Source organism: Rhinolophus sinicus, linkage group LG03 (assembly GCF_036562045.2).
Source record: "Rhinolophus sinicus isolate RSC01 linkage group LG03, ASM3656204v1, whole genome shotgun sequence".
In the NCBI taxonomy this organism is placed as follows: domain Eukaryota; kingdom Metazoa; phylum Chordata; class Mammalia; order Chiroptera; family Rhinolophidae; genus Rhinolophus; species Rhinolophus sinicus.
The window spans coordinates 133983329-134055417 of record NC_133753.1 but is presented as its reverse complement, the minus strand read 5'-3'; the positions used below and the strand labels follow the sequence as shown (position 1 = coordinate 134055417).

The 72089-nt window shown below is 40.0% G+C and overlaps 1 protein-coding gene across 1 annotated transcript; it reads left to right on the top strand.

Moving 5' to 3' along the window:
• The first annotated feature begins 40612 nt into the window (after positions 1-40612).
• Positions 40613-66275, top strand: RGMB (repulsive guidance molecule BMP co-receptor b). The gene is made up of 5 exons (XM_019727923.2): positions 40613-40850; positions 41801-41876; positions 45024-45289; positions 50425-50933; positions 62878-66275. Exons 2-5 carry the CDS (start codon positions 41872-41874, stop codon positions 63544-63546), a joined length of 1449 nt encoding a protein of 482 aa, XP_019583482.2. The 5' UTR covers positions 40613-40850; positions 41801-41871; the 3' UTR covers positions 63547-66275.
• Positions 66276-72089: the final 5814 nt, after the last annotated feature.

The following is a 72089-nucleotide window of genomic DNA, read 5'->3' as shown; positions in this document are numbered from 1 at the left end:
GAACTTCCTCTGAGAATCATGGTAATGCAATCTTAACCGTACATCACTGCCTAAATTTTAATTCTAATTTAGTAAATTTTCATTCTGTTTGGTGACATCTAATATGAACACTGATATTTTTACTTTCATTCTTAGTATACAGTTCCTGAATTATACTATTAGGACTCCACCTATCTTCTGTTACTTTACACCCTTTCACTGTTCATGTTCCCTCTCCCCCTATCCCACCATGAAAATCCATTGGTCCCACTCCATCACACAATGGCTTTTAGAACTTTCAGGGCCCTTGTCCATCTCTTGGAACCTTCTGTTGCAGCCCCCCACCAACATTTTAAAGTATACTAAAAATGGTTAAATTCTTCCTCAGGGTAGGTGCACTCAGAACTACAATCCTTGGAGCCAAGATTTCTTTGCCTCTCAGGAGTCCCCCTTTATGGGAGAAGAGTTTGTGTTATATTGAAAGAAGGTTCAACACAAAAGACAACACTACATCATGTTGCTTAAAACTCTGCATCTGGTATCCCTTTATCTTGCACTCCACTCGTTTTACCTGACTACATGTGTACCTGACTTAACTGATGCCCGGAAACGAGGTCTAAGCAACTTCCACTGCAAGAACAATGTGGCCAATGATCAAGGAGGGAGAATGGTGTGTTCTTTGGAAACCACTCTGCTCCATTCACAGCAGCATGACAATTAATAATTAATGAGCTGTCCTTTCATTCGAGAGCATAATAGCACTGGCCCAAGACTGGACATTCCTTTTGATTTGCTTTTTGGAGGTGGGGGATGACTGTACAGAATCTTCCACAGCCCATTGCCCATTCCCTTTTTATCAGCAAGTTGCCAGTTGGCTACCTGGGATAAGTAAAGGCGGTGACTATATAGCACATCAATATTATTATTATTTTTAATGTAAAGGTAGTGTTAAGGGTGAGCAAATAAGCAGAGAAAGTTGACAGGAAGTGGTTGAATGAAGCAGTATAACAAGATTAAGGTAGATTTGCTGCCAGAAGGAGGCAAAATAGGAAATTATTGAAAAGAAGATTAACAACAGTGTTTCCCTGAAAATAAGACCTAGCCGGACAATCAGCTCTAATGTGTCTTTTGGAGTTAAAATTAATATAAGACTGGATCTTATATTATATAAGTAAAATAAGACCAGTTCTTATATTAATTTTTGCTCCAAAAGATGCATTGGAGCTGATTGTCTGACTAGGTGTTATTTTGGGGGGAAAACAGAATTATTAAGGCATAAGAATCATATGCAAGACTTGAAAATAAATGATCACAAGCTAGATATTATGACTGCATAGTTCTGATGGGCCCCCGATCTCTGAATTTTATAAATGCAAATGAAGGTTGGTTCTCAGATATTCTCTTAAAAACCAGTTTAAAGGATGGGGAAAGAAATAAGGAAGACGTCAAGATTCAGTTTGGGCTGTTTTATTTTATCTATATGCACTTCTTGGTCACTGATAGTCACTACTGATTATCAAATTGGCAAATAAAATAATTTGGAATATATATTTACGTGTAAATATTAAGTTGCTTTGGTTTGTAAATTTAAGCAAAAAATATACAAAAACTGTTTAATTTTTCTGTCTTTTCTTTGAAATACCAGTTTTTGGTTATAATTATGATTTTAAATATTCAAAATATGGTATCTTTGAGCATATCAGTATTTGGGAGGAAATTGAATTATTTAATGATATGATCATTTCAATACATCACCTCTTAGCTATATTGCTCTCTGATCTATAATCTTCACAGAGCTTCCAGAGTGACTGTTTGGCAAAGAGTTTCATTATGCTGCCAAACAAAATGTCTTGTTCTTTGTGTGAGAATAAATCATAAGCTTTTTGATGATATTTTACTGGGTATGTACAGAGAAGTAAATACTGGTGAATTTTGTAAGGAAGGAAAAAATATATTTTTCCTTTTCCCATATTAGGTTCTACAGCTGAAGCCCTATAAATTAGACCGGCAAAAGACAAATTAGCAAGAGAATGACAAGCAGAAGTTGATTCATTTGTGCATCACACATGCACATGAGCGCACCCAGTAATGAGTAATTCAACAGGCTGGTTAGAACTTGGGTTTATATATCATCTTGGGCTAAACAAAAGAAAAGGTTTTTTGAGCTTCTGGATAGGGAAGGCAAGTTATGGAAAGGTGACCCGGAAAAGTGTGGTGGTATGGGTTATTCAATAAGTTTTGTTACACATATTTGAGTCAGTGTCTTTTCCCCTGATAAAAGTCATTAAGAGTCCTCCTGGTATGGGAAAGGGAGACACCTTTCCATGGAAATTTCCTTTATGAAAGGGAAACTTGAGCTTGTTTTTGGATCTTTTCCTGCATATGCTGGTTCTCAATAGCCTTTACCTCAAAATAATCCATATTCAAAGGGGTAGCTTTGGGGGATGGCATATTCTACTACCCTTCAACAGAGCAGACTAAGTAACGGGGCTTCCATGTTTTCTCAAACTTTGTGAGATTGTTGATTTATGGAGCAGTGGAATAAATACCATGTGGGCAAATCCTTCTGGCATAGCAGATATCTAAGAATCCCTCTCCTCCAAAATTCTGTGATTGTATAACTCTTTGAACAGGGGTTGTACACAAAGAAACTCCCATTTTTAGTGTAACTTCTGAAAGTAATTCACTGTTACAGTGAGTCCATATCCATGGGACAGAATGATATGATGTATTCAAGTGAGGGTAATGTTAGCTCTTATTATTGGTTTGCCAAGATGTAAACAAGTGTACATTTTATTTTCAGTATTTAGCAAAAACTTTTTTGGGCCAATAAAAGAGTCAGTTGACACCCAAACCAGCCATCCTATTTGTCTCCAAAACTCCAACTTGCCTGATGCTTGAAGAGCTGACAAGCTTTAGCTGGTAGGCAAAGCCTTGAGCGAGGAGATCACTGTCTTCACAGAAGATGTAGAAGATACATGTGAGACAAATGGGTAACCCTTGGTAACTTTGCTTTTCCATACCCCAAAGCATTGATCAAAATGTAAAAAAGTAATTCCAAGACCCTATTTCCAAAACTATCTCTTGAAAAGTCAGTTCTTTGTAAACAAGAAAATGCAAATTATTACACTACTGCTTTATTTGGAGCAGTGGCCTTCATATTTCTTGCTTGATTCCTTCTTTTTTGTTTCATCCTTGGAGGCTCTCAGCCACTGTATTTTCCTTCTTGTTTGCTTTGATTTTTCTTTCTCTCATCTTTTGTACTTATTTTTCCATTTCCCATATCTTGACTCCACCTCATCATATGTTTTTCCTCACTTCATCCAAGATGGATTAAAGATTTCACAGTGTCTTTATGATCAAGTGTTGTTGCATCAAATATTTCTTATTTGTATACATAAACTTTTCTCTCTGTGGATTTGATCAGACAAGATGGTCTTTAAACTTTATATTATATTTCACAATCAAGTCTTGAATTTTTCAGTTAATCTTGACAGACAGAAATCCCATTCCTATCTTAATACTCAATGTGAAAGTATTATATTACTAATAATTTTGCACCTGAGCATATTGTATTAGCATTGAATCACACAACTCAGGTATGAAATCCTATTAAATCTTGTTTTCCCTTCATTGCACAAAAGGCAGCATTGACAGCATATTTTGTCAACATTAAATACTGTGAACAAAGAGTGCTAAATTACATTTTAAATCCATGACACCATCTTGAATAACGTGGCGTTCAGAATATATCTCGATATTATGGGGAAATAGTAGAATGCTATGAACAAAGTATATTGGTGAGTAACTTGTGGCTGAAGTTTCAGGTGACAGCTGTAGCTAAAAAAGGTTTTCTCCTGCTGTCCGTAATATCGTGATTGAACCCTGTCTTTCAACTGCAGACCTCCCACCCTCCTTTTTAGCAGTCTGTGAAACTTCCCTTGCATCATTGAAATAGACTCTAAATGGGGTTTTCTTTAAAGACCACCCAGAAGTTACAGCTGGTGTAAAATGCAGCTGATTGGTCCAATTTGCATTCATATGTAGTCCAGAGAGGAACTAGGCCTATGTGGCTCTGAATGGTTTACTTGAAATTGCCTTATTTCCTGTAGGTCAAAGTGACAAGAAGAGCTGGGATCCCTCAGCTTTCTACCTCCAAATTCTACCTCAGGTTAAGATGACCATAAAATGTATAATCCATGCTGGAACACTTTCCAGAATTAAAGTGTGCTACTAATAATTATACTCCAAGTAAACTGAGTCTGTCGGAGCAAGGAAAAGGCAAATGGGGATACCAATGAAAGATCTGTAATTTTTTTAATTATTATTATTTTTTAGGTTACAGTTCACATTCTGTATTATTTTATGTTAGTTTCTGGTGTACAGTATAGTGGTTAGACATTTATATAATTTATTCAGTGATCTCCCCGATAAGTCTAGTACCCATCTGGCACTATACATAGTTATTACATTATTGACTGTATTCTCTATTCATCTCTGTGACTATTTTGTAACTAAAAATCTGCAGTTTTAAAATCCCTTGCCCACAATAAATTGGCATGAATATCCTGGCTATCACCAAATCATTGACATTTCACTGATAACACATTGATCAATGTTATTCTTGTTTACAGATGTTGGTTGTTATTAGTATGTGATTGCAACCTATGTTAGTTAGGCTTTCTCTCTCAAGTTAAATATGTAACATAAAATTTTTTATACATCTTAATTTTCTACTATTTTTTTCTATAAGCAGAGCATTTTTGCCAATACTTAAACTCTACAAGATTATTTAAGAATAATTTGTTTCTCACTTTTTTTTTTCTTCCTACTTGTATATGAAGCTGTGGCTAGGAAATAGCATGAATTAACCAAAGGATTTTTTTAAATCTCTTTATTCTCCCCTCTGTATCCTTTGCATTCTTTTACATGTAACTTCAAACACCTCATCTGTTTTTCTTTTACAAGCCAGGGAGAATTAAATTATTAAAGAGTCAGTTTAAAATGTCAACAGAAAATCCTTTTCCTTCCTCTTTATTGATCCCAGGGATTTTCAAGCCTCATCATCCAAAATATATTTGCATACTTCATTTCCATTGTCTGGAATGAAATAACTGGACTTGAGTTTGACACTAACATAATGTAATTTTAACACAGAAATAAAACTTAAATTGTTAACATTACAGGAAACTGCTGTTCTTGTGACAATATGCTGCTCTGTGAAAACCCCAAACATTGTGCTATTGAGTACATTAATCAATCAAATATTTATTGTGTAACCCACATGTCAGCTGACCTAATGATGCAGGGTGTTGTGGCCTGACCTGGGTGAGCAGGGCATCACATGGTAAGGTGGCTGGTCACAAAAAGTCAGAGTATGGCTGGAATCAGGAAAGCTTCTGCATGTAGGAGGGACCAAGAGCTGCAAAGGAAGATTGGTTACACACAGGGGACACAGGCCTAATAATAGTAATGATAGTGAGAGCCAAGTTTCTCAGTGTTAGGGAAGGAAGTTATAATGAGAAAAGGGAGAAATTTAAATGAAGCCTAATTTTAATTGGAATTGGAGATATCGGTATAAACTTATGGTTTTAAATTTATGTAGATATAAATTTAAAAATAGAGATGAAATGTGTTAATGTAATATATGTGTGTGTGTATATATATATATACATTCATACATTCATACATACATTTTCTAACTCTGTCCACTGCAAGGTACTGGAAACAAGCGGCAGCATCCCCTGTCAGATTTTGGTTTCTAAATACCATGGTCCACTAAAAGGAAAAAAGGACTCCTTGGAGAAATGACTGATTCCTGCTCACTACAGCTGGGAAGGATCCCTCTAACTTCTGAATCCTCATAGGTTTTTATGCTAATTCAGTGACAAAGATGACCTGCTTGTGGCACAGGTATTTGCATGCCCATCTTCTACCCAAGACCTGAACCATGTCTTTTAGATCTTTCTGAATGCTTTAGAGTTCCGTGTTTCTTGGAAATAATAGGTTCTCAATAAATTACAGAAGGAAGGGAGGGAGGGAGGGAGGGAGGGAGGGAGAAAGGGAAGAGGAAGGAAGGATTTTCCAGATTTGTGTTTTTAAAAAAATATGTATTTAATAAAATATGTTGAACAAAGTTCTTTTCTACATAGTTTATCACATTAGAAATAAAATATTATTGCCAAAAATGTGACATAATCATGGCATGGGACAAGTTTCCAACAAGAAAATCGGACTCTGCTGATAGAGCTTGAAGATTTCCCTGCTTGATCTCCAGCCAAGGACCATGCTCAGTGTCATTTGCCAGTAGACAGAGAGCCCACAGGGCAAATTTTACACTATTCTATTCTATAATTTCACTACTCGCTTTTCTATTTAGTACCTCCTTTCTTATCCCCCTGAAAAGAGATTTCAAATCTTCATGGAAATAAAAACTAGCACTTCTCAAAATCTTTGAGAACTCTTGATATAGACTAGGTCTGGATACATCCCATGGATGACACTTTTGATTAAAAAAAAAAAAACAATGGGTAGCACCAGGGCTAATCATATGCTCCCTTCTACTTATGCTCCCTTTTCCTTACAGTGTTACTTTATGCTGTTACTGCTTAATCACTTTTATTCAATTCATGGTCCATCAAGCATTCAAACAAAATTATGGAATATCAGGTATAGTTTTTATTTATTGACTACTAAGACAGAGTACAGATGCTATACTCGTATGCACATCCAGTCACTTTTAGGAAATGTTTGTATTTTCTAGTGAAGTCTAAGATGATCTGTGTTGCCCAGGTTGCTATAAAAATGTATGTAGAAAATATTGGATAAGAAGTTTAATATCTACTTATTATGGGTTAAGACCAAATACAGGAAAATTTGGTAGGTCTGACTATGATAACACAGTTACATTTCTGGCTTCATCTGTATTTATAAAATAATTTTTATCAAAGAGATATTGGATATTAACAAACTCCTTATTTTGCAAATGGAGAAACCAAGATAGTGTTTCATCATCACAAAAATATTATAATTTAGTACAAAGTTTAAATGAGCCCATTATTCTTTCCACTACATAATACATTTGATTTCCTATTTGTTTATTTTCATATTTAGCAGATTGTGAATGTACTATTTTCATATTTAGCAGACGTGAATCTTCTCATTTTGATGGTAGCTACATCTAATAAACAGATAGCAAAGAGAAACCATCATAACACAACAAAAATATATTCATCCTGAGATCCATGGCCGCTTGAAAACCCTTTGTCAACATAAAAAATTCAGGACTGACTTGTGCTCAGTATTTACAGATTCTATTACACATAGAAGGTCTTCAATGAATATCTATAGATTTGATTTGCTTATTTAATTTGAAGCTATTGTATATCTTCATGGTTGATAGCATGTTTATTCATGCTAGCAAAATAAAAATTATTTGACACTTTCAACTTTTAGATATTTTATGAAATGATCAGTGTACTTTTTGTGGTGAAATACAAGAGACAATGACAACCTGACTTACCAGTAAATAACTTTATATTTTACTTTAATTATGGCTCACAAATATTTAATTATAAGTATAAGGAAGACCTACAAAAATAATTTTCAGCACTTTCTTTTTGATATGAATGTATCATATTGTATTGTGTAATTAAAAATCGACATTATATTTCAGAAATGTAAAACATCTTTGAAAAGACAGTCACCAACTCTTATCCTGCAAAAATGCTGCTTTGTTAGGCATTTTTAAATGTAACTGATACTGTCCTCTCTACCTATATACCGTCATCTCTGTTTCCCCCTCGCAAGATTAATAAAATTATAAGACAACTAATTTATAAAGAATTTCTTATGTATCTTCTCAACAACAGAATTACTTGGCTTAATTAAGGCCACAAATACAATACTTTTTTTCCTTCATAGAATTTTAATAGGACCTAACGTATAACAAAATAATATTCAAAATATCCAATATATGGTGATGAAAGGAGAACTAACTCTGGGTGGTGAACACATGATATATACATGATGTATTACAGAATTGTACACTTGAAACCTATGTAACTTTACAAATACAACACTTAAATCATGATGTTGTTCTAAGGACTTCTCTTCAACTGCCTAAAGTAGAATTTTTATTTTCTTTTACTTAATTAATAGAAAACATTCATACAGATATTTAGATTACTTACTCATATCATGGACGTATTCAGCTAATCTCTTACACTAGATCCCTGTTTGTACATTCTCAAAAATGAATTTGAAGTTCTTTGCCTTGTAATTGTCCGTTTCTGCATGCTTCTTCTTATATACCTAATTCTAAGCCCAATGCTTAGCACAGAGTAAGTGTAAAATAGAATCAGTAAAAGAATGTTAAATGTTTATTTCACTATTCATAATCATCTTGATATTAGAATATATCTATCAATATTAGAGTATATACAATGCAAACTCTCAGTACACGACAGATGAATGAAATAGTGAACTATTGGATAGATTATATGAATCATTCATTTTGAAAATATATAAACCATTTAACTTCTACTCATGAGTAATTAGATGCCATAGTTACAATATGACTTCAACAATAATTTCTGCACTATCAGCAAATACTTTTAAGCTCCAGCCTTCTCATTTTAAGCAATAGTAAAATTTCAATGCAGTAACTAATGTGTATAACCCCATGGGGCTCATTGCGCTAGCATTTGATTTTGACTCCTAAATATTGGCTTATGACTTTTAACATGTATTTATATTTAAAATTGTAGCATTCCCAATGGCTCTTAGAAAAAGTTCTAATAAGGAAGATAGATTCTGAATGTTAATTTTCACACTGCTAGTAATACCAGATGCCCCTGAATGAATAGATTAATTTTCTTTCTTGCTATTAACTGAGACCACTTGTGTGACACTGTGAGAAGTAGACAAGCCTGTTTTATTGATCTGTCATAACTACATTTTTATTAAGTTGGAAAGCTAAAAAATAATAAAAGAATTCTGGCAAACACTGAACCCAGTTTTATCTACTTTTTAGGTCATGGGTGATCATGACTGCTGAGATTTGATTTTCTCATTATCATAGTCTTAACTTAAGCTCTTTTTTTTTTTCACTTCATTTTTATTTAAAGTCTTTTAAAAATATATTAATATTCGTCTTGCTTTCGTCAATAGAATGTAAGTGATTATCATATAATCGTTCTTTTGATTTTGTATATTGCAGGCATCAGGGCAATCTCTGTCCACATCAACGATTTTAGAGAGAGTGATAGATACAGAAGACCTGGAAGACAAGTACTGGGTATGTACTGATCAAGGCAAACATTCTAAGCTGATTTTTTAAGAATTTTACTCCCTAATTAGCAGCTTTGTTGATTTAATTCCTTCTCAGAAAAGACAGTTACATTTTAAAACTCCACTCATTTAAGAATTTTAGCTAGGTAAAGCAAGATATAACAATATCTTATTATAGAAATCTCTAAGCATGATGAAGACTGCACTATTTTAGTATCACTTTACTGAAATGATTTTATAATACATTAAAACAAGTCTAATTAATTAGGCAGTGTCTCTAAAGACTCCTAAACTTAAATAGAACTTAACCATAGATATTTCTCAGGCTGTAAAGTAAAAACTATTCTATGGAAAAAAATGTTAGTAATGAGCCACCAGCCAATTTCTTCAAAGAGAGTCTATCTACTAGAAAATATCATGCAAGAAAATAGGTGGCATCTAGAACCTTTCTAGCTAGAATTCTTAGTATTCAGGACATTTGCATAATTTTTACCCATGTAAAGACATAATCAGTAAATTTTCTTATGTTGTATGAAGAGAAAGGGAAAGCCTGGGTTGAAATATCTGAAGTTCAGCTATGTCTTCCAACATCACTTGGTCCCATTCTGGGTCTTGCTTTCTTCTGCCTTTATAAGTGCATGGCTCAGCTTCATCTCAGATTGCCTTGAAGTCAACAACTTCTGCACACTAAGGAAGCAAAATTGAGCCTCTGATTATTGATATTCACTCCCACAACAGGGAAAGACTAAAAGGAAAAAGGGTCTCACAGTTCTCAAAGGGAAAATATTTTTTAAGTTCCAAAAATGTGTTTAAAAATTTGAAAGAAAACAGTTTGATTCCTTTTTTAGTCTCATAGTTATCATTGGAAGATCATGACTGAAAAAGTAATTGAACCAAAAGCATTTTTAATGCATTTTTATTGTTAATTCATATCAAACCACCCAGGAGAAAATCATCAGAAAGTTCTCCTTTCCTGCTTGCCCAGGAAATACCTGGGTTGATGAAAAAATCAACTTCATCAATAAACATATGTATGTATGTGCCAACATAAAGGTGGCAAACTCTTAGATTCTCTCAAATCTGTACAAAAACAACAAAGTTAGCAGCGTACTGAGCCTCCCAGCAGTCTGAATTTTCCCCACTGGGGTTCTTTTACTGACAAGAAGCTGTGATTTGTGTTACCAAAAAATGTCAGCTCCTAATTTGGATGAAGCTGAGGTGAATTATACAGAGGTCATTAGAAGCGGTGTGGTCCACAGTGAATGAGAGATCGCAACAAAATTCAACCACTGATGTGCTGAGTGCTTTGAATACGGCAGTCATCATCCATCTGCCTCAATTTAAGCATTCAAAAATGCGGGTGTGCAGAGAACTAATTATTAATGTATGCCTGTAAATTATTTTGAACTTCTCTTAGTAGAAACATCGAACGAAGAGAAAATATTCTTATCTGTCCATAATGACCTTTTTTTTTTTTCTTTTGGTCCAAAATATGCTCTCCTACATTTTCCCTGGCTCCCTGATTCAGTTGCCTAGTTGTTCCCACCTGATTTTTTTTCTAAATGATCATTTCCAATGATTTTCTGGTCATCTCTTATAGGATATTTTATATCATTCCATATCTAGAGAATTAACAAAAAGAGCTGGGAGTGGTTATGGGGGTGTCTACATCATTATATCATTGATGTCAAGCAGTGAGAAAGTTCCACTTGCGGGGGCACAGTTACATTTCTTTTCTGCAATATAGATGGGAAAGAATTGGGTTAGTTTCCTGATCCTAACTGGGAGTGATATGGCTACCACTGAAATTAAATTCTGATATGTTTCTCAATATGTGAAATCTTGTACTCTTACAGAGAAATTTAGGCATAGGCTAGGACTGGGACTGGGAATAGAAAAAAATGACTAACTTTAGTTTTAGTTTTTAAAAACTAAAGCATAAATGTAAAAGAAAGAAAAATGTAAAACCATGAGACAGACAGTGATAGATAATTTAGCTAAGAATAACTAAGTATTACAGAGTTCTTAAGTTCTAAATGGAGGAACCACTGAGCTAGAATGGCAGTTAGATGAAATCCAAAATCCTGAAAGTAGTAAAGCCAAAGGCAATAAACATCACCTGTCAAAAGGAATAGTACAGAGAATAATGATAGGAATTCTAGACTCGCATGGACCCAGCTATCTCACAAATGATGTTTTGGTGATAACAGAGAAGTGCAACAAGAGAATAAAGGTGATCTGTTCCAAAACAATGCATCATCTCCCCTGGAAAAGCAACTCAAAAGACATGGTTCATTTGTATACTGTTTAAATCTGTGCTAACCAAAAGCCCTATCTTGCATGTATTTTCAAGCAAAGTAAACAGGTTCTGTATGATACAACTTTCATATGACAAAATATAGCTAAGACTGTTTATAGTAATATGAGTCCGTTATACCAATAGGTAAACTTATACCTGCATTCCAACTCATCTTCCTCAGGAGGCTTTGCAGGAACGTTATGGGGAGGAGAGAAACCATTAGAACTGATATTACCGAAAAAATACCAGTAACAACGATTTTTAAAAACTAAAGCATAGCAGGGAAACTTAGTCTGAGCCACAGAAGGAAAATAAGACAAATAAAAATTTCATAAACCAAAGTCTGCTTGTTTTGGATATTTTGCAAATGGAAAACATATTGTATGAAATCTTAAGTTGTTTATTTAAGGTTGATATTTTACATTTTGAATTTACACCACCATCATTTCATAAACATGAAAGCAAGTCTGTTTAAATGTTTTTCCCTCATCTTTACACTAACATGAAAGCTGAATAAGAAAAACCAATCTGGCCAACTACAGGTAACTTAATTTATTCTTGTCCATGTTTCAATATGAAATATCAGGATTGTGGAGAGAGAGGGGTATGGGAGAAGAGTAGATCTAAAAATAATAGTGAGCAATGTATATTTGTTAAGGATCTGGTCAAGACTGACCAACAAATGACCAATGAAGCTGCCACCCATAATTGAAAATATTGAAGTTGCCCAACTTTGAGTACTTTCATCCATAGCAAAAACCCACGGAATGCCAGCTGTCATTGTTTTGGCACAGGCGGTATTGTTTCTTCTCTTGCCAGGCCCACACATATCCTTTGCCTCCCTCCCCCAGTTATTTTTACAAGCCAACCAGCTCCTCCTGCAGCTCTTCCTGCTGTCTCTGAGGTGCAGAGATTTCCTACCTAACTTGTTTATATTTCAGTAAGAATAAGCTAAAATTGACTGGACATGAGAAGAATCACCCTTTTGTTATTAGGAGGAGGAGGAGGAGAAGTTGGAGAAGTCGTCTGAAAGTAATATAAAAGAGATTCTACGGCAGGACCTCCACAAACAACTACGTTGCTTAGACTGCACACCACACAACACCATACAACTCCATGAAGCAACATTCATAGGGACTATACGACGTGAATGGTAACTCCAGAAGTTGTAAAATGCAGTGGCTTTGTTCTGTGTCCGTAGAAGTATAGAGAGTTTAACAATCAGATCAAACTGGTTCTCTTCTCAAACATCTTCCTAGTATTCTTTAAATCATTCTTTCATTTTCAAGTTGTACAGAGAACTTCTGTAGAATACAGTTTCTATATTCTTTCATGATGCATTATTGAAAGAACTAAAGAGGCAGAAAATCTCAAATACCTAATTTTCCTTACCAAAAAGAACATTTCTGAAAGAAGGAAAGGTGTTTGGTTTGTTTGGTTTTTCCGCTGGTGTAGTCACCAGAGCTCAGAAAAAGTTTTCTTTATTTTTAATGTACAAACGTATAAATGGCCTTTTCTGCAAAAAGAAATAATAATAATAATTATATGAGTAGTCTTCACTATGTTATTATGTCAAGTGGCAATTTTAATTCATTAGGTTAAATAATTTCAGAGTTAAATGGTTCTATTCACATCTACTAATCTTAAAAGGACAAGAAAATGATTGAATTTTTTATTGGATTTAGTTCGCCTTTTTCCCAATCAAATTGAATGTGGGTCAATTGTTTGTAGGTTGTGTTGTGAATCTAAAAATGTCTGCATTAATTATGATCCCCTATTATATTTAAGAAAATAAAGAACCCTGGGAATGATGCATCTCCCTTTCCCATTTCCTCAAGCAGTACTGAGAAAAAGGAAGTCACAAATGTATTAAACATTTCACTGTCTCACTTAAAAAGAAGCAAGACAGACCCAGTAGTTAATTTGCAAAAATAACTGTACCCACTGCAAATGCTGAACAAAATAGAATTAAGGAAAAGGGAAAAATGAAAACACACTAAAAGGTTAACCAACCTGGCGACAGAATATTAGAAAACGCTATGTGAATATCATCAACTTTGTTACAATTAAATAGTACCAGAATTACCTGGAAGAATTCCTAATTTTTTTCTTCTTTCACCTCCATTGACAAAGGCAGGAAAGCAGAGAGACCACTAGAAAAAGAAAGGTGGATGAAGGCTGCAGAAGTGAAGGCCTGACTGAACAGAGTCTGGAACCCAAGGACATCTGATGTCAACAATCTCCATGGGGTACAGTGCAGGGCTCTTCCTATGTATTGCACGGCCCAGTACACTTCCCTGACCCAGGACCTTCTGCAGGGTTTCTCTTGCCCCAACACTCAGCCCCATTGCACTGGGTCCTGAGAAAACTCTAGCCTAGCTATCTTCTGCATTTGCCCATTTGGCCTACAAGGAGACTCTCGAATGTTGGACTCCCAACATATTACAGAGTACAGTTTAACCAACTGTTGGCTCAATCCCTGAGGAAACACACCATCCTGATTCCTGCCTTCAGAGTTTTCCAGGCGAGGAGAAAGCACAGGCCTCCTCGTTTTCCAAAGAGCTTTACTAATTTTCTGGATGGTTGTTTTGAGTCCCCTCTCACTTGACTTGAAGAAAAGATAATGGACTACCCTCCCCATCCTCCCATTTCTTTCTCATGAGTGAAAGCAACAGAAATGCCATGGTATTCTCTATTCTTCAAAATTCTCTTCAGAGGATTTACTTGACAAATCTCTAGCCCCCTCTAATGCAGACTAGATCTGTATGATTTCCTTTAAGTGTGTGCTGCAAAGATATATCTAGCATATCTGTTTAGATCATGAAGTACTTATCCATTGACCTCAGCTGTGAGGTTTAACCAATGTTCTAAACTATCAGAAAAAGTCTTATTTACTTTATGTTATATAATGTTTGAAATAACTTTCTTTATAACATATGTTTGTGGCCACGTATTTTCGGTTGGTCTAACTCATATTTGCTAAACTAAAATGCCTTGATTTTCTTCAAAGACTTGCAAAAAGTAAAGCATCTACCTATATTGTAATGTCACAGAGGAGCCATGATTTGAGTCTTATGGTTTAATGGTTCACTGAAAAGTCAAACAAGAGATTCTCTTTTTTTTGTTGTTAGTTAAAACAACTAATTATTTCTAACTGCAATTTAAATGTCAGGTAAATTGAATCTTCTCCCATTATTCCAGATTTTCTATTAAAATACCAAAAGAAGTAAGATATGGTTGGGTCTATTAAATGTATCTTCTAAATGTCATGCTTTCCTTGTAATTCCAAACAGAAGGGTCAGTCCTTACGTCTGGAACAGAATATGGATGCTCATATCCACAGACTTGTAGATAGCTTTGGAGGCAAAAAGTAAGAAGCACATCATTATAGGGAAAAGTTGGACTCTAAGTTATGTGACCTTGAGCAAGTCTCTCAATTTCTCTAGACCTCACTTTCTTAAATATATAGCAGATATACCTGATGCCCCGCAAAACCTATGTTTCACTCTTCTTTCTAGGTACACAGCTAGACTACATTTCCCAGCCTCCCACCAATTAAATGTGGCTAAGTTCTAGGCAATGGAATGTGAGCAGAAGTGATATTTGCCTTGAAGGCCTATCTCATAAAAACCTCCCAGATATGCTCCTCTCTGTTCTCTCTTATACTGGCTGGCTAGAAACAAGATGAACCAGAAAATCTTTGCCTATTGGACACAAACCTATGTGCCTTCTCAGGATATCTCATTCTTTCCAGTGATCCAGTCACTGCCTGGACTACTCCACAGCTGCCTTTACTGGTCCTTTTGATGAGTTCTCCAAGCTTGCTGAAGGCCCAGGTGAATCCCCATGCCTGCATGGCCCATTCATGACCCTTACTGCTCTGTGATCCTCTCCACTTCCACATTTGCATGAAATGATGCACTGAATCTTTAGTGGCTGGCTGTCTGAGTGGTCACTGCAGGTAAAACCATACAACCTAAAAGTGCTAAGGAGTTAGACCCCTGTAGTGTGAAACTTGACCACCGAGAAACATGAACTAGGAATATCAACCTTGGTTGGAGAACTAAGATCAACCTTGGTTGGCTCCATATTTAGAGAAGCCCTCTCTACTGGGCTCCTTTTCTTCTAGCATGTTCTGAGGGAAAGGTCCATAGGGGCATTTTCTACTTCTTTTTTCTACCCCTTTCTCTTTCCTAAATCCAACTACCTTGTGTCTTTTCTACTTACCCATTTATTTAATAGTCTTCTTTACTCCATTTTTTTATGGTTTTAGACTCTTGCCTTTTCATATGGGCTACTTCTATTCGGAGTGGACATACTACACCCCATGCATATTTTAGGGAGAAAGTTTCCATCCTGGAGGCAAAGGGAATGACAAATTTATCACGATGTATTATGTATTATTCCCTTTGTTTGAAGAGTCCACCTGGCTAGCAGTAAAATGATAGAGAATATATTTATCTTACTACTCAGACTATTTGAAGGAGGAAGAATGTGATGACAATTCTAGGTCAGTAGCTTTAAAAACATGGCCTTTAAATGAGCAAAACCTTCCCTATTGTGAGAGGGAAATGAATTTAGCAAAAAGAACAAGGACACAGATAACTGTACACATCTGATTCTGCAAAAGAAGCAACCAAACTTTCCAAAAGGACTCCAAGCTGGTTTGATTACTCATAAGTATTGTATCCTCAGCTTCCTTCCTTGGCCTTCTATATGCTATGCTCTTGTTTTCATTTTAAGCCCAGATTTAGCAATCATCTCCACTTACTAACCATTTTATTTTGGGCAAATAATTTAAATTTTCTGAGTCTCAACCATTTACCATAAAAGGTGAATAGTATTTACTTCCATAAGTTGGTGGGAGGATCAAATATGATAATATGCTTAGAATAGTCTAACATATGATCTGTCACATGGTAGGTGCTCAGTAATATACTACGTCGAGTCCCTCCCTTTCCTTGATCATCGTCTCTCTGTAGATAAATGAAACTATGAGTCAATGCTGAGCATGATCAGGAAAGGTAGATCATGTCTGATTGCAAGTAAGAAAGTTAAGTTATTCTTGCCATTTGTGTGTGAGGGTCCTGAGGCAAGAGCAATGCCTACCATGAGTAAATGGACTACTTACAAATGTCTGCTTCAATAAGTCCAGTGCTTCTATTAGAAAATCAAATCTTGCATTAATGGGTTCGTCCTCTTTCTAAGTCACATAGGGAAGTATAGAATCTGGCTTAGAAGTTTCTCTATTCCTTTAAATCACTGCAAATTTCTGTACTTATCTTTCAAAGACAAAGCAGAACACATTAAGAGAAGTCAGGCAAGTAGAAAATAAACTGTACTGCAGAATGCTTTCTCTTTATTAACAACTGAATGGAGATTGAAATAAAACAGGGAAGTAGACAGTTTAGTCAAGTGATATGAGCATGATTAATGTTTTAAGCATTTCCTAACCAAGTCAAAGCATGTATTTTCCTATTTGTTAACAGCCCCTATGGCCTTTGGTCTGGTTAGTTTTGACAGGCTTCAACCAGAATCCTTAAGAATAAACAAAAACCCACTCCCTGGGCTAGATACAAAGGAGTTAGGTAAATAATAAGGTAAAGGAGTTAATAATTTGTGTCCTTGTATATTTTATATCATTTTTTATCTCTGATTAAACTGTCTTCTCATTGATATGGCCATGGTCTCTGTCTATATAGCTATAGATATAGGTAGAGATCTATAGATATAGATAGATAGATAATAAATAGATAAATCTCCACCTATATAATGAGATCTTATATTACTGAAAGCAGCTTCCAAAGACTCTGCCTGTGTGATCCTGCCTCCCAAGAGGCCAAAAGTCCTAAACATGTTAGTATCTAACCTGCTCATATAGCTAATGGCCTTCATTGGTCACCCAGTGTAGTATCTAATAATCCAAATAGCAGTAAATAAACAACAACAACAACAAAACCCCAAATAGGTAGGGATTTTTTAATCTATATATGTTGTGTCCACTTCAATTCAATTCATGTCAACAAATATTTACTGCTTACGCTTTTTACCACGTGCAGACAAGAGTATTAGGTGCTACGTTTAGTGCATTCAGGTCAAGCATGGTGCTAATGAGGCCACATTTGTAAAATCAAGCTCTCTAATGGTCCAGTTAATATAGATCTATTATCTATATTATATCACAGAGTGCTTTCCTAATCCTAGAACTACAAAATTAAAGACATCCATTACTTGGAGAAAAGGAAGGCCGAGACAGAGATTATGGCTCCATTAGACAAAACAATCAAGGCACAAATCCTGCAGAGTGAGCTAGTACCTACCCCCTAAGGGAAAGACACTAGTCATCTACCCACTGTGATGCCATCAAGTTCTCTCCTTCCACATCCCTGGTAGAGCTTCATCCACATCCCTCAGAGCTTCATTTCTAACGTTTAAAAGGCAGTCACTACTCAATTGTCTTGTGCTCAACAGTCTTATTCTGATGCAGACACTGGATGAAAAAGACATACTATGTCCTTCCTTGCAGCTTACCCTAATGCTACCACATATAAAAACTTTTTAGAAAATAAGAGTGAGTGTTCCCTGTTGCTGTAAATAATTTTTATATTGGATGAATCCTGGCTGCCCAAAAATAATAAAAGGGAAAGAGAGAGACAGAGATGTGAGAACAATCGATAGACTCTGGCTGCCAAAGTTGTTTGTAAAAAATTATTCTTTCTCTGAAGTTAGATACCTAATACTATATTTTTATCACTAATGTCTTTAAATTTTTCTTAATGTGATTGTTAACGTTTTTGATCCAGGCAATGCAGTTTGAATTGTTGAATTAGATAACTGTGTGACTTACTTTAAATTTGAGGGTGCAAAGGGGGAATCTTTAGTACCTGCAAATTTTTATATATTCTGTTAGTAATTGCTGTAGTTTCATAAATGTTTTTAGACATTCAGATTTAAAAAGCAGTTGGGACTTTTGGGAATACAGGGTGAAATTGATTTTAATGGATCAAATTACTCCAAAATTTTCTGCAGTTTTTAGTCAGTTAGAAAGAACTCATAAGGCTGTAAACTTCTAAGCTTTAAATTTTTAGGAACTTGTTCCTTCAGTTTTCTGGAGTAGATGCACATTTTGCACAAAAGCAGAACCTCTAAAAGAAGCAGAGTTGCTAAACAAGTCTTATTTTTTCTAACCATGTTTTAATAGAAGGATATAATTAAAGATCACATTCTATTTTTTTCTTTTCATTTAGAATATTAAAAATAGACTAGAAGATTTTACTGTGGCTGCCAGTCCTAGGCACATATTGATACCTGTCAAAAGAAAAATGCAATCGGTCCACATTATTTATTGATTCTATACTTGCAAATTCACCAACTTGCTAAAATTTATTTGTAATCCAGTCAATACTTGCTGTGCTGTCACAGTCACAGACGTGCACAGAGCAGCAAAAAAATTTGAGTCGTCTAATGGCCACATTCCCAGCTGAGGTTGAACAAGGAGACCCTCTGCCTTCTTATTTCAGCTCTTATATTATAAACAAGTGTCCTTTTCATGGTCCATTTAGTGCCATGTTTTTCACATATTTACTTTTTGTTGGTCGTTTTGCTATTTAAAATAGCCCCCAAGCAAAGTAATAAAGCTCTCTGCAATGTTCCTAAGCACACTAATGCTTGATGTGACTCAGACAGAAACTACATGTGTTGGCTAAGCTTCCACCAGGCATGAGTTATGTACTGGTGGCCATGAGTTCAATGTTAATGAATCAACAGTTATATTAAATAAGATGTCTTTAAACAGAAACACACATAAAATAAGGTGATGTATTGATCCATCGCACACTGATCAATGTTGTGACCAGTGGCTCCCAGGGACCTAACCCGGTTTTCCCCTAGTTTAGTATTCATTAATTCTGTTTGAGGCAACTTTATAGAACAGCACTACTGTGAATAACGAGAATCTACTGTCAATACTTGTGGTGACAACTAGTCTACAAATGATCAAACTGTGGATATACTCTCAAGCAGCCCTTCAATATGATCTCACAGGTGCCTTCAGTCCATCTTTTGTGTCCTCCCACTTAAACAAGAGCTTTGCTCACTTTACCTCCTACCCCACCTCATTTTTGTAATCACTTGTTAACTTGGGGTCTTCTAGGTAATACCATAGGCTCAAATCTCTATAGACATCTGAAGCCCTCCTTGGGATTTCTATAAATACCCAAGGATGTTATGTTTTCTTCTTCATCTCTGGCTCGTTCCACCAGTTCTGATGATTTCATTCAGTCTATGGACTGCTTCATTATCCCATTTCCATGAAAAATGGTAAATACATACAAGCCATTGACAAGTTTAGTGACATCAACTGCAGTTTTGGGGCTGTGGAAATAAGACAGAATCACAGTTCTGGAAAATAAGCAACTTTAAAGTAAACATTATGCATTTAATTCTTAAGATATCCTTCAGCCACAGCACAACTGGAGAATTTTCAGTGCTTAGTCCTCCTTCATCATGTCTTGGCCTCATACCACCATGCTTCATACAGAAGCAAAAAAAAAAAAAAAAAAAAAAAAAGTGTATTTTATTTTCTCCTACAGAGAAACTTACTATCTCATTATCTTGCCCTGGAGCAATATGTTTGTTCATACTTTAAGGGATTTGTTATCTATACCAAGTGGCCATCAAGGTCTTTTTCTGAATAAAAATAAGTCTCCTCTGTAATAGGAATCTTATTACCAGCTGTTGGTGAAGAATATGAGACTTGGAAAGCTTTAGTGCCCTCTTAGCATCACAGAGCTAATACACAGTGGAACCAGGATTGTAGCCCACACATTTGGATGACACAATCTGTTATCTTAACCTCAAAATTATAATGTCTCCTCTTCACAAATACCATCCCTCCCTCCCCTTGATATAAATGCTTACTCAATCTACTTTCAAATAACAGAATAAGAAAAATTGTATCAATCTAGTAGAAAGCAAGCAAGGTGAAAAGAAAAAAGACAACCACAGAATACAAAGATAGTAGAAATATCCCAAATATATGAATTGCTACCCCAAAACTTCAATAATTCAAATTATAGCATTATCAACTAATTTTTTTATTAATTTCAACCTATGCTCTGCTTTCAAGAAACCTCACTAAAACCAAGCCAAATTGGAAAATTGAAAATAAAGGGAAAGGAACAGAGATACTATCAAAATACTGGTCTTGTAAAAAGCTTGAGTAACAATACTACTATTAGGCAAAATGAGATGAGAAGTCATTAACCAAGACAAAGAAGAAATCTATATAATGATATAAGGAAGAACCCACTAAGAAGAAATAATATTGATGAATTTGTATGTACCTAATAGCATGGGCATAAACATAAAAAGCAAGAAATTTTAATTACTTTTATTAGAAATACATATCAAGAAAAACTTCTTTCTACTGCCACCTGGGGAACTGACTAATTATGAGACTTTACATCAATCAGTTAAATTCTGCTCCCTCTTTATGAAATGGTGATATTCATCCTTGTATTACTAAATGCAACGTTCTTGTTTTAACTAGGTAAAGCTTAATAGACAAATACATACTGACATACATATATATGTATATAAGTATGCATATATATATATATATATATATATATATATATATATATATATATTTATACATGTGATACTAATAGACACAAAATGAGAGAAAAAGAAGGAAAAACAAAATAAATGAAAAAGATCCACCATAAAAATTGAGGTACCATCAGGTAAAGAGGCCTACAAAGAAGGAGATGGATAGATCAGGAGGAAGGACAAGGAACTACCAAAGTCATGATGACATTGGAAAGAAGGAAAAAAAAAAAAACACTAATTACAAAGATATGGATACAAGGAGCTACAAATAATAATGAAGTTAAACAAAAAACGAATTTTTTTCTTTGGGAGTTTGAATTATTTAAGTCACATTGTAAATAGCAAGTAACATTTTTGACTTTCATAAGTGAACAAGTTATCAACGTTAAAACAGACATAATCCTTGGCTCTAAAGTATCTCCTGAAATCTCTTTTTATAAAAAATAAATTGTGATTGGATTGTGTCAGGAGGTCATGCCACAAGGCACTTGGTTTGGTGGAAGCTTTTTTCAAATTTTGAAGACAAAATGAGCTGCATCGCAAAAATATGTAAAATCTGACAGTTTATATGACAGGTTAAAGAAAAATTTATGAAGGTACTTTGGTGCTTTAAGAATAGAGGTAGTTAAATAGTAATGCAGTTCATGAAGGTTGTTGAGTTCTTTTCCATTATTTCTACCTGTCACCAATGTATGTGACACTACTTGAGGCTAAACAGATAAATTCATGAATTCTCAATATCCTTTTTGCCCTTGAAAAAGCAACGTCCATTGGAGGACTCTTTGCTGAAAGCAGTTGTCTGAAAAGCTGAGAACTTGTAGAAAACAAGCTAAAAAGAGCAGGTTGTCCTATAAACCTAATACCTAAGGCAGCCAATACTGATGAGGCCAAAGGATTCAATTATGTCAAGAAAATGCAAGGAAATGTAAGTTAGTTATAGAAAAGAAAGTTGAAATGTTTTGTTGCCTATGAGCTTTTTTTTTTTTTTTTTAATAAACTTTATTGGGGAACAGTGTGCTTCTCTAGGGCCCATCAGCTCCAAGTCATTGTCCTTCAATCTAGTTGTGGAGGGCGCTGCTCACTGGCCATAGTGGGAATCTCACCGGCAGCCCTGTTGTTCAGAGCTTGTGCTCTAACCAACTAAACCATCCCAACGCCCTGCCTATGAGCTTTTTGAAAGTGGGATCCATGTATTTTCAGCTCTATTTCCCCAGGGTCTAACACATGTCTAGGCATAAGACAAGTACTCAGTACTTGATTGTTGGATGGAATTGAACTAAGAAGGCATTGGTGCATTTAACTGGACCTGAAATGAAAAGGGAACACTAGAAAAGCCACATGTGTGGAGAACAATGACATCCATGAATGTCTGTTTTCACCACTCAGCACCCACTCCTGTTCCTCTTGGTAATAGTGCCCTGATGATGGTTCTCCACCCTCTCAGCACATGTACCTCAGGTGAACCTCCACAGATAGCTTAGGGCGTGTGCACACAGACCTCAGCCAATCAGCATGGTGCATTACCCTGGCCCGTATTGATTGGTTCAATGATGGGCACCTCACCCAATTAGAGACAGATATACTTCTAGGAATCCAAGGACAAAGGTTCTCACTCTTTTGCACGGAGTTTGAAGAGCAGACCACAAAAAGATTAACAGCTGCTGCTGATCATGAGGGGCGAGCCCTCCTGGAAGTCAAAGTCAACCAAGAACAATGTAGAGATGAGAGACAGAGAAACCCCAGCTCCAGTTGGCATTGATTGAATCCCTATATCCAGCCAGACCATATGTCTGCCATTCGGTGTTATTTTGAAACACAGCTTTCGGCAAAGGGTATCATAGGATTTTATTCTTTCCATATCACACAGTGTTTAATTTTCTCTGCTCTTGCCAGATCTTATTGATATACCTCTTCCTCTTTTCTTTACTCATGCATGGATTATTCCTGGTCTTCAAACCATCCGCCTTATTTTCTCTGAGTCTACTCATTCTACCGCTTTCCAAATGTCCTCGTGTTACAGAATTGTCTTATTTGTGTGTAGGCCTTTTTTCCTTCTGAAATAAGAGCTCTCCCAGGAAAGAGATTATGTCTTATTTATTTCATATCACAGAGCCTAGTTAATTTCTGTGGGGGCGGAGCCCCAGAGAGTAGTTTCCAGGCTCTCGGCCTCACATAGAAAGGTGTTGGCTCAGGTAGTAAATGGCCAACTGTGATTGCATGGCCATCAGCTGTGGCTAGTTGGCCGTCAGCTGTAACCAGTGAGCCATTGGCCACAATATAACTGCTGTGGCTACGAGGAGGAAAGGAGAGGAGAGAGGGAAGGAAGAATGGGGGCTAGCAAGAAGATGGCGGCTGGGCTGGCAAGTGTGGATGGCGGTTTGCGGACAGTGTGGATCCAGCCTCCAGTGAGAGTATAGTGCCGCCAGAGAGAATATAGTGGTATGACTCCCCTACCTATGGCTCCGTGGGTGTTCCTTTTTGGCCTCACCATATCCTGCGTTCTTGTATGGGGAGCGGGAGCAGAGACCCCGCGGGTCTCTCTGCACGACAAATGGCGCAGCGAGCAGGGTCTCCCGCATGACACATGGCGTAGTCGGCAGGATATGGTGCCGGCCAAAGCTCCCCAAAGGACGGTGGAGCAGTTTGTGTGTATGAACACTGAGTCTCAGGAAGACCAGGAGGAGCAGCAGCTGCCGGAGAGCTGGATCCCCGTGGAGGGGTGGGAGGACGTGGACGGTTCTCCCACCAGCACAGGAAAAGCCATGCAGCTGCTGGAGAGATGGAGCCCCGTGGAGAGGTGGAAAGATGTGGACGGTTCCCCAACCAGCACAGGCCGGAGAAAGCGAAGGTCGTTGCAGCCCTGTGGGCCGGGGAAGTTCCTGCTCAGGCAGCCTGGATGCAGGACTTATAGTCCCAGGAGGTAACGCTTGCTGAGTCCTCCGTGGGAGATGAGGGTGAGGTCAAGGTCATCACCCCAGGACAGCCCTGGTGAATGACTATGGACTATGGGGAATTGCCTTCCATCCCTAATTTAATGGACCGCTTGACTGTTTGTTTGGGAACTGTTGTTAGTGGAACTGGGGGATATTTGCTTTTGTCTCTTGACTGGCCGCCATTGAGAATATGTAAGCACCTTGATTGTGAGTCGCTGTTGTTCCAGCAGGGTACCCTGAGAGGCACAGAGAGAGTGGCAGTGCGCTGAGAGGTCTGGCTGAGCCCTGAAGATACCCTGGCTGTGCCCAGGAAGTCGGGCTGTTCCCTAAGAGAGAAGAAGAGCCCTGAAGGTACCCTGGCTGTGCCCAGGAAGTCGGGCTGTTCCCAGAGAGAGTGGCGGTGCCCTGAGAGCCCTGGCTGTGTCCAGGAAGTGTGGCTGTGCCCACAGAGAGTGGCGGTGCCCTGAGAAGCCCTGGCTGTGTCCAGGAAGTGTGGCTGTGCCCACAGAGAGTGGTGGTGCCCTGAGAGCCCCGGCTGGGTCCAGGCTATAGTGACAGGGAAACAAAAGCAAATTTAGGAGATAACGGCAAGTAAAAAAAATTTTGGCAAAGGACTAAATAGATGGAGTGAAGAACACAGATAATTAAAAGTAAACTAGAAGAATTTGAGGACTCAGAGAGATCACTGATGATTTCATCATGACCCAGAAAAGAAGCACAGACCATGTTATCAACTGGTTAAGAAATCCTCCTCCAAATTTCTAACAATGTAACTGGAAGTAGCAATAGTAAACTGTATAATTGAACTGCTGTGAACATGTTGATTAGTCAGACTTTGATTCTCTGTCAGAGTCTCCAACAGCCACTCAAGTAATTAATTGCCCAAATTAGCTGTAAGCATTGAGCTCATTGATAAACAATTTAATGATAACACACCGCACACAGCAACAACAACAAAGAAACAGCTGAATATCCAAAGTGAGGTAGAGCTATCTTACAGAAGAAACTACCTTAGTATTTAGTTGGTACAATTCTGTGCAATTACTTAGGGTCCCACTAATTACTTAGGGTCCCAGGCCTTCCTATGGAATTTCTGCTGAACCCTTCTGATGAGATTTGCTGACTGGAAACCTCAGGAATAAGTCTAAATATCAAATGAAATAGAGGTTGAAGCATCCGTTCAATACATGGATATTGTACACATCAATGAATGAGATCTTAGCCCACTAATCTCTTTCTTACTTTTCTTTTTTCATTACTAGAAAAGAGTTAAGCTTAATTATGACAATACATTTTCACTGCTGGAGTGGATAGTGCCAGTATGGCTAATGAGATAATATGTAGCTTATCTATACTATTAACCACAATTTTATTCGAGCAATATAAATGCATGTACGAGATTTAGACAAAGAGTATAGCATCTTGACTATGGGACTTTTGGTGAATTGATATTTCTGGATGACCAACTTTTTTTTTTTGAAAGTTGATTTCATAATTTTACATACTCTTAGTTATCTTGGGTGGAATTCTTTCCAGAATAAATCACTTACTTGCCTGACTCTCTAAACAAAGAATATTAATGACTCCAGGTTATCATTATAAATAACATTATTAAAGCCTACAATACTTGGATATTCTTTCAACTAATATTTTCATGACTAGGAATTTATCTTTATCACATGATCATAAAGATGCATAAAGATTTGACTACAAGGATGTTCCCATAAAATTGGTTTCATAAATGATTACTTATATAATGTACATTCAAAAGACGTTAAATAGTGTAGATCAATAAATATGCAACATTTACAATATTTTTACAAAATGAAAAATGACAATGAACATGTCACACTTTTAAGAAACAAAAATATAAATGTTATTATGAAAATGTTAATTGTGATATTATGCAATGATACAATGGTGACCTTAAGACCAACTGATGAGCATAGAGCTGTTTGCTCTAACACACACACAAAAACCAGGCTCTCTTGTTGTCCTTTTCAGGTCTTGTGCCTAACTTTTAAGATTTCTGCCTTTCTCCGTTGCTGTGGTGCTGTCTGCTCTCTTCTCATTATTGACAGTGCACCTGTCCTTAGCCGCCCTCCTCTATTTTCATTCTCTTAGAGTCATGAGATTGAGTAGGACATCAGTGATTATTGAAGCCAAACGCCTTCCAAATGCTCGTCACCTCATTGACAACCCTGCCAAATGCCCTCCAGCTGAGACTTGTACCCATCCACTTACAACTTGCTTCTTCCTCTGACTGCCTATGGCTTCTTTCAATTTTGTGAATCTATTATCTGTCTCCTTGCAATGTTCCCTTTTTGGTTACAGTGTGTGGGGACAGAGTCCCAGAGAGCAGTTTCCAGGTTCTCGGCCTCACCTGGAAAGGTGCTGGCTCGTGTAGTAGATGGTCATCAGCTGTTACTGGTTAGCCATTAGCCACTGCTATAACTACTGTGGCTATACTAGTTGGCTGGTGAGTTGTTGGTTGGCAGAAAAGCGCGGATTGCAGGTAGCAAGTGGGGTGGGTTGGTTGGCAGAGAAGTGGACAGCAGGTTGCAGATCGTGTGGCTCCTGCTTCCTGTGTCTCCAACCCAGCTGCCAGCGAGAATATAGCGGTATGACTCTGTCATGCAGGGTGTCATGTGGGGTGTCAGCTCCCACTCCTGGCGCTGGGTTGGAGACACAGGAAGCAGGAGCCACACTGTTTGCAACCCTCACTGCGTTGCTTGCAGGCTCAGCCACCATCTTCTTGCTAGCCCCCATTTTCTGCTAGCAAAGCCATAGCAGTTATATTAGTGGCCAATGGCTCACTGGTTATAGCTGACGGCCAACTAGCCACAGCAGATGGCCATCCAATCACAGTTGAGGGCCATTGACTACCTGAGCCAGCACCTTTGTATGTGAGGCTGAGAACCTGGAAACTGCTTTCTGGGGCTCTGTCCCCACAGACTCCCCTATCTAAGGCTCAGTGGGTGTTCCTTTTTGGCCTCACCATATCCTGTGTTCTTATGCGGGGAGCGGGACCAGAGACCCTGTGTGACACAGTGTTTGCCCAAAATAATTCTCATGGTACCCAAAGTCTTCTCTTTTTCTCATTGTTTATTCATTCAATGAATCATTATTTACTCCTGATTTTGTGCTGGGTACTGGGAATATAGTAATGACTAAGACCAATAAGGTTTCGGTCCTCATAAAACTCATATTCTGTAAGAAAGACATAATTCAAAATAGCATTTTCCTGTGGAGAATATACATAACAGTGTGCCTAGAAAAAATTTGGGGAAGAACCAAAAGAGATGAAAAAGTTTTCTGGGTAATGAAAGTCAAAATTATAAAGTCTGTGCTCTAAATATCAGAGCCGATAGTTCACATGTTTCCGCCTCATTGGAGAGCCCCATGGATCTCAAAGTGTTGTCGCCAGACCAGCATCATCAGCATCATGTGAGAACTTTATAGAAATGCACATTCTCAGGCCTCACTCTAGCCCTGGACCACTGAATCAGAATCTCTGAGGGTGGGGTCCAGAAACCTATGTTTTAACAAGCCTTCAAAGTGATTTTGGTATATGTTATGAGAATGTTTGGACTAGCCCCTTTCTACTTAAAGTGTGGTTCTTAAACCAGCAGCAAAGGTATCACCTGAAGGTACTAAGAAATTCAGATTCTTGGGCCCTACCCCAGACCCATGGCATCAGAATATGCATTTTGACAAGATCTTCATCTGTATATTAAAGTTTGGGAACGCATGTCTCACTGTTCTGTCATAGTTTTCAGCCTTGGGTGCATAATAAAGCCACCTGGGGATGTTTAAAGGCTTGCCTCCAGATACTCTGATTTAACTGGTCTGGGATGTCTGGATACCAAGGATTTTTCAAAGCTCCCCAGGTGATTCTAATGGGCAGGCAAGGTTGAGAGCCACTGCTATAAGCCCTTGAACAGAGTTTATTAACGTTTGTTTCTAACGAGCTTCTTTATATGATTTCCAACCTTGCAGGAAATCTCAATCTTCAGCTACATTAATGGAAGACCATCCCAGGTAAGAGAGGTGATTCTTTCACCTTATTCTACGTGATTGTAGACCACACCCGAAGCACTGCCTTCAGCTCTGGGCTCCCTTCTGGAGAAGAATGTAGAAAAACTAGAGCATGTTTAGTGAGTAGGGTGGGACCAAGAGAAACAACGCAAATCACTCCTGTGAGAAATGGTTATAGGAATTTGTAACGTTTAGGCAGCCAGAATGATCTTTTTAAACATAAATCAGATTTTATCACTCCCATGCCTGTCACTTGCCATTGCACGTGGAAAGAAATCCAAGCCTTTACCAAGTCCCTACATGATCTGATGCTGTGTGTCTCTCCTATCTCAGCTCATATTCTTTGCTCCTCTCATTTCTCACCGTCTCTAGTCATTGTTGCCCCTTTATGTTCCTTGATCATTGACAGTTTTCTTATCTGAAAGTGAATTTACCTTCTGTTCCTTCTGCCTGAAGTGCTTCCCTCTTGGCTTTTTCCATGAGTGGAGCTCCAACTTCCATGTCTCCTCACATACAGTGCCTTCCCTATGTACTCAGTCTCTCCTAGTACCTTTCTAAAACAAAAACTACTGTGATCTGTAATTATCTTGCTTACTTGTTAATTTTCTTATTTATTATATTTCCTGCATTGCAAACTAATAAAAATATACGCTACAAAAGTGAGGAGAGTTGACCACTATAAAGAGAAATAAAATGAATTGCTCTTCCAGTACCAAGGGTTTCTCAGTAAGCATTTTTCTGAATAATGTTCTTCCTTCAGGCTCATCTACATACCAAAAAGCTGGCAGATATATTACAGTTCATTAGTTATATATATTTCTGATGTGACATCATTCATTTCCTTTTTCTGTGTGTGTTATTCGAGAAAAGATTACTTGAATACCAGGGGTGCCAAAAAAATGTATGCAAGTGGACACTGGTCAACGCTGCTCAAGCAGTAGTTCGCCATAATCAGAAGTATCCAGACGCTGATGGTAACCACTTTGAGGACCTCTTGTAATTGCAGAAGTCAAACATGATTTACGTAACTTGTATTCATTGTTTGTTATCAGTATATATTGAGTATTACAATTTTAATAGTTTTTTCCGTTTTTAAAATGTACCCTCTGTAGTTTTGTTAATAATATGTGTTTAAAATAATAAACCAGAAAGTCTCTATTTTCCCTATATAAATACTTGTTTATTCAATAAGTATTTTGTTGATGTCCAGCAACCACAAATAATATATGATTAACTGTCTCTAATGTGCCTATAAAAAAGTAGCAAGCTTAGCACTCTTTATGAATCAGTTAAGAATTCATATGGTCATAATATAATCAAAAGTTTAAACAAAAAAAATCCTAAAACAATTGTTCCATAATTCACTTCAGAACAGCATGGATTCTTACAGCTCTAAATTATAGTATGACGATGCAAACTGTACACTTGTCAAACCAGACATGGGAGGGTAGATGATTGGAAAGCTCCAAGTGTTCTATCAGTTACCTATTATTCTCGAACAAAGGAGAGTAATAAAAGGTACATAACAGAGTTCTTCTTCCTGTTCAATTTAAAATGTCACATTACTTTAGTTTTTAACCCTCCTGACTAGAAACATCCTTTGAAGGATAACCAAAAAAAAAAAAGAAAGAAACAGTTTCCTTCAAGCTCCATTTTATTGAGTTATTTTTAAGAAAATAGAAGAGAAAGATTGAATTGAGGACTTACTCATAATAAATCTGTTCTGGCAGAACTCAGAGGCTAGAAGTTTCACATTGGAAAATGGTATTTGATTGATGTCTTCCTTGACATCAGTCTTGACAGTTTAAGAAAAATCAGTGAGTTAACATGGAGTACCTTGCAAAGAAGCGTAGAAAAGTCAAAGGATATCCCAAGATTCAGATTCCTGGTGATAAATGTTAGAAAGGTAAATTTGGACAGTGAATTCAATGATATGCTAAATATTGAATTGTCTTTTTCTCAAAGATTTAGCTACAACATGCAACTGGCTTCATAATTTCTTTATTGACTCATTTATTGGATTACCCAGTATTGACCAGCTCCAGGATCCAAGGCTGCAACTGCATTCCTGAAGTCACCAGGTTATAAGTATTGCAGGTACACACAGTCTGATTAAATGAGTTAGCCCTTGTAGGCAACCTTTGGGGACAATTAGAATTTGGGAACCTGGAAGGCAAAATGACCTAAAGCTCCTGTAACCAAAATAGCTATATCTAGAAATTATTATTTAAGCCAATATTAAATGTGTGTAATTTATTCTGTGACAAGAGATGGGAGAAACTGAAATTATTGATTGGACAACATTGCTTTAAAAAAAAAAAAGTAAAAAAGAAACAAACGAAAAAAAATCAAACATGCCATTTGGCAAAAATCCAAGTCCAGACAATAAATTAGAAATGTGAGATAAACTGATTGGTAGAAAATGCTACTTATAATTCCACAGAAGTCCTTTAGAAGCCAGTGTCATTCAATGTCTTCATTAAAAGCTTGGAGTGAAGATTTTAATAATAATTAAATTTATAAATCATTAGGAGAATCACAATGTTTTTGAAAACAGTGAGTGCTATAAAATGCGAATGAGAAGAGACTACTATAGAGCATGAGAAAAATTAAAGATATCAATAATGTATCACTAACACAAAAATTCTATACATTTCATTCTTCATTACATATAGCATTTTTTGTAAAACATTCATAGTAGTTTTATTTATAATAGCTCAAAACTGGAAACAATTCAAATGTCCCTCAACAGGTGAATGAACAAACAAACGGTGGTACATCCATAAAAAGGAAGACTACTAAGATGCAAAAAAGAACATACTGTTGATACCTGAAACAACTTGGGTTGATCTCAAGACACTATGCTGAATTTAACAAAGCAATCTGAAAAGGTTCCATACTATATGATTCCTTTTGAAAAATTACAGAGATGAAGAACAGTGGTTGCCAGGGTACAGGCAAAAGGACTGTGTAGGGGGAAGTTGTGCAAATATAAAGGAGTATCATCAGGGAATTTCTTTGTAGTGATGGAACAATTCTGTATCTTGACTGTGGCAATAGTTATACAAATCTCCGCTCATAATAAAATTTCATAGAACTACACAGGAGTGCATGAGTGAATTTCATTTCACTGTTTTCATTTAGTACCAAGTGAAGTTCATTCTGGGAGCATTATGTAATAAAAGAGACACAAATTATATAATTCAGAAGAGAATCGAAGAATTAATGAAAGGTTTAAAAAGAAATCCCTTCACTACAAAAGTTACAGGAAAATTGTTAATCCAGAAAAAAAAGAAGACAAAGCAAAGAATGATGGAACTCTTGTATAATACATAAATGGAAAGTCGTACTAGGTGTAATGGTTAAGAGACCTTAGAGTCACAGACATGAGTTTGAATCCTACCTCTTCCTTCTGTACACACACACACAAAGTATGACTTAGTAAATTACCTCACCTTCTAAATTTTTTCATCTGCACAATGCAGAAAATAAGAGTATCTGGGATTATAGGACTGTCATGAGAATTAAGTGAGAAATAGTGCAGTTTACACTGTTTCTGAGCTCATTTCCAGTGTCAGTTATGAGAATTTGCTTAAAATTATGCCTTTCTAAAGCCTAAAACAGGTAATAATAATAATACTAAAATAGATTCCAACTATGGATTGTTCTAAAGCCAAGTCATCCTTTCCCCAAAATTAAGGGAATAGTCTAAATCAGATTCCCAGACCTGCAAACAGAGCTTGTTTATAGTGTTATTATATTTCACAAGTACCTTTTGTCCTTGGACAAAACTACAGTTTGCTCTCACTCTTTTTATCTTTTGTGCCTTAAATTTAACTTCTAATGTTTCTAAACTCAACATGCCCTTTCCTACCTAACATATCTGTATTCTCACTCTTTTCTCATGCCACATACATATGATTTGCAGACTTCTTTTTTCTAGTCTCTTCCCTAAAAGGCCTACATTACTTATCACTTCTCTGACTGCTTTGATCAAACTTTGGCTGTCCTAATTTACAGATGAAATGTGAGGCACTCTGAGAGGTGTTGGTAGGACACTTGGAGAAAAGGTAGACCAATAACCTATAAAACTATAAATGCACCATTTCACGTATTTTACTGCATACAGAAGCTGCCAAAGAAAAAAATGTGTACACATTTTAAGAAAGGAAAAAACTGTATTAAAATTGTAATAATATATACCAATAACAAAAGATGAATACAGGTCATGTGTACACATTTTTTTTGGCACCCCCAGTATAGTTATCAAAAAGGCTTTCATGCAGCTTTAGGCAAATTTACTAAAGAAAGGCACGGTTTTTCTAATTCACTGGACATCTATGTACCTAAAGGAGAGAGAACATATCATATATCTGGGTAGGTGTGAATATGAAATCAATTAACAGCAAGCACTCAGCAGTCTTTCATGGTTCATGAATCCTATCCCCAAGACATGGACTATCAGAAGTGTCAGATGAAGAAAACCTGGCTCTATTTTATTAAAAATGGATCATTTAGTAATATGCAAGCTGTTAAAAACAAAAATATGTATATAAAAAAAAGTAACCCAGACTTGATCCACAAATAAATGAAATTGTTTCTTCAGATCTCATATTTTTTACATGCAACGTGAGAATTTAGGGCTGGATACAGCAAACATCTTGATGTCAGGCAAAGAAATGTTGAAGGGATTTTCACTAGGAAGTTTACCAGTTCAAACCTAAGCCTAATTAAGTCCCACACTAAACTTTTGCTTTTCCCCCCATATAAGATTTACCTTTCCTGAGCCCTCTACTCCCATCCTTTTGTGTTCAAAGAAAGAGCTAACCACAAAGCAGATAAGAGACCTGTCCATTCTTCCCCAGGATTCCCATAACACACCTGATGTCTCCCTTGCCTACTTGCCTCTCTCCCAAGGCCCCTTTCTTTTCCTTTGAGATAGTCCTCATTAATGACCTTTCTGCCTGTTACAACAGACTGAATAAAATCATCTCCCTAATTGTTGCATTTTGTCTGTCACACACCAAAAACCTGGTCCAATTTAGCTCTATTGATGACAACCCATCTGCATGATGGCTCAGGCCGGAAGCCTTAGAGTGCGCCTTGACTCCTCTCTTGCTCTCAAACACCCCCATTTAATCTATCAAGAAATCCTTTTGATTCAAAAATCAAAACATATCCAGAATCTAACCACTGCTAACAATTACTCTGCTACCACCATTGGTCTGAGCCACTATCATCTCTTACATAGATTATTGAAATAACCATCCCACTGTATTCTCAGCTTTTACCCTTCCCTGGCTATAGCATATTCTCAACAAACAACAGGAGTGAAGTCCTAAAATTCAGATGCCATTTTTCTGCTCAAAATTCCCCAAAAGGCCCCAAATCCCATCAGACTCCTTACGATGGCCTCAAAGTTCTCTGAGATCAGGGTCCCTATAATGTTTCTAAACTTGTAACCTACCACTGTCCCCTGCTCACTTCATTCTGACAAAATGGCCCCGTCTTTCATGAATATGCCAGCCATGCTCCTGCCTCGGCAGCTTTGCACTTGCTGTTGCCTCTGCCTGAACTCCCTTCCTTCAGAGAGCTACGTAGGTTACTCAGTCGAGTCCTCCAAATGTCACCTTTTCAGTAAAGCCCACCTATTAAAGATTGTACATATGAACCAGCATTCCATATCTCACTGTCATGCTCTATCTTTCCCAGAGCACTTGACTCCTTTTAGTATGCTCTAGAATGTTCTCATGTTTGTGTCTATTGGCTGTCTCTCCCTCAAGGAGGGAGAAGGAACTTTACGTTTTATTCGCTGATGTATTTCTTAGTTCCTAACTCTTTTTCTTTGATATGGCCCTAGTACCTAGAAGAGCATTGGCACATAGTCGTTAGTTCAATAAACATTTGTTGAAAGATTGACTGGCCGAATAACTAACGGACTGACCAACAGTGAGTAAGAGGACATAACAACACAAGCTATCTGTTTCAAGTAAGGACGAGTGCAGTAGTGAAGCTGCACACTGATGATCAGGATTATTTTCCAGTATGATTCTAGTGGACGTTTACCACATTATTACTCCTAGTTCTCTTTCCAGGCTCTAAATGTGGTAGGAAATCACCAGTGTTACTGTGTACCTGGCACCATGGAAACCACTTATGCATGACCATAGTCACACAGCCCTAAATAAGGAAATAATAAGGAAATGGCACAATCTAAGTTGTGAAACAGGCAAGAATGTCTATAAGATAATTCTGCTTGCGGATTCGTTAGAAACTTGGGGCCTCCCATGGAAGGAGTGTACTCCCAAGATCAAGCCATAGGCTACCGGGCATTCCACCAAGCCAAAAATGTCCATTCGAGTCTTGACAAGAGCTGTACAGAGTGGCAGAATGTAAGCTGAGGAAATAAGAAACTCTTCAGCTCTTTGTACTATTGAGAAGAGACTCTTGATTGGGCTAGAAGAGAACCACAGATTTAATGTACAATTTCTAAAAATAATTCTTAAGGTTATTCTTTTTTTCTCCAACCAGATCATTTTCAGTTCCCCTATTACATTCATTTTTTTGTCAGTGACTCAGCTTTTATGATGAATCTCTGTGCATTCCAACACCAGGACTTTCCAGTAAATAATACAGAGCAATGAAGTCTAAGAAACAACAGGACTTTAGAATCAGAACGACTTGGTTCAAATCCTGCATCAACCATTGTTTATGTATCTTTGAGCAGGTTTTTAAATCTTTCAACCTTTTCTATAAAATGAGAACAATAACCTGTGCTTCAGAGAGAAGTTGTGAGGGTGTAGTTATAGTCCCCCAGAGCCAGACACCAGGTGTCACTCCTAATAGTAATTAAATAAATGCTACTTCTGTTTCTTATCTTCCTGAGGTTTGGGAACACCAAGAAGTCTCTTTCATTCAAATGCCAACTGGGAATTAAAGAACTATGCCTAATTGCTAAAAATTCTCCCGGCAGTTGCTTTCTGTCATAATTTTCTGTTTCTTGAACACTCCAATATTGTTCATACTGTTAAAAATCAAAACAGAAGACCAGACTTGAAAATACTCTAAGCAGACAAAACCAGTTTAGCCATACAAGCAAAACTTAATTTAGCTTATTTTGCAAGACAAGCAAGGCTAACTTAACCTGGATCATTTCTTGCTTATATCTCTGACTATAAAAAGTAGACATTTAAATTGTTCCCCAAAATTGATATAAGGTAATCACTAACAAATTCCCTCTCATTTAAGAAAATTCTAATATTGTAACCAAGCACTGTGGGGAACAAGCAGTCACTGCCTCCATACTCTAGAAGCTACTTTATAACAATATACCTCTCAGACTCCTTGCATGTTTTGGTTTGAGTGTTCCCGGTTTGCAAACTGTCTTTTTTGGTGTACACACAACAAATGTTTACCAATTACTGCTTCAGCAATTCATTGGTTTTACTTCTGTTTATTTCTGAACTGTTGACAACACCTGGACACCTTGAGCTCTGCCTGGAATTCTTTCCCCCGTTTCATTACAGGCCTTATTAGCATGGTATCTCAGAAAGTCCTTTCCATTTATGGTTGTTCCTTCTCTACTCTCTCTACCATAGCCCCCTATTCTTTAACTCTATCGCATTATTATTTATTTTATTTATTGACTCGTTGACCTATTTATTCTCCGACCACCAGAATGTACATTTTTAAGAGCTGTGTCTGAATTGTTTACAGCGATATCCCCAGGACTGAGAAGATTGCCAGGATTATTAGCGGTTCCTCAAAAATCATTTGCTTAATGAGAGAATTAAAAGAAAGGATTTGTACTTGATAATAAGTCCTTTCTTTAAGAAGAAGCGAGTATCTTGGATGCTGATTGCTTACCAGGAAGCCTGGGAGAGTGCACCCCATCACCCTCAGGGGGGCACCCCCACAGGGGACAGGGGAAAGGGAAACTTCATCTATTTCACAGAGATCCCTGCACCAGTCATGCATTCTTCACATTCTTTGTTGATGGACAGTCCCAGCTGGGACAGCTAAAGAGCACATTAGCAACTCAACAGCAAGAGCCTGACCTCTGAGAATCCTTTCCTACTTCTAAACTATATTACTCTTCTTCTGAATCAAGTCCCACTCCTGAATTCAGCCAGATTTATTTCACTCAAACTTCTGACGAACATGCATTGTTTTCATCTCTGGGTTCATTCTCAGGCTCGAGTCTAACTTTGCTTTTGGCATAAATTCTACCTGAACCTCTTTATGTGGCTTTGACAATTTGAAATGATGGGATGATGAAATATGAGACTAGAGAATACTTATTATTTCTGTACTTGTGATTATTTGAATACTGATTTCTTTAGTCCCGTTATTGTTTCCGTTTATTAAGTTGAGTTAAAATGTATCTCCTTGGAATTTTCTCTAATGTTGGTAGGGTATAAACATACATATCATCTGTATATTAGAATACACCTGTTTGGTTTTTTGTTTGTTTGTTTCTGGGGTTTTTTCCATATTTAAACTGTTAATTGGTAGTATTCATTGGCTATTAGAATAGAGGGTATCCAATTTCCCAAATATCCTAGATTTCATGGACTTTTAAGGATTGTAGTATACGAGGATCTGTCTTGTTTTAATAATGTTCTTGCCACTGTGTATACAGATGACCGTGGGGATAGAGATTTTGCTTCTAATAGAAACTATAAATTACCATGGTAGGTCTAAATCGGTTCACAGAAGAGTAACTTCACAGCTATTTTCTAAAAAGATTATTTTCCAGTTTCTTGAAGTTTATTTCTTAAAGAGCAAATGTAATGTAAAAGAATGACTATTTCAGGGATATATAGTTTGTCTCTTAAGACTTACATTACAAGATCTAGAAAAGACAGTGTGTATATGTCTATAATCACTGCAATTGAAATAATCAACAAGTAGGGAAAAGGCCATTCTCGATGTTTCATGATCTACTATTTTACGCTGTCATGATGGCTACAAGACTCAAGACGAGAGAGTTTCTAATAGTAAGCAGACATTAAAAAAAAAAAACAAAAAAAAAGCTTTTCGCCTGACACTTCAGGTAGATTATTGTCTATTTTTTATCACATATTTTTTCATGAATATTCACTTTATTAATTTAATATGCATTAATTTACCTATTTTATTTTGTACATATGTAGGAATACTTTAGAATTTCAGGATTTCTCCAGAAAGTCAGGCTTGCATTGCTGATAGAATGTAATAGTTTTCATTTTCTGAAGAATATATATATGCATTTTTAAATTTTCTTCATTTATTAGCTATAAACAAAATGTCCAGAGGTTTCATTTTTAAAATTTACAATTTACCAGAATTCTTTACATTAATCATCATATGAGCTGATGGTTCAAGACAGCTGTCTTACATTTTTGTATAGAGGGAAAGAAAGCAAAGCAATTTCTCACCCTTTTAAAAGTGGAAGTAGGTCTTAGATCCTTTATGTTTTTACTCAATTTAAATGCTGACCTATACAACAAAAAAGATCTTGATGAACTTTAATAGCATTTAAATGAATAAAATATTGTTATTAATCACATGCAGAAAGCAGCATTTTCTCCTTGTATTATTTTATAAATACTTCATTTTTTACAAATCTGATTATTAGTGCAACTAATATTTAAACTCGTGTGATTTGTTAGAAATAATAGTAATTCTCAAACATTATGAGTAAATAAAGGAATTATTAAATGGGCATCAATCTGAAGCGAGAGAAGAATTTCAACAAAACATGCCAGAAAAACAAAAGAAATCCTAGAAAACAGATCTCTATGCTGCTTGATAATTGAGATGACTCCCCCAATTTGCAAAAGAAGAAATTTAGAAACATCAAAAGTAAGCAACCTCTGACCTTGACAACTGGAGAGTTGGATGTATACATTCTCTGAACATTGTAAAAGCTATCACCTTTAAGTGGAAATTCAGAAGATGGTGCAAATATACATTGTATCATCACAAGGGTTTTTGCAGTCAAAAAAGAAAAACTAAGTCAATTTTACGGAAAAGTGATTTCTTGTTCCTTTTCTATTCCCATATTTGGTTTATTTGGGTAGGATGACAAAAAAAAAGAAAGATTAAAATGAGATAAGAGAAAAACATTGTGGAACATTAAGCAAGATAAAGAATTTTGGGAGAAAAAATTAGCCATGTCTTTTTACAAATGGAACATCCAGGGCCTAATTTGAAATATAAACATTTTTAGCATATATCAATTGGACAGCGTGTCCAATTGGGGAGGGACACAGATTATTACAAATAAAAGCAACAGAATTAGACAAGCTCAAAATATTTTTCCACCACTATTGTTTAAAGAAACTTTTTTCCAAATGAAAGTGTATTTAAGAATTTTCTTTAATGAACAATTTTTAAAATGTACATTGCTATGAAAGCTAAGCATTTCTGAAATTCTTTTGTTGAAATTGAAGAAGCCCAAGATTTATAGTTTAAAAATTAATACTTCATTATAAAATATCAACATTTTTGTCTGGTTCACATAAGATTCTACAGAAAACAGTGAAGGTTGTCCAGAGGGAAAACTAAGGCTGAAGGTTCCAACGTGAAAATCCTGGAAAGTATGATGCTAAGGAAAAATTTAATGTATTGATTTGATTAATATATTTACATGATGATTGGCAAGTTATAATCCAGGTTCCACTGTCCAATATTTATGGGAAGGGGTGCGAAGAAAGAAGATTCTGGTAGCATATTCCTACTATTTATGTACTGTCCAAAGCCAGCTTAGTGGGGGAGTGGTGAAGGACTGAGGCTGCATTAGAAAACATCCTCTGGGCCGGCTTTCTAGGCTTGCTTTGAACTCTTGTTCATCATTATTTTATGTGGCAGCTTGTTTTTGTATTGGTGGAATGGAAAAGAAAAACACAGGAGACTGCCTTTAGGTTCTAAATCAAAGCTCTGCTCCCCCATTGCTGGAGTGGCTTTTCAAAGGCAAAGCACGTGGGGACTTTACAATACCTTGTTTCTGTGGACCAGGAGCTGAGGGTTTCTTCTTTATTTAATTCTCAGTAGCAAAAAAAGAGCATTTTTCAACGTATCTTACACTTACCCTAAAACATCCGCAGTATTTTTTTATTTTTTTTTCAATTTGATTGGCACTTAGAGAAGATAAAGCAAGGTGGGGGAAACACTTTAAAAGGGAATCTGCAGAGGGTGCGAAGTGGCGTGTTTTGTAGAATTTCAGAACCGGAAGGAACCCAGCCATTGCCCATAATACACCCTTTCTTGACAGTGACCTTAAGCTCCCAAGACACTAAATCAGTTGCCTAAGACTCCTACTCAGAATGTCAGCAGGAGACCTCGCCTTGCTGTACTCCCAGTGTGCGCTCTTTACACTGCCTTATGCTGCCTCTAGCGTTAGACCAAGAAGCTCTAAGGAGGACTGGGGTCGGGAGTATGGGAAGAAAAGGTAGACGGTCAGAGTACTCACTCCTAAAGAGGCAAAGAGTGAAACCTAAGTCAAGATATTTCAACATTAGCCTGGATAAAGAGAAGCAGCCTGCTTGTCCCAGGCAATGAACGCACAGAACGATAGCTACCACTGAATGTCTGTGATGCTTATTTTCAACTTGGGAAGATCAGTCTAGGGAAGAAAGCTAATCGCTTCCCTGTTCATCCTCCACACATTCTACACATCCAAGTGCCTATCGTTCCCTGAACATTTCGTGGGCCTGTTTTTTACGCATATAACACACTTCGTCACGTGTGTCTTAGGTGTCTCTTTCAATCCTCTCTCCCCTCGTAATTCCCAAATGGTCATTCTGGGCTTTTTTAAACTGTAAACTCAAGCTATACGGGCACCTTAGTTGGACAGGAAAGATCGCTGGTTTCCTTATTTCGGCGAAAGTCCACACGATCATTCCTGCCACCCACCCACCCCCATTTAGACACACTAGGAAGACCCGCAGAGATCATTTATGGAGAGGAAGGGGTGCATTTTGTGACCGCTGGTGGGCAGCTAGAGAACGTGGTGGAAAGTGGGGCGGGGGACCACATCCATGCCTGCACGGAGGCGCAGAATAGGAACAACCTGCACGGGTCCGCTGCCATTCTGCCCCAGCGGCGGCTGGCACAATCACCAACCCGGAATCGGTTGGTGGTGCGGCGAGTGGGCTAAGGCAACGCGGTGGGCCTGAAGGGCGGCGCAGAGGGTGGCGCTGGCAGCGTGAAAGGCGTCTTTGTGCAGGACTTGGAGTGAAGGAGTGATGAGAGAGGCGAGGGCTGAGCCAGGACCTGGAGGCTGGGGTTCTGGGACTCGGTTAGTCGCCACTCCTCAGCCGCGCTAGAAAGATCCCGGTAGTGCCGGCAGGGGGCAGTGTAGTACTGTAGGGGTGGGGTGGAGGTCCCCAGGTTTGGTCTTCTTTGACACTGGAGGTGGGGAGATACAGCGGGAGGGAATTGAGGGATTTGCCTCCCCGCCCCCTCCCCTAGGTAGCAGAGAGATCGCGCTGCCTGGAAGCGTGTAGCCCCTCGCCCAGTGCTCACTCCGCAGTCGCGGAGCGGGGAGAACAGCCCCCGAGGCGGAGCCTCGCTCCTGCCCCCGGGTACCACTGCCCCCACCTGGGGGTGAGAGGCGGGAGCTGCGCTGCCCTCCCTCTGCGCCCCGGCCGCGTGGCTTGCGGCTTATTTTCCCAGCTGGCAAGCGTCGCGCTGCAGACAAGGGAATGCCTGTGGTGAGTTGTTTATTTTGTTGAAGTTTGCGGTGGGCCAGAGGGACGTGGGGGGCGAGCGGCAGGCAGCGGTCGGGACTGTTTTGTTTAGGTCTCCGTCCACCTGTGTGGTATAAATCTGCCAGCCTCAGGGCGGCGGGGAGCCAGAGTGAGAAAACCCCAGCTGCTCCAAAAGGCCCCCTTTAGTCACTTGCAGATCTAGAATCACATTTGATTCTTCACTCCTGGAATCAGCTAGATCCTAGGTTACACAACCCCGATGTCCCTGACCATTGCTTTCCGCACCCGCTCGGGACAGGGCTGGCGCTCCTAAGGACAGTCAGCGCCCAGGACCCGGGGGACAGCTGGCCATGGAAGTGTCTTCCCTTGAGGACAGGGGAGCTGAGATTTTGGTATAAGGGTCCCTCGTGGAATTAGCGGGAGCTTGTTTTGGCTGCTTCTGATATGAAGTCTGTTCAAGGGTGTAGGTTCTGCCCAGTACTACACACTGGGATCCGGGTTAGCCAGAGTTTCTCAGATTTGAGGCTGCGGGGAGGAGGGCGGTTGGCTCCCGGGGAACCCAGAGGAACCCGCGACGCTGATGGCAGTCACCGCCATGGCTGCGTTTGCCTGGAAGAAAAGCCTAAATACATTAGCGAGCTGGTAAAGCTTTTAAGGCCTTCTCGGGAGTGAGTGGCTGGCTAATGAGAGGTTAATTTTGTTTCGAAGGGAAGGCTGCGCTGGTTTCCTGAGATAAATGGACAGGAAGCGCATTACCTCCGCGTGCTGGCAAGCGGCTCCCAAATGCTTTTTGCACCTGCCGCTTTGAGCAGTGCGAGCCGCGGTGGAGCCCGCAGGGATCGCGGGGTCTGGTGGTGTACGCTCGGGTGATGAGCCTCACGCACGCCCGCGGCTCTCGCCTTCCGGGGGCGCAGCGCTCACGCCGGGCTCTGGGGCTCTTGTCTCACACCCAGGTCCTGCGTGTTACGGAGCTCGGTGGCCCCCTGATCCCGCCAAGCCCCCTCCAGGAGCGGAAGGGTTAAGAATGATGTAAGTACAATCCAAGAGCTGCTTGCTGCTGGGCTGTCCGATTCCTGGGCTGTTTCAGCCCAGGCTTTGCGTACTCAGTGGACTGGGAGCGGCGGGGGGAGCCCTTACTCTGGAATGGGTTACACAAATAGCAACCCCGGGACTGATTCCTGGCTCCTCTTCCCCAGTTGAGCTGTTAAGCAGACAGACTCTCGTGTTAGATTTCTGGAAACAAAGGTATATTAACAGGGGAACAGGGAAAGAAACCGCATCTTGTTTAGAATCCATTAATGTTGCTGGCATGTGTTTTAATTCTTATCCACTTGCTTTGCTGGGTCCCCTAATTGTACTGTTCTGGTCTTATCGTTCCTTCTTGAAAAAAAGACGAAAGGAGAAAGGGTACAAGTGGCAAGAAACAGGGTGGATTTGTAGTTGTACAAACTGTCACTTCACAATATTTTTTCTGATTAAAACGTAAAACTTTTATAAGTCATCGATTTTAAGTGTGCTCTAACTCCCTCCCTCATTTTTTCTTTGTGGAGTCTTAAAATCCAGCAGCATACGAGCTGGAGAAGTAAATACGCTACAAGCGATCATTCACCACACTCTTGCTTTCCAAGCCGATTCGGGATCTTGCTAGTAGCAGGCGGAATTTACCCAGAGAGTGCGTCAACTGACCTAAAGTCTTGAAAATAGGAACCAACTTGCGGTCTAATTGTGAAAATTAACATTTTCCTCTAGCCGGCTGAACACTTATGCAGCAATAAAAAGTGAATTGTTAGGCTTATAAATCTTGAGCCCGTCAAATTTTACAACAGAGGAGCAATAAAGCACCTTAGAAGAAACGAAGTTTTTCCTCTAAGAGCAGTTCCATTTCACACTAGGATTTGCAGTGACTCGAGGGCGCCCTCTATTGATAAGAAAACCGAGAGCACCCCTATACTAAAGGAACAGGATTGGGGGGTGGGGGAAAGATGAGAAACGCGGAAAAAAATCATAGGTCACTGGCGAAAAGGCCTAAACTAAACTGAATTTGATCCTTAACTCTTAATTGTGTGTTTTTAAATATGTTCAATAAAGTGGGATGTTTCTTTCATAGCGGTTTCAAATCTTGGGTCAAACCAAAAGAAACATTTTACCGCTAGTCCTTGTTAGCAAAATACTATGAAAAACAGTGTTCACATTGGATTACTTTTAAAAGACGTTTTTCGTTAACCAGTATTTAGTTAACTTTATTTCATTGATAATATGTAGTAATTGCAAGAGAGTAAAATTTTGGCCTAATAGTATTTACTCCATAGTATTATCTAAAAATTATATCAGATATCTCCCCCCCAAAAGTCATTTCTCCAGGCAATTCTGAAGCTATTATTAAGCATATTATGGATGGACACAAAGCTTGGATTATATCTTCGGTAGTGAAAGGTGTATTTACCACTTGAGTCATCATGATATGTAATAAGTAATAAAAACTTATAGTAAAAAGATAGGCATCCTTCATAAGGGACCTAGTGATTCGTACAGTTCTTAATGTGTCTAATAAGTAAACTAGAGTGAAACAAGGTTTGCCACCAATTATCCTGGCCCATTGATTAGCACACTGTAACGTGGAATATTAACATGTCCATGGTTGATACCAAATTCCTAATTAGAGGTAATGTAGCGGGTAGTGTTGCAAACCTCGATTTGGATAAACTGTAAGTGAATGTAAAATGGCAGCTCTGAGCTGTCTGAGGAGCGGCAAAGGCGAGGGCAGTACTAAGTGGCTCCCAGCCTTTGAGGCCATTCTTGAGATTAGATACCACTTCACACCTACTGATAACAAATTGGAACCTATTATCAACCTCATGGCAAACTTTCCTATGTCTCCGCTTAGCAGCCTGTTTTCCGGCAGACAATTGGTTTCCCCTCTCGTTTTGGAGCCATCCAATCGCAAAAGTAGAAACTGACTTGCCACTGAATTAATCTAATAGACTATGAAAATGCCACTGAGCAACAACAAATCATGCCATAATTACTCTACACTGCATTAAAAACTGACTATCCTCATTAATCTAATTACACTGTAACCGAACACGTTGAAATTCGCCCACTCTCAGACCCCTCCCCCCGGCTGCTTTCAGGAAGGGAAACGTCAAAGGAACAAGAACACCTGGGCCTCGCACAGCTGTCTGCCAATTCCGCCAGGAGCTGGCGGGTACCTTCCCAGCCCATCTAATCTGTTCCGGACCGCGGGTCACATTCGGATTTCCAACGCGGCTGGGTGCTAGCGTTACCAAACGTCCGCAATAGGCTCGAAATGGGGTTCCGCAGATGTGATTAGCTGCGAAAGGATTTGCCGGACGGCGCTGGGTAAAAGCGCTCGTTTCCTCCTGCAGCTGGAAGTGGAGGGACAGAATGGGGTGATTTAAAAAAAAAAAAAAAAAAAAACTTGGAGGGAAGTTGAACCCAATCACATTAATTCAAGGAGAGGTCAAAGGCCAGTTCCTTTGTAACGATGGCAAGGCAGAGTGAATATCGCCTGTTTCTATTGGGTTCGAGGAAACAGTAAATCGCAATAAAGGGTACATGGGAGAGGAGAAGAGGTAGCGAGAGGAAACCCGGCCCGGGCGCTGCGGACCAGACCCGCAGCGGGCAGACGCGGAACTCGAATTACAAGGAGCAGGGAGGAGGCAGGAGGAGGCACGGGGGTGGGTACTTTGGGCCCTGCTAGTGGCGGGCTGAGTCCTGAGGCCCCGCACTCTCAGCCAATGGGGAGGGAGGGCGGGGCGTGCCGGGGGTGTGGGCGACGGGGATTGGTGACTGTAGGGTGGGCGGGGCGGCAGTGAGGGGCTGAGATTGATTGCCTGCGGGGGCCTTCGCGCAGAGATATCTGGGCGGCCTGCGGTTGCTAGCTGGGGCTGGGCGCGCCTCCTGTGGGTCCACGCCCGCGCTCCACACCCGCAGAGCCCACGCTGGCTGGAGCCGGGGCGCCCGTGTGCTTGGGACCGACCTCCGCACTCGCTCACAGTCTTTGTGTCTTCTCTCCCGCCCCCTCTCCCTCCGCCCCCCGCCTCTGGCCGCTACGATGCCGCTGCGCCCCGTTGCTGCCGCCGCCGACTCGCTCCGCCCGCGGCGCGCTGCTCGCTGCGGCGGTGGCGGCGGCCCGTCTTCGACGCGGGCCTGAAGGAGGAAGAAGAGGAAGCGAGGAGAGTCCCCCGGCCCATGCCGCAGCCACGGCCCCGGACCCGCCACGGCGCCAGCGCCGCCGCCCTCGCCGGAGCCCACGAGACCTGCATGGACGGGCATGGGCTTGAGAGCAGCACCTTCCTGCGCCGCCGCCGCCGCCTCCGCTGCCGCCGACGGGGCTGAGCAGCGCCGCCGCCCCCGGCTCTGCCCGCCGCCCCTGGCGCTGCTGCTGTTGCTGCTGCTCAGCCTCGGGCTGCTCCACGCAGGTACGAGGCGCGTGCGCGAGGGAGTCAGCCCTAGGGCCGAGTGCTTTGTTCCCAAACACTCTGGGTTCCGAAGGCGCTCGCTTGGGGCGGAAGGGCGGCGTGGCGCGACGGGAGAGGCCTCACGAACCCCTGACATGTACCTTAGCCGGGCTCGCAGCGCGGGGTCAGGAACACACCCGCCGACGGTGCGGCGCGCCCTGGGCGCAGAAGAGAGGCCTTTTCCCCTCCCTCTCTTCCTCCCTCCGGCCTTCCCCGCCTTCGCTCGGATCGTTGATAAATCTCCCCTCAAACAGCCTCTTATCAAAGATTTAGCGGGCGGGGGCGGTAGGGGCTGTGCGCCCGAGACAAATGTTCCGGATGCTTTATTGCTCTTTGCATTGGTGTTTACTGAAAGTCAGGCTGGGATCAGGTTTCCGCCGCCGCCGCCGCCGCCGCCTCTCCTCGGAGAGGAGACAAGGAGCCTTGTGCTGCTGCTCTGGAGTTGGGGGGTGGCGGCGAGGCGAAGAAAACGCACCACATGGAAAGATTTTCACCAGAGTTTGTAAACTTGGAGGTTAATGTCGGAGTAACTTAAACTATTTTAAACAGGAATTTCTTTCGTATTTACGAAAGCTGCTTTTAATTCAGCTTTCAAACTCTTCGGAAAAAACTCGTGCTTTGTGGCTAGCCGCGTGTACCCCGAGGGGTTGACAGATATGCTGCTTTCTGGAGGTCGGCGCTTTCCCTGCGAAGCAACAGTGAGGAATCTGTTCCTAGCGAAGTATGCCTGCGGATGAGCCTTCTAGCCTGTGATACTATTTTTCTTTTCCGTTTCATTAACACAATGTTAAATGTCAGCGTTATGCACTCTCAGGAAAGTTAGGGGGTGGGTGGATCTAGGACGCCCTTTACAAACACGACCACTTCTAGGAGTTTGTCCAGACAAAGAATTTTTAAAATGCCAAATTGAAAGAAATTATTTTTAGTTTGAAAATAATTGGAACGTAAAATAAATTTTTTCTGCAAGATGTTTTTGTCCTGTATTTGTATGGCAGCAGTTACAATGCTCTGATCTGAAGACTCCTGAACTGTAATGCTACCCAAATGTGGGGAGTCATTTGTATCTATCTATTAAGTCATACCAGCTTGTGCTAAAAATCTGGGCGGTCTTTTAAATAATAGGGGAAAATATGGCTTTTAAGGAGATGGCTTAGTTTACTTTGCATAACTTGGCGTAGCTTTGCATCGTGATGTAACAGCTGCATTTTAACACTGTCACTTGGGAAAACATAAACTGCAGTCTAAGAGTGTGATGGCAAGTTTTAGAACGATTAAGGCTTTACATCGATGACTTTAGAACCTTAGAAAATAATGTCAATCTGCTTAAAGTCACATGGGAAATTTGTCACGACATATCAAAAGATATATTCAGGAGTGTTTTGTGTGAAAAATATGTGTCCATAATGTCAGACTGTAGGTTTCTTGAAATGGAAATTGAAGTGCTAGACGGGACTGTCTGTTGACTTCTTGGATATTGTTTCTTAGTTGCCATAGGTTCTCATGACAGGATTGGAATGTGGTCCTTGAAGATTTCTTTGCTGGTCCATTAAAGACCTAAGAAGTTGGTTGAAAGGTTTAAAAAATTAGGGTGCCTTAGTTCAAGAACTTGGAATGTCAAATTTCACTCAGTATCCTAATGTGTCCTCACGGAAGTCCCATTGTATTGTAGCCAGAGTTGGTGTGGTGGCAACTTGTTGGAGTGGAGCAGTTAATCTGGTTATAGAAAAGAGGGCTCCTTTTGAGAGATTTCTTTGAAGGACGGTGCTATTGAAGTGCAGTTGTTTCTCAGCGCAGGGAGCCTAGCAGAGTGCTCTTTGCAGATGGCCTGCCATATGTTCTGTGCCGGGATCCATGTAATTCGCCTCAGCACCCCATATGGTTCCACATTTCACTAATTCCACTTCAACATATTTTGTGTCTTTTATTATAAACTGGTGATTGTACTGCAAATTCACACGTGCAGTCCTGGCCTTGAGGAAACTTTTGAATGGTGAGGTCTTTATGTCTAAATCATTAACGAAAGTTCTAGACCCGGAAATCCTTTAGCACTTTCATTAACTGGAATGAAAATGCCATCACACTGATCATAGATGATCTGACTTGAAAAATAGGGATCTATACCTGCAGGTTTTGAATCCTGCCCTTGAGAAATGAAAAGAGTACTTTATTTACTTTTTTTTTTCCCCCCACTTAAGTAAACCTCTGCAGTTCCTGACTGGAGATCCAATATGGGAGTTACTTGCTTACTCATACGCTTCATGGCCTTCTTGGCTACATCCTCGAGATTGTTTCTGCTCCGCATTGTCTTGGCATTTTGACAGGAGGCTTACTTTACCGCCTGTAACAGGCAAAGGGTGCATTGTCGTTATAAATTCATGAAGCCTGAATATTTCTGGGTGTAGGCTGCAAATTAGTCATTATACAGGAGCCTGCGATCGGCTGAAACTGCTGACCCAAATGCACTTTCTCTCTAGTCAGCCCTCCTTCCTCCCATCATCTCTGTTTGAAAAAGCTGTTAGAAACCTCATCCAAAACAAAAGAACCCAAAGAGTTCTGTTTTATGAGCTTTCTCAAAGGAATCAACCCCTGCCTACTATGAAAAAGGGAAGGAGAGGAGGGAGGAACGTAAGGGAGGAGGAATCTAAATTCTGTGTGGTGAACACAATGCAATATATACATGGTGTATTATAGAAATGTACTCTTGAAACCTATATAATTTTACTAGACAATGTTGCCCCAATAAATTTTTTAAATATTTTAAAAAATAAATTCTGCTTCTCATCCCTTCTGAACAGTTGCATCTGCATTTCCATGCTGTTCTGACTTTTGATATTTTATGACTATTTGAAATAATTATAAGTAAATGTGTGCTCAGATAGATTTTATAGACCATAAAAAGAACATAGGTACTGCAAGTTTAGCGGAAAGTTCTTGTGCTGTCATTTATTTGTACTCTAAACGCTGTTTATTACTGAGTGATCTTGGCCCAGTTTTTATTTCCTTGCTTTCTATTTGCTGTGAATCTAACTTAAAACAGAAAAACAAAATTGATACAGTAGTTACTCAAGTCTTTTTTTTAAGCTGTCAAGTACCATTGTGAGAGTCAAGAATTTAGGGGAGACATGATGTGTGGAGGAAGGGTAATGAGATTGGAGGAAAGATACCATGTCCCTGGTTCATACTAGCAGTGTATGAACCGGCCAGGACAAGGCTTTAAAATCCTTTTTGCCTTGATTTTCCCATCTGTAAAATGGCTCTAATGACTTTAGGGTGTTTTTTTGTTTGTTTGATTTTGGTTTTGCTTTTTTCTGTAAAAATAGTTGAAAATGACTTGATCTACTTTGGAGAGAGGAAATCTATAAATATTGGAGCTCCTTTTGTTAACTTTGGAATGTGCATACACAAAATAGGCCAAACACATGATGATTTTGTGATTAATTTAATCTTCTATTTTACTCAGGTTAAAGTAAATATCCAATCTAGACTACAGTTTTCCCTTTGGGTCTTTAAAATGTAAAAATGGGGGAAGTATCCTGAGAGGTGGTTATCTCCTACCCTTTTCTCCCCAGTTGAAGACAGAAAGGAGACTACAGGCTGTTTAATTCAGATTTAAAAGCAGTTTACTGAAAAGATTAACATATCTTTTTAAATTATCTTTATTTAAAAAAAAAACCTTTTTTAATAGGTTTAGTTTTAAGTCTTTATCAGATGAAATCCTAAATCTTGATATTATCCTGAAGTTTGTATGCCCACATCTTTAAATAATTACATATTTAATAATACTCTACTAACTGCTTTTTTTTTTATGCCTGAAAAAGGTCACAGTTCATTTTAGAACAACCTTCTCATTTCTCAGATGAGGAACCTAAGAGATTGAGACTTCCTCCTTAGTTTAGAGACCTATAAAGAATGTTTAAGTAATACAAATACATATTACAGTTCAGGTCTATAAAATTTGAGGTGGATGATAAAGAAAAGAATTTTTCTTTTCAGTTGTCCTGTTCCTACTTTATGGAACAGAATTTTAAACTGATTGGCACACATGACTGACCCAGTGTTGGCAATTCTTGTGTTTTTTTGTGCTTTGAGAGGTTTTATAAATTTTTATGTGAGAAGCTAGTGGCAAAACATCATTTGAAAATTGGCTTTTTAAATTCTAGGGCAGTAGTACTTGGTTTTTCATTACTTCATTTGAGCTTTGCTTCAATCATTAAGTTTATATGAATTGTTGATCTAAGAAAAAAATTTGTTTATATATACTCTAAGAATTCTGTGTCCGGTTGTGTTTCTGAAAAAAAGATAGCTGGTGGAATCATCTATTTCTGCAGCATGATTTCAGTGTTTTGTCCTTTTTAGTGTACTTTTATTGGTGAACTGCTGGGGATCTTGGATCCTAGGGTCATAGATGTTAAGGGAAAAGTGAATATATAGCTTGGTCAAATGAATCACTTTCTTTTTTTAAAAGAACACGTACACTTTGCAGACACCAGGTTATTAAGGTATTAGTTTATATAGCTTGTTGATAAACATCCATCAGGAAACGCAGAATAATTTAGTGCCTGGATTTTTTTCTTGATAGACTTACCCTGTAGCTACACTAGAATCGGGTAAAGGTGTTTTAACCAGTCATACTATAATGTAAGGTTTTTCTCCTACCTGTCACAGGTGTGGAAGCTTTAATAGTGGTTCTGTGCATAGGCAGTACTTTCCAAAGCAAATCACTTATGCAGTTTTCAAAATCAAAACAAAGTTCACATCTTTTACTTGTCCTTAGAGGAAAGGAATCTTCCTCAAAACCTAGAACAATAGCAAAGTTGATAAAATATGTCATATACCATTCCCTGGACTGGACTCATGATCACTTACAATGGTCCATGCTTTAACATTTTAAGTTAACTGCATATAATTTGTCTCCCAGTGGCTTTATTTGTGAGAGACACAGAAACACAATGCAACCCTGTTTCTGAAGGCCTTCTTAAAATAGGAGTATATGAAATAGAACAAACGGTTCCCAGAGGAGAATGTCATTTTCTCATGTAGCTCAGGAAGTTATGAAGCGTTTAAAAAAATGTGTGGTCTTATCTTCTTTCCCATAGGTGACTGCCAACAGCCGGCCCAATGTCGAATCCAGAAATGTACCACAGACTTTGTGTCCCTGACTTCACACCTGAACTCTGCCATTGACGGCTTTGACTCGGAGTTTTGCAAGGCCCTACGTGCCTATGCTGGCTGCACCCAGCGAACTTCAAAAGCTTGCCGTGGCAATTTGGTATACCATTCTGCTGTGTTGGGTATCAGTGACCTTATGAGCCAGAGGAACTGTTCCAAGGACGGACCCACATCCTCCACCAACCCTGAAGTGACCCATGACCCTTGTAACTATCACAGCCATGCAGGAGCCAGAGAACACAGAGGAGGGGATCAGAACCCTCTCAATTACCTTTTTTGTGGCTTGTTCGGAGATCCTCACCTTAGAACTTTCAAGGATCACTTCCAGACGTGCAAAGTGGAAGGGGCCTGGCCACTCATAGATAATAATTATCTTTCAGTTCAAGTGACAAATGTGCCTGTGGTCCCTGGATCCAGTGCTACTGCTACAAATAAGGCAAGAATACTTTTTTTTCTTCTTAATGCCTTTCAGGTTTCTGATTCTTGAGACAACTTTGGAAGTGTGATACAAAAGACCTAGTTTAAAAGGAACTTTGCTTGGTCTTGGCAAGCAATTAGCAGGGTAGATGAAGGATTAAATAAAAATTAGTAAGGAATTTCTCACTGGAATTCTAGGGCTTATGTAAAATGTGGATCTAAATTTAAATAAGCAATCATGAAAAATGAAAAGTAAACAGAGAAGTTGAGTTCTCTAGGGAAAAGGCAGGCCTGTTTAATGAAAAAAATGTGTACTTTTTTCAGTGGTGTCTCTTGAGTGCATATGTGTATGACTCTCCATGAGGGAATCCATGTTCGGATTTATCAGATGACTGAAATGGGTGTTCTGAATAAAGAAAACTGTGAAGCCTGAGGGCAGTAACCCATCAGGAAACATATTTTATTGGAAATTTGGAAGCTATAGTAAAAAGTAATAGCCATTAGCCAGCTTCCCAATGGAAACCCCACAAAGGTCTTTTAGTTACTAACCTTATGGTGATCAAGCAAGTTAAGAATTGGTTATTGCAGAGCAGTGATGTATAACCCCCCCATATAATCTCAAGATAACAATGTATGTCAGAAGCTGAGGGGAAAACTGACAAAGGTAAGTTAAGCTTACCTTGCCCAGCTGCCAGTGTCTGTGGTTCTGGTTGGTTGATTGGTTGGTTGGTTGATTTTAAAGAAACTAATACTGAATCCTCTTAAGTCAACATGAAGGCACCAGTGCGTTAGCGCAAGTAGGTGGAGAGGAGCTATGAACTGGGTTTTCAATCAACAGTCGCTGCTAATTTAGTCATTTGTAAATAAAGAGGTCAGAAAGGGCTTTCCCCAAAAATAGTGTCCCAAGTAACTAGCTCCATCCCTGTCTCCCCCAGCCACAAAATCACACATACAGGCTATCTCATCTTGCTTAATCTCCTTTGTTTATTTTCTCTATTTATCATTTGGTTTAGACTAAAATACAATTAATAAGGATCAAGCTTTTTTAAAAATGAATTTAAATTATTTCCCTTGGCATTTTGTGGAGGGAGTTTTATAACACCTCCAGAGATACGTTATATTTGACACCCTGGGCTGTCAAATCTAAGATTAGAAGTCATTGATCTGAACAAAGAAGACTTACACTGGTCCAGACATTTTTTTTTTTTTTATTAAAGTTTATTGGGGTGACGCTTGTTAGAAAAAGTTATGTGGTCCAGACATCTTAAGGGAACTCAAAAAAGTTTACACTTCAACTCCCAATACAAGCCCAAGATGGCCTTTCCAAAACCTACATCTCAAATACACTTTTCTTACTCTGGTTTTTATAAGTATGCAAATGATTTTCCTTTGTATATTAAAATATGTATTTGCTGTAAACTATGATATAAAGGTACAAGACAAATCATGGCCAAAAATCCATCATTGCATCAGAGTCGTAAGGCGTAAAAGCTGGGAATAGTCATTGGGAAAATATAACACTGGAAATTCAAGAAGGCAGTTCCATTAGAAATGGAGAGAATTATCATTGATTGTGAAAATAATTGAGGTTTTGGAGGAGTAACCTGCAAACAATACTATTGCGAGTAATAAGTGCTGCGTGCATGGGAAAATACTGGTTCGATGGAACAATTGACACTGAAGTACTTAGATCATTCCATTTCAGTTGTGGTTGACTCTATCATAGTTGTTAGTAAATAAAAAGTACAACTTTTTCTCTCAGTTTGTTAAGGATCAAAGGTTTTACCAATTCCAAAGGGGGCAGGGGGAGAATTGTCTTCTGACATAAATTCAAACCGATGATGAGAATGCTTGGTCTTTAATTGCACTGTTGGAAAGTATTCCCCACATCTGGTGACCATGCTGTTCAGCAACAAATTTCTCTATGGCTTTATGACCTCTGGTAGTTGTTTTTTCCTTCTTTTTGTAACTCTCTCCAAAGCCCTCAGCAGCATCTGGAAGGTTACTGTTGAAGGCCCCTCACCATGCTGGTATGACCTGTGCTGATGAAACCAAGAAAGGCCTAAAATTTTGCAGTACAATTTCCTTTTACCTACCCAGAGCCAAACTAAAACCTTAAAAAAAAATTCCAAGCAATGAAAAAATGATGGTAATGAAAATAAAAAACAATATGAGGCAAAAAGCACTTATGAAATAAGTTCCAAGAAAGATCTGTTTTTTTCATCTTGATGTCTACTGCAATACTTAAAAAAAAAAATCTTTCCGAAAATTGTTTTTGTGTGAGACCCGGAACACGTACCTCCAGCTGTTGGATGTACCATCGCGGGTACTGTGCTGTCCTGGTGGTCAGGCCCTTTGAACTAAAGCACTAGACCTGGGTGTTCGGTCAGTGGCGTCCCTAAGACAGCACCTTGTCCTGGACACCTGGCTTCTTGAGCAAGCCATTTTCGAGCCTATCTTGGTGTGCTCTACAAAAAGACACTGCTTAGGGAAGAACATTTAAACAAAGAAAATGAAGTCATCTCTGCTCAAGGGGCCACTTACTAGTTCATCCCTTTTCCACGTGGAAGCAATGAGTTTAGGGCAGCTAGGCCTGCAGTGCTGGACAGTGTGGCCCCATCTCCCCCTTTCTCCTTGCTCTGCTCCTAGGAATGGAGGGTGCTTCTCCAGTTGTCATGGTGAGCGCAGGTGTGCTTTCTCGGCAGGGCCTCTGGGGTTTTGTTCGGCCCTCCACCAGCCTGTGAGGATCCCTCTCTTCGGAGAAGTTGGCCTGGTTGACCACCTTTCCAGGTGGGTGTGTTCCAGGCCAGGGCTGGTTTCATCTCCACCCCAAGGGCTGCAGGGGTTTCTGGCACACCCGCGTGAGCTCGGTCCATCTCCCCCACCTTTGGCTGTGGGGGGTGCTTCAGACCTGCAGGCACCAAGGAAGAGAAATGAGAGCACAAGTAATTTGTTTACCTTTGCTTAATTTTTCCTTTTCTTTTAATGTAACCATTTTAATTTCCCATCATTGTAGCTTTCTTATCCTACCCTTCAATCTCAGTAAAACAGAATTATAAGTGGGAGGGGAAACCCGGCATGACAGCAAGTCCTTTTATAGGTCTCCTGCAGTAGATTTTTCTGTGCTCATCCTTTAGTGAGAGAAAGTGGCTCACCTTAAGGCAGTTTGCATTTGGGAAGGAGGTGTCTTCCTGCATGACCAAGCCCGGGGACTGTTGGCCAGGGGAGTGGGCACTGAGGCGCTTCATATGCTCTCGCTGCTGCCATGGGCCACCAGCTCCGGATTATCTCCTGGGCAGTGTCACTCAGCTCTCCAGGGCAGGGGAGGAGGCTCTGCCTATCAGTATCTATATATTTATAAAAATCCATAATTATCCCTAATTCTTGAACTCGAGCTGCTTTCTGGAAATTCCTGGAAACTTCCACTGGGTGATGATACTAGAGATGTAGGAAGACGTAGTTCATGTAGTTCATTCTTGCTTAGTGTTTTCCTCACACTGTGAACCCCAGGTGTTCCCTTGTGATAAATATGATTAGCTTGTAGGGTCCCAGAGCATGAACTGGGTCCTCCTCCTCTCTGATGCCTCGTAGCATGTAGCTAGTGTTCCACACAGTACGTAGGCACGTAAACCAGTGTTCTGGGTTATTCTCTGCTGCTTACAAGATCACAGCCAGACGTGCTTGCATTGGAAGGCTTCCAACTGTCTTTTTAAGCATGTCGCTGCAGCAAGGTTTGGAAATCTGTCCTCTCTTGACCCCAGGCCTAGTGCGTTTTTTGTAGCCAAGTTTTTGTAACCCATTATGTTTTTGGTATGTTTATGGAGACACCATGGTGGTCATTCTCATTTCTATGGACTAAGGAAGATGCTGCATGCTCCCATCAGCTGGATTGTGCTTCCAATATATGGGCACCCCGTTCTTGCCTGCAGCGTTGTTAGCGGGGACACATGGCATGTTCTTTGAGACTATAGAGCCCTTTCCTTCCAGAGAGTACAAGCTTGCAGATACAGTGTAGCCAGGCCTTAAAATTCAAGATTGTTCTTGATTTTGTATGATTTACCTGTTGTGTAGGTAATTCTTGCCATCTTTTTAAGGTTTGCTCCTTGTTTTGCAAAACTAACCAAAAAAGTTACAAACCAGTTGAGGCATATTGGAACAGAGGGGAAAGAACATTGCATTTGTATCTCCTTGCTAAGTACAGTCATTTCTCTGATAAAAGGTCTGATTGATTTAGTGCTGCATCTGAATCATCAAGCATTAAAGGGCCTACTGTGTGCGGAGATGCAGAGGTGAATGCAGTTTCTTCCTCAGCCTAAGCTTACGACTGAAATTTGTAGTAGCCAGTGGAGAATTGTGGGGTTTGTGTGTAAAGCCAGTCATTTTTAGGGTTTCTTTTTAGAACATTGGTGACCCTCATTCATACGCTGGTTCCAAGTGCTGCTACTGATCAGTTGTCACAGGTATCAGAAAGGGCCCGGGACCTAGTCCAGAGGGGTGTCTGCTGTACCCAGGACACACTGCTCCCCCTGTCACTGTCACAGGTCACTCTTTTTACTCCTGGGATTTGACACAGTCTCCCTTTCCACCCCCCACAATCAAGATGGCCCCTTACTCCCCTACAACCTAGTAGGGTCTAGAACCGTGGCTGCCACTTTTCAAAGGTTATTGGTCTTTGATTTAATACCAAAAAGCTTTCTAAAATTTGTCAGAGTCACCAGTTCTTAGTTAAATTCATTTTTCAGTGTCCCATCTCAACTTTAAAACTCATGAAAGCATGTCTTAAGATATCCTATCCTCCCTGAATTTGTTGTAGAAACAATATTGAAACATTAAAGACTAGTTTCTAGAAGAGCAGAAATCAGCTGTCATTCCAGGTAGTAGTGTTCTTATTTTTGTCCTTTCTATTTCCTGCATAGCTCTAGTTTGTACCGGATTATGCTTCATACCGTTTCAGCAAATTGCCTGGAGGTAAAAGGATTTCCAAGTGTATGTGGGGAAAGAAAGCAGGAAAAGGAGAAATGATTAACTATGATGTACCTATAAGTGGAAAACATCATTTTGTAAAATGAATGGGCCCAACTTGGTTATTTGTGCTGTTCTTTCCAAACAAGGTCTGCCTTTATACATATTAAAATATTCTGGGTAATGAGACTTTCACCATCTCTCTATTCTCTGGAATGAAGAGACAGCATATGATAATAGAAACCGTCTAAATTGTGTAAAGTTTGTATCTGTGTAGCTTCTAAGTCCTATATTTTGAATCTCCCGGACTGTGCCACTCAGTCCAGAAATGGTTTGGAAGGAGCAGGGAACCTTCAAGCCCGCCCCCATTTGTTAGTGAAATTAACCCAGTGCCTGCCTTGCCCGAGCCCGGCAGGCTTCCACGCGGTGCTGTGGGCCTCTGCTGCTTTCAGACAAATCCACACTCCTCCATAGTTTCAAGTAGAGGCATGAGGCCAAGTCTGATACACAGCTGAGAGTTAGAACTTGTTTTTCTGTCACGTTTCCAAATGTCTCTCTCTGCCCTGTTAAATTTTCTTTGAGTCAACATTTTGAGAAGAAGGGGCGAGAAGGAAACATTGGATAGTTGGTGCTTTTTTCGTTGGCTTCAATTAATGCTAACCAAACAGTTTCTGCCTGTGTGGAATGCGGCATGTAAGACTTACCTACAGTGTTGGACAATGAAACATGCTACCTTACCCATTTTGTCTTTATTTGTTTTGACTGCAGTAGAACTTGCTCTTCCACTGTTTTGAATTTTGTGTTCTTGTGGGTGGGGTAACTTAAGGACTTTTTAAACTGCTTGACTTGTCAGTAAGTGATAACTAACAGGAATAGCAACACGCACCTAAGATACAAAATGTAACTGGACAGCCTTGCCGTGAAAACACGGTGCTGTTGGATCTAGAAAGAACTTCAAGTGAAACTGGGTCTGTAGCAAGAAGAGTTTTTTATTTCCCAATTAGCTGGTTATTTTAAGAGTTGGCGCCAAAAGAACATTTTGCTAATTCTGGTGGGGTTCTTCCAGTGTTGGAACAGAGTATGTATATACTGTGGGTAGAACTGATATGACATAATTTAAACACTGACTTTCATAAACCTTGAAATGGGGGTCAGGATTTAATCTGTCCATTTAAAGGTGTGTGTAAGTGTGCATGTGTGTACATGCATGCATTGTGTGGTGTTGTTTCTTCCCCTCTCCCTCTGTCGGGAAAATGAGGACAGAAGGATATTGTTTTGTAGCATTCCAGTTAACTGGCTTCTTGAAATATACAGTCATGGCCTGGAACCACCTCGTTCGTGAGTGGCCTGTTTTTTTTTTTTTTTAATAGCCCTGGGAACTTGCAATTGAACCTAGAAGTGACAGAGTGTGAGTGTATTGTGAAGACCTTCGAGCCCTTTTGCTTTTTTAGTCACCTCCCCAAACTGAAGAATGATCAAAGAGGCTGTGATTTCCTAATCCCCATTGGTTTGGCAGACAGCTGTGTTGAAGGTAGGCCCAGAGCTTTGGCTCAGGGTCTTGCTGGGGCTGAGGGATCTTTGGCCCAGCCCCTGCCCCCCCTTGAGGAGTGAGATCCCGAAAGGCCCTACCTGCCCCTAGAGTTATTGCCTCCGGCCCTGGCTCTCACCTTTCAAACTATTTTTAGCCTCTGGTCTGAACCACAGTGGCAGCCTAGGTCTATAATACATAATACATAACAACACATGCCTAACTTCACATCTGGAAGCATGGTGAGTTCCTGAATTTGCTGGGCTCCTTGTGATGCAAAGTCTGAACACAATAAACAAACAGTAAGTTCCCTGTGGGGATCGCTGAGTGGCTGCCACTTGAAGGCCCCCCCCCCCCCCCCAGACCTTACCTTTCTTTGTCGCTCAGCGCAGTCTGGCTCTGTCTGCATGAGGAAGCGAGCCTGTTTCCGTCTCTGAGCCTGTTTGTACTTCCAGCCTTCCTTGTTGTGACCGTACAGAAATTACTCTTTGGAAGTCAACATTTTTTGTGCCTGTCCCTGTTGTGTGTCATCCCTGGCCTGCTTCCCTTTCCCTCTGGCATGCTCTTTCCAGCCACTGAGCTGAAGGCTTCTCCCCTGGACCACCCTAGCAGCCTCAGCGGTGGGTGTCCTGCCCTCTGGTTTGCGTTCTGCTTTCTCCCTGTGCAGCCAAGAGCCCCTCCAGCAGCCACGGCAGCCCTTGTTCCTGCATGTGTTACCTGGGGCAACACTGCAGAATAAATAAGCCTGATCCATTCCATTTCTCTGGGTTCCTGTGAGTGTTCCTAGAACAGAGCTCTGTGGAAAGAGACTGAGGGTAGAGAAACCTATTTTGCTATCTCTTTGCAGGTAGCAGATTTCTTAGTCTCACTCAAGCCCTAAAAGGAACCTAGGGTGCGATTTTTAATCTTGCCACCCTCTTCTTAAAACACATGCACTGTCTTCCTGTGAGTATCTTGTCCTAGTCCAATAAAATTAGTTAACAAAATATACTTCTGTAGGTGTTGTGTTCAGTCTTCCTGTAGGTAGAGATTTGATATATAGGCTGAGTAGTAATTGTACAATGATGTTCCAGTTCATTGAGTTCACACCTTCCTACCAAACTTTTCTCCTTCAATTTCCAGGAAAATTAACAGTGACATCACTTATTAACCAACCCAACATTTTTTATTAAATATGGTCCATATAAACTCCTGGGTTTTGTATGAAATTCAGACAGAAAGTTATTCTCAATGAATATTTTATTTCCTGCTCCCAAACAAGGGGAAGAGACAACAAGTTCTCCTGTCTTCTGTGACCTAAGGACAGGTACCTCCCAGCCTGGATGGGTGGCTCAGCCCCAGCCCAGATCCACAGGTCCCCTGTCAGGTGGGGAGTTAGGGCCAGGGAAAAACTGCACGGAAGGTGCCTTCAGAGACCTCTACTTCCTTTTGGTGCTTCGAAGTTTTCTAGGCTCTGACTTCTCAACATTTAGAAAAATTGGCCCTCAGAGGTAAAGATTAGGTGTTTTAGAGCTGGAGATAGAGCATGAGTATTTCTCGGAAGCATGTGCTCTTACTGGAATGGTTTCTTCTTTGCTCACTCCAGAGGACTGAATGTGGATACCACTTACCTGTGTGAGAGCAAAACCGGCAGTGGGCACAGTGACCTCCTGTCCTCCCTCGGAGTCAGCGATCTTTTTCAACCTATAATGCACCCAGAGGATCTGATGAAATGTACATATTAGCTGATTATATGAAATAAAATTAATTTAGCTTCCTTTAACACAAGCAGAATTTTACCCAAGTACACATCGAAATTGTTTCCTTATGTTCCAAGCTAATTTCTTTGACTATTTCACTTTAGTTTGCTGGCCCATCTTTAAGAGAGATGAGTCCCTTGATCTAAAAGTCCACTTCTGGTATTGGAGGGTTCCGGTAAGGACCTACACTTGCAGTGCCAAATGGCCTGATTAAACACCTATAAATGTTTCTTCCAAAATGCAATAAGCACAAATAGTTAAGTTCAAATCCTTTGGGGAATTCTGCTATTTGAAAACCTGTGTGCAGCACTTTACAAAGTTATTGAGCTTGGGGAAGATATGTCTGCATCTTGGCAAGACCGTGCCTTGGGTTTTCCTTTTTGTTGGCTATCTCATTGTCATTTAATGTGTTTTCTTTTTTCTTCCCCTTCTCCCTAACCGCCCCTCCCCCACACAACCATCCCAGTATAAAGGAGAGACAGATTCCTCTAAATTTTGATACTTCACAGCAAACCTTAAATCCTTATTGCCTTTCATGTGTGCAAAGGTTGATTTGTAGCTGCTGTCTTTCTCTTCCTAATAGACCTGGTGGGTGGTAAAGATCTCGGGGAGTGAAACATTAAAAATGAATGAGGAGAACTGGAGTAGTTTGTCTGAGGTGGGGGTTGAGAGGGACTGAGGTGGGGGAGGTTTAACAAAAGGCATTGATGTTTTAAATGCACAGAAATGCCATCCATCAATAATAAATGCTGTGGCATAGAACAGATGTGCCAAATTGAGTTATTACAGCAGATGGGTCAGTTCATAGAGGGAGAAAGTAAGCAGCATAGCTGGTGTTTTTAAATTATCTCTTTGAAAGCTTTAGAACACAATTTTGAATACCCTGTTTCCATGCTTTGCTAGGTACTAGTTGGAAATATAAAGTGTTTGGAATTCTCAAAAGTTCTGATTAAATTTGGAATGTTTTTAAAAGTAAGAATTATTAAGAACGAATAAATTTTGTTTTTCTGGAGAGGGAGACCATCTGAAAATGGATTTCTGGCCCCCTTCATGGCTGAGTGCTTGCTGTTTAAGAGCTTGTGTTGTAATTGTCTGAGGAGTGAAATTACATTACAAAACTTAAGTCATGTGAAACTGTTACCTAAAATGTTCTACATTTACGTTGAAGATGTATGTCTCTGGGTACATCCTTAAACTACAAAGGAGCACACAGGAAACCCCTCTCATGCTTTGAGGTCGATTCATCACCCTCAGCACTTTATTCAAGGGCTAATTCTATACATTGGTTCTGGGAGAATTATTTCACCCAGAAGAGAAACAATAAGAGAAATGTCAGCTTCCTTGGCTTGTAGAGAAAAAGCAGTCCCAAGAAATTGGACCGACAGACAAAAATCTGTTAGGTAAAGTGGAATATTTTGTAAGTGTAGATAGTCAGGTAGAGGTCAAGCTTTGACTTGAACTGATCTTCTCAAGATGTGGGAGTTCCTGTTAGTGTCACAGGCATAGCAAGAGACGTAGTGTGTGAGGGTTTGAAATGAGTCCTGGGTTGGAATGGGAGTGCTTAATGAAAACAGCAGACTTGGTGAGACACGGAATGATTCCACTCCTCTTGATATTGACTCTTATTGGTCTTTTTGGGAAACTGGTTTGGAATTGGATCTCTGCTTTGTTGTCCCAACAAAACTAATTTCTCTTAGATTTTCCTAAGAGAAAAAAGTACTTAATTATTGCAAATAATGCCAACGTGGTTTAAATGTGAGAGGTTTGTTAGACTAGAAAGAGATTACTTAGCTGTTGTAGAAGAGTTCATTGAATATTTGAGCGTGAATGTTCTAGTTGAAAATGAGGACAGTGATTATATGAAAAGTCTATTACCAACTCTTATTTACCCATCTGTATTAACTTTCAACTCTTTCTGGTACAGAATTTACTTGAATTAATCTTTTCACCTCGGAGGGATCCTAGCTTGCCTTAAAAAAAAAAAAAAAAAAAAAAAAAAAAAAAACTTGTCAAACTGTCTTTAGAGCCACCGAATAAATCTATTTTATAGTCCCATTAGATATCTAGCTCAAAATCCTGTTCACTCTGAAAGGTCCTATGGTTGGATGCACAACAAATTTCCTGAAATCATCTCTGGTACACCTCCTTTGGGTTGTTAAGAAGGTGTTGAAATGTGAGAAGGCTGGTAGTGAAATTAAATTGTGGCTCAAGGTAATTAGGAAGAGAGAAATCCAAGCATTTTCCTAGTACATTGTCTGGCTTTTAGTTGCAGCTGCAAACAACGGATATGAGTTTAACCAGTTGCTACAGTGCAGCTGGTTCAGATCTGGCTTTATAACTGGCTGAAGTAAAATGAAATGGCTGGAAAATTCCAGTCAAGTAACACCAGTGGGAACATTTGGAATTAAATAGTGTGAGCAAATGCTGGCCGAGTTGAGAAAAAAAAACTTCAGACATAAACTTGAGGGTGGTGCTGAGGACTTGTAGAGAGAGGGGCCAGGAGGGGGGCCAGGGCATTTTCTGGCCTTTTTAACAAGGGTCTATTGTTTTGATTAGTTCCCTTGCAGGAGGTGGAAGGTTTCCTCCATCCAGAGTAATTTGTAGAGTGTTTGGCCTGTCTACCTTCCTCCTCGACTAAGTCACCTGATACTTTTTTTTTTCTTCAAGAAGAAAGAAAAATAAGCTGTTACCTCAGTTACTGACAACACAAATCTCAAACTGGAGGCTTTTTCCCCCTTCGGGATAGTTTTTCCACCTTGTGCGACCCAGAAAGCCCTGTCTCTACATAGTCCTCTGTCCTCCCACCACCCAGAGCAGAGTGTGTTGGAGGCAAAGGTGCTCAAAGGCTCGGTGTTTTAATAACTGTTCTAATTGAGGAAAGAAAGCAGGTTCACTAAAGGAAAGTTTGTGTATTATCAATAGTTTTTTCTCCATGAATTGTCTGCTTAATTTGGAGAATTGAGAATTGGCTGGGGGAAAAAATGAGAAGTTAAAGGACCATGTGCTGTTTGGGGAAAACATTTGCTGTAACTAGGTTTAGGGTATTTATTCTCTGCCAGTGTTGCGAGCTGCATTTGCCAAGGGATTTCCCTGTCACAGGGATTAGCCAGTCATGTGAAACATTTGATGAAGAGACTTAGAGAAAAATCTTTCTGGAGGCACGTGATTGGATGCTGCTGCTGGGATGTATGTACCACCCCACCCTCTGCCCCCCACCCCTCCCCACCACCCAGCCTCAATTTTCTGCTTGGCCCCTCAGTGTTTGTAAGTAAGTTCGTAGAGATTAGTCAAGGGGTATGGTTTTACAGTCCAATGAAGAAACTTTTTAGGAATCAAAGTGCTGGTGGGTATATTTTTAATTAAGCCCCTTCAAGTTTCTGCATAACTTAGAATCTTTTTTTTTTTTCTCAGAGCTATGCCACTGCTCATCTGTTTTTGGAAAATTATCAATAAAAATTACTGATGTCCCAACAGCAACACTGTTCTGTTCTGCAAAGTAAAGAAAAAATTTTCCTAATGCACATTCCCTAGATTTGTGTTGAATTTTCATTCTAAATACATAGGACTTTTTAATTTTCCCTCACAGTGACAGCATTCCTTGGTGAGGTAGGAGCAAAGGGCTGAATTTCTGTCTCTAGCCTTTCAACTCCGGAATGGAGGGCAGCGCTGCAGAGGGACGTACCATCCTGTCTCCCTCCCATCGTGTTAAACTTTCATGTGTTTTCTTCCCACAGATCACGATCATCTTCAAAGCCCACCGTGAGTGTACGGATCAGAAAGTATACCAAGCTGTGACAGATGACTTGCCAGCTGCCTTTGTGGATGGCAGCACCAGCGGTGGGGACGGTGACGCCAAGAGCCTGCGTATCGTGGAAAGGGAGAGCGGCCGCTATGTGGAGATGCACGCCCGCTACATAGGAACCACGGTGTTTGTGCGGCAGCTGGGTCGCTACCTGACCCTCGCCATCCGCATGCCCGAAGACCTGGCCATGTCCTATGAGGAGAGCCAGGACCTGCAGCTGTGCGTGAACGGCTGCCCGCTGAGCGAGCGCATCGATGACGGGCAGGGCCAGGTGTCGGCCATCCTGGGGCACGCCCTGCCCCGCACCCCCCTGGCACAGGCCTGGCCTGGCTACACACTGGAGACTGCCAACGCTCACTGCCACGAGAAGATGCCAGTGAAGGACATCTATTTCCAGTCCTGCGTCTTTGACCTGCTCACCACTGGTGATGCCAACTTCACCGTTGCCGCCCACAGTGCCTTGGAGGACGTGGAGGCGCTGCACCCCAGGAAGGAGCGCTGGCACATTTTCCCGAGCAGCGGGCACAGGGCTCCCGGCGCGGGCTACCGTTTGTCTGTCGGTCTAGGACTCACATGCTTGATCCTTGTTGTGTTTTTGTAGGGGTTGTCTTTTGTTCTGTTTATTTTTTGTCTATAACAAAATTTTAAAATATATATTGTCATAATATATTGAGTAAGAGAGTATATATGTATATACCATGTATATGACAGGATGTTTGTCCTGGGACACCCACCGTTTGTACATAATGTGTTTGACTGTTTTCATGTATGTTGGATGTAGTATTCTTTGATTGTATCAATTTTGTTTTTCAGTTTTGTGAAATGTTTTATAATGTCCCTGCCTGGGGACCTGTTAGAAAGCACTTTATTTTTTATATATTAAATATTTATGTGTGTACCTGGTTAGTATGTATAGTACATATACACAGACACCGAACACAGCACCCCCTTTAAAGATGACCAGTGGTGACGTTTGCAGCTCTCCTTGGCTGCTCCCTCCCGCCCTTTCCCATTGCTACTGACCTGCCATGTGTGCAGCTTCCACTCGCCTCCTGGTGGAGCCGCCTTGTTCCTTTGAGCTCCGTCCTCACCTCTTCTGTACTCGATTTGGAAAAATTGTTAACTCCCCCTTACAGGTGCTTTTGGCTCTGTTATACTGATCTCTAGGACGCCCTCCCTCTTCAACAGCTGTCACTTTTTCAGAGGGCGTGCAGAATATTACTCTAACCTTTATTAACTAGGGTGGTTCTATCCAAGCACCTCCGGTATGTGAAGCTGATCCACATGAAACTGGTCAGAAGGAGCTGGTGACGGCAACGTCATAGATAGCCAGGCATTTTGCTGGATTCCAATAGCTCACACTTCTCGTCTCATGTCCCTGTCTAAACTAAACTTTTTCCCTCTCTTAACTCCATGCTTCATTGAACAAGCAAAACACAAAGATAAGTGCAGTGGTCACACCTTGCTCTTCTCTCTAATTTGTGCAAGCCCACGTTCTTAGCTCCCCCGCCTTTCTCCTTCGGCCCAGAAACACACTGTTCCCAGTCAGCCCTCCTCAGCCTCACTTTATGAGCCCAGGACTGGATGATGATAGCCTCACCCCATCACGATGTTTTCCACTCTTCTTGCCCTTCACACCATAGCCTTCATCAGTGTTTGCCGTGTCTGTACACATGATGGAATGGACTAGGGTGGTAATGACACAAGCTTCCTGCCTGCCTCAGTGCAACTAACTGGTTAACCTGGACAGTCTCCTTAGCGGTGCTGCTTCCCAGGTGGTCTCTTCAGTTAGGTACCCTCCCTCCTAATATCTGTAGCTGAATGTTATTTACTCAGTTGCTCGTGTAACTTGGTAAAATCCACCTAAGGTAATAGATCTCCTCTTTACCCCTTCTAGTCCATCGTCAGCACCCCTGAAAAAGGAAACCACCACCCCAACAGAGACTGAGGAAGTGAACTCCAGGGTAGGTAGCTTTATATTGTTAAACCTAAAATGGAAATGTTCGGCTCCAAGAAAAGGTGACAGAATTTGTACTTTACCTGAAGTTTCCATAAGTGTAAACAGAAGTGAGTGAACCTTAAATATCATGGTGATTTGGGTCAGGTTTGTGCAAAGTTTTAGTTGGCCAGGAGTTTCTTCCTTTTGCCATGTCTCTGGTTAGTAGCACTCACTGCCAGTGGCCCAAACTGGCAGGAGAAGACGATGTCGTTTTGTGAAGTTCTTTTTCTTAGTGAGCTGACCTGTCCAGTCACAGGATAGGACTGTGGGTTCACGTAGAGGTGGCAGACCTCCTCTCTATCTTCTGGTGTACGAGAGAATCTGGCCGGGCTGGGAACATAATGAAGGCATCCTGCTGCTTACGCCAAGATTCCGTACCAAGAAGTTGGAAGTAAGCCTGTCATCCTTTTATAAAAACTGCTAGGGGCCTACCTACCATCAGCTCTGAGCTGTGGCTGCATTTTTCCACCTATGGAACCATGCGCCAGGTTCAGAAACTATATTCCAAACTCATTCCAAAACAAAATTAATTAGCTAACTATAAGCTAATTAATTTTGTTTTGGAATTGAGTAGAATGAAGGAGAGAAAATATTTAGGGTAACTTCTAACCACTGTTTTTGTGCAAATAGTATAAAAGTGAAGTAAAAACAATCGTAGAAATCTCTACAGTATCTGGGTGTATAGCGTAGATGATTAATACGTCTTTGTCCTTTGTCCAAGGAAAGCAAAACCACCTCCACTACTAATAGTTGGGAAAAGAAAATAAGGTTATTTTGCCATATCATTTAACTGGAGAGGATGCTTAAAAGCATCCAACATCACTAGTATTGGTACCAGTGTATTCAGCTGGTCTCCCTATATAACCCGTGTCACTGGACAACGTTCACAATCCCCGCAGATAACTGTTCCAGAAATAACGTATTTCTCCAGAGAGGAGCCGGCTTTATTTCCTTTCTTTTCTAGGATTTCTAAAGTACTGCTTGCACATGTTGGTTCCTGAAATCCTCCTTAACCAGAAGAGTTTTGGGTGATTCCGACACATGGATAGGCTGTAGCTGTTCAAAGGTCTCCTGGGGGAGCATAAAACTTGGAGGAAAACACTGGTTTTCACAGATGCTCCACATGGCTGTCTTTAAAAGACTCAAAACATTTTTTTGTACTCTTTGTTATGCTTGGAAACCTCACAGTGTGTCAAATCTTTGCAAAGAAACCTTTTAGATGTGGTTCATAGGTATATGAATAAGTATCTATGTAAAACAGTGAGTGTGCAGTGTGTAAATACCTTAAATTATTATGCTAGAAAAATAAAGTTACATACCATGCTGTGGAATGTTTGTTCTGTGATTATAGTGACACCTGCTGGAAGAGCTGAGAAACACAGGAGCAGAAGAAAGGAAGTGAGGGTGTTCATGCAAAATCCTTTGTGGTTACTGACAAGTCATACCACCTGCAGATAAACTCACTTATTTTCTAAACTATATCACAGTTCTTTCCCTTTTTTAAGCAGTTGCAAATAAATCAGTATCTGTGAGACTGGTTCCCTGGTGTTATCCCAAAAATGTGCCCTTAGTAATAGCTTTGGTCCCTTGCAGACATGGGACCTGCACTTCTGTTCTTTTCAGGCAGCATGAACTGTAACAACTTACTCCTGGTGGGGAAGATCTTGGGGGGCTGGATTTTCTGGCTTTGGAACTTTTGTATATCCCTGCTTCTTGGGTGTTCTAAAAAGAGCTATCACAAGATTACAAGTTGGTCTTTAAGAAACGTGCCAAAGAATAGAAAAGCTTGAAAAAGAATTAAACCAAAAATAAAGGCACAAGAAAGCACTATTACTGCTACGAGGTAAAATACTACATGGGGTCAATATTGATTGGGGGACACATACATGCAATCATTTCTTAACCAGAAAGCTTAAACCTCGCACGCAGTGTTTGTGCCTAGCAATTCAGAACAAACAAAACAGGGAAATTGTCAGTTGAACCACACAAAAATGACAGTGATAGAGCCACTGAGTACCTAGTACATACGTCTGTACTGAGTGAACTCTAAGAAACAATCTACATCACAATGAAATTTATGATTAAAAGGCCAAAATTCTTTAACACACTCTACGTCCAAACCTCCATCTTTTCAAAGGTTGAAACTTGAGCAACTGTCCAAAAACCGATAGGGGGAGGAGGCAGCAGCATCCTGTTTCCTGCAATCAGCTGTAACAACACAGTCTTGGATTGCTTCAGTCCTTTATGACAAAGAGAACAGCAGCCCCCCAACCTGTTCCCTTGAATATCTGTTTGTATGTGAACCAAGGAACACCACCTCCCCACAGAAAATATAATCAAGACATTGAAGAAGCAGTTCAGTTACTTCTCTTCCTAGTTCACCTTATTGTTTCTGCTTCCCTCCATCTTCTGTGTGTCTTCCAAATGGACAAGTCGTGCTCGTACCATTATGATCTAGATGGCATTCTCCTCTGAGTTTACTGCTCTTCCCCCAAGTACCCCCAGTAAGCAAGATGCTTGACACCATCAACTAAATAATAGAATAGACAGTCGCTTACACCCAACATGTGGTGTCTGTGAGATACGTGCTTGGAGTCGGGATATCTTTGTGTCTCCTCCTGGTTGTGCAGATTTACAAGGAGACTGGGGCATCTTGTGCCCAGGAGGCTGTACTCACAGATCCTACAGAGATGGGTTGTACACCCTTGGCCAAACCAACTGAGCAAACCAGTCCTGTCAACTAGAATATTAAAGCCAGTCCAAACGCCAGGAGGAAGGCAACAGGGCAGTGTTTTCTAATTGACAGTTCTTCGTGGGTGACAGTTTCATGATCCATTTTTTATTTCAATAATGAAAACTCCCATCTCCAGAAGAAGAAGAAAAAAGGAAGGATTCTGCTACCAGGTTGCATCTGCAAAACCAAACCACACACGAACTAACCGAGTAGGAATTGCACTTGCCATAAAAGGCATTTTAAAGAAACTGGATTATCTCAATCAAGAACAGAGCACCGCCAAGGGAAGTGGTGCCATTGGATGGTGCAAAGGGCTTCCAAAGCCTTATAACAGGAATCAGTAAGGTAGCCGTCACTGAGGGGAGCACCAAGGGGGACAATACATTTATTTTCTAGTGAGACCGTCTTTTGAGCTGCCAAATAGCAGTGCCATTAATGTGTGTTGGCCGGTGCAGTGAGGACTGGGGGTGAGCTATGGATCCCCTCGCTCTAAGTACAAGCGACAGGTTCTGGGCTGGAGTCAGCACAAGAGTGTTAACATTACTTCTTGGAAAGGAAAAGCAAAGACTCATGAAATAATTTGGGGTGGCACAAAATAGAAGATTTTCAGTATCCACCCTATCAAATTGGAAATTTGGGTGACATTTAGAGGTTGGCAAAGAAGTGAAAGTGCATCCGGGGAGCTGGGAGGAAGGGTGGCAACAGGATGGGAAGAGCTCACGAACCAGAATGACAGATATGGGGTGTATACTGATTACATTTTGGGTCACAGGACCATTTTTAAGGGCTCATTTGTGTGTAAATATTTTACATAGCCTACCTTAGAGGAGGCAGCATAGCATAGTGGTCAAAACGATTGTGGAATTGCACGGTTCTGAGTTCACACCCACCCGCTTTTCTTGTTGTGCAGGCTTAGACATGCCAAGTCACAGCCTCCTCTTTAAAATGGAGATTCTAATAGAACCTCACACCTCCAACGTTCATTGTCAGAGTTAAATGTGTTACCACATCGCAAGTTCTCAGTACACTACCGAGTACAGACCGACGGAGAACTGTATGCTCATTTTTTTGGAACTGCAAACCCTTGAACTATTCCTAGAACTAAATTTGCATTTATGCCCCTGTGGACGTTCCAGAACTTAGGGTTGGGTCACAGCTCTGTAGGCACCTGAGTTTAGACACATCCATAAGGATGACAAACTCTGTGCGAGGCTCGTAGGAGAATGGGTAACACCAAATGCACACGCTGGGCATACCAGCTGCCTCCTGCCTGCTTCCTCCCTGCAGCCACCCCAAGAATCTCAGCATAAACTCTTCAAGGCCCCTACGAAGAGAGTAATGCTGACTTGTGAGCAACCATTTGCCTTGGACAGAACTTCAGGGATTACAGGTGGCCTGGGGACAGGAAGAACTCTGAAGGAAAGTGAAACTATTGCTAGAGATTTCTGATCATATATTACACACCTCAGTGAACAAGAGTCCCAATGAAGAGAGTATCCAGCTTTGGGAAAGGACATTATGAAACGTTTTTATAGATTGGATTGCGTGTAGAAGGTTTGGAAATGGTCGCTCGTGCTCACATCATAACCTTAACTCCAGCCATAGATCCCTTCTAGCTATTCAGACTAGGCCGGTTATAACATTCCTATCCTCTCAGAATTGCTGGTAATAGAAAATGGAGAAAGAAAAGAGGAGAGGCCTAACTGTGATGGCTGACAGTCTTAGATTTGCTCCGTTGAGGAAAATTTTTTTACTGTCTGATTTTGAGATTTTTTTCAAATGTTAAGAGGTAACAGGAGAGGAGTTGTGAGAAATTGTCAGACACTCAATAAAAAGGCGACATGGAAAAAAAGTTCAAAAAAAGAAAAGATGTTGAAAAAGACTACAAAAATAATAGAAATGGGAAGGAGAAAGAAGTAAAAGGTGAAGGAGGGATGTTTGAGAAAACAGCTAATAAACATGGAATTATATACAGCTAATAAACATGGAATGGAGATACAAAAATGCAGGCAGCACTTGAGGTATTTACGGAGAAAAGCAGTGGCATGGAGGAATCAGATCTCTGGGGTGCTTAGGGTTCTCCAGAGAAGCAGAACCAATAGAATACATATGTATATATTGGGTCTCCATAACCCTGTGAGCCAAAACCTGTAACAAGACTTGTTACAGGCTGCTGGTTTAAGTTCCAGAGTCTGAAGGCCCGAGAACCAGAAGCTATCTGAGGACAGGAGAAGGTGGACACGCCAGTTCAAGAAGACAGAGACTTTGCCCTTCCACACCTTTTGTTCCATTCAAGCCCCCATGAGATTAATTAGATGATTCCCACACACATTGGTGAAGGCAGATCTTTTTACTCAGTCTACTGAATCAAAAGCTAATCTCTTTCAGAAACACTCCCATAGACACACCCGGAAATTTGTATCAGGTATCTGGGCATCCCTTAGCCCAGTCAGATTGACACATAAAATTAACCATCACAGTCTCCTTTTATATATTTGCTTTTTAAAAATTTATTTTGCATCCTTCAGGCATTGAAGGGGTACTAGTTGGTCAAGACTATTTTATTTCATCACGTCCAATTTGAACTACCTCAAACCCAAAGAGGGAAAGGAAAGTGATAGAAAAGTTACCGAGTTTATCTTATGGAACCCAAGAGCAGGAATGGAGCCAGGCCCACAGGCTGGAAACAGAGTCTGGAGAGCTATTAAGGTCTCTTATCTGCTTCGGACTGTACAAGCACTTTTTTCTCTCACTCTGCAGGCTAATTTCTCTCTCGCTGGTACTTGGTGGAACATGGCCACCTCGCAGAGTTATGATTCCATAAACCTACAGAGAGTTCACATCCCTGGTGGGATGGGGAGACTCTTTGGCCCAGCGTAGGCCAGAGAAGCGAGCATAACACAAAATGGGCAGTGGACATCTTCCTCACCTCACCATTGGCCTTTGGGAAGTTTTGGCTCTTTAGCGCTCCAGGGCATTGGTGTTGTGTCCCACTTTATTCAGGCTGTGAGAGGCCTACCATGACCACCCAATCAAAAGTGATATCGCCCCTCTCACTTTCTACCCCCAAACCCTGCTTTATTTGTTTCTTCACTATCTTACAATATATTGCATTTCATGTTTATCTGTTTATTATCTGTCTCCCCTGCTAGGATGTAAACTCCATAAGGGCAGAGGTTATTTTTTTTCTATTTACTATTTTGTCCCCAGAGAAGACAATGGTGCCTACTGTGTATAAATAGAATATTTGTGGGAGGGAGGAAGGAAGGAAAGAAGCTGAAATTTAACTTAGTGATGAATCCATAAAACTAGGACTGAAACTAGAAGAAATAATGGAGGAGTCAAGAATAAGCTGACAGATGTGATTATCATAATCAGGAAGACTTCAAGCTTAGGATAACCATTTTCTGACACATCTATTAGCATTATTAAAATGGTGGTAGAAGAGTTTTCTTGGGGTCAAATATGGTGATGGAAGGAGAACTGACTCTGGGTGGTGAACACACAATGCAATATATAGATGATGTATCATAGAAACGTACACTTGAAACCTATATAATTTAACTAACCAATGTCACCCTAATCTTTAACAAAAAATTAAATAAATACATAAATAAATAAAATGGAAGCTGTGTGCAGGGAAACGAGTTGATTCTAGAACTGGACTGACCCTGCATCCAACAGAGGGGAACCAAAGGGATTTAATATGTATTGATCATCTATTATGTCCCAGATACAATGCAGGCACCTTACAAACTCTATGAGATTTGAGTTTGGAAATTGAGCAGAGAGGTAGACTGTGATCGTCAAGCAGTGAGGGGTGGAGCTTACATTAAATCCAGGCTCACTGGGACTTGTAAAAGTCATGCTTGCTACGTGAAATTATTCTCCAGCTCAGTAATGTTTTACTATTGCTGTATAGTATGGTTTACATTAAATTAGAGTACAGGGTTAGAAAAAAAATGCTAACAAAGTCTGGATAAATAGCCCTACTAAACAGCTTTCTTTTATGAATAAGTAAATACTACAAATTACCATTTTAATTGTTTACTAACAGGCATTTAAAATATTTGAGAATATTGTCATAAAAACGTAAATAGTGCATCTGTAATCTTATCAAACTCTGTTTAGTTGTTATAAAAATAAACATTGTCCTTGTTTGATTCAGTGGGGTCAAAAATTGAAGAATGTTTAACCTGTTTTATGTATAAATACTTATATAAACATATATATATATATATACATATATATACACATATATATATGTATATATATATATATAACATTGATAAAACCTTATATAATATTCAACATTACTAATCACCTCCCAAATATGTACTGAAACTTGTCAACTTATCAGAACTGCATTCTTTGACAATCATGGGATAAGATTATGGATTCAATTTATAAA

Excerpts from the sequence above, each read along its gene's own strand:
- RGMB (XM_019727923.2), top strand. Across the intron at positions 45,290-50,424 it reads CCTCGGGCTGCTCCACGCAG|GTGACTGCCAACAGCCGGCC; the intron begins GTACGAGGCGCG and ends TCTTTCCCATAG. Across the intron at positions 50,934-62,877 it reads GTGCTACTGCTACAAATAAG|ATCACGATCATCTTCAAAGC; the intron begins GCAAGAATACTT and ends TTCTTCCCACAG.